Genomic DNA, 72,089 nt, shown 5'->3' on the forward strand with positions numbered 1-72,089 from the left:
AGGATGAGTTTTAAGGCATGTTTGGCACCATATTAGGGGTTTACGGCCCTAGAGTATTCCTGGGCCGTAAACTCCTTATTCCATGCCTTCTTGGACGATTTTTGGGCTATAAACACAAATCATAATGTTTAGAATAAGCTAGGGTAAGCGGACTTACAATTTGGAAGCGTTTGGTTGTGGATTCGGGGCGAAAACGAGAGAGTGTTTAGGGAGTGTAAAAAGTCTCCAATGGACTCCACTCACCTTTATATAGGGTTCCGAGTCGGGGCTCAGTGGAATTTTACCCGATACTGCCGTTAAACGAGGCTTTTGGTCGCACCCGATTTAGTGGTCGTAATAATAAAAACTAACTTTTTCCAATTAAATGGAAATGTGTGTTATGTGTTTTTATTTCCTTTTATCACGACTTAACGGCATATTAATGTAAACCAATGGAATGTTTATTAAATTGACGCCCTCTAATTAACGGAACTTTTATATACAGTGGAATATTCCGTTAACGGTAACGGGGAAATGTAACGGGACAACTTGGGTTGTCACACAATATCATACAACCATCTAAGCCCAAACTATGGCCCAATTTTCCAAATTAGGCCCAATCCTTCATGTGGGCCTTACCCTAAAGCCCAACTAATTATTCTAGTCTATTTTATTAATCTTGGATGGCCCATTAACAAACCAATTACCAACGCTTAATGGAAAGGCCCAACACAAAGTCCAAGTGAAGTTAGGGTTTCACATCAAATGATGATTAGGGTTAAGTTTCCTACTTAACCCATTAAGGACTTAATCCATTAAGTCCAATATTGCTTAGATTAATCTTTGCCAATGATTATTATTTAATATATCAAACTATTAAATAATTCCCGTGTGTGCATGCCGATTAATTCTCAAAATTAGGGTTTTATTGGGCCTATTAGACCCACTAGAATATCATTAAGCCCATTAGGCTTCATTGGGCCCATTAGGGTTTCATGCACCCCAAACGAATCAAACTCAACAAGGTAAGCACACTGCCACCCGACATGGCGGCCGGTGGTGGTTTTCAATTTCCTTCATTATTCCTTTGGCTTCTTACAATTTTTACAATGAACTCACAAAATAACACACACACAACCACTCTAGCGGTGGCCGAAGACGGTACAATGCGTTAGCCACCACCTCACGGTGGTGGTGGCCCTTTTCATGATTTCCGACCAAAGAATCCCAATCATACATCACTGAAATAACACACACCCACCCCTATGCTCGGAAAGTAACACAACCACTACCTGGTGGCGCTTGGCGACGGCAAAACCCCAGAGAGGCGGCAGTGGTGGTTCCCCGATGAAAGCGGCGTTTTCTCCTAATTCCTAATCAAGCAAACCTATGTGCACACTCGAAAACATGATCTAAAGGTTGATACTCCTCCAACTCGGCCACTACGGGTGGCAGGCGACGAACGGAATCCTAGAGATGGCGACCAACAACGGCGACGACCCAAACGGAGACCATAGGGCTGCTGGCGGCAGCACCTGGCGCACAAAACACCAAGTCATAGAAAGAACGAAGAAGAAAGGATATATAGGTTGTTTACGGTGGACTAACCTAGAGTTTCAATTCATTCACACTCAAGAACGGCGTTCACCGCCTCCTTCGTGTGTGTCGGTGGCTCCTCTGACTTCCTAACGTCTTCGGTGGCAGCTCCGTGGTGGTACTCATCGGTGAGGCCGCAGGCAAGGCTCTTGACTGGTCGAAAGAACAAGAAGAAGAGGGAGATGGTGGTTGATGAAAGCATTCCATGGGTAGTGGCGGTTGCATCCGATTCTCTCTTAGGGTTGAAGATGCGACGTGGGGAAGGGATACGGGTATATCCCGTGTCTCTTTCAAACTTATGCTAAATATACACTACTGGTCCCTCCCCACCCATTCCTTTCTAAATGAGCTTCAAAAGTTACCATATAACTCCTCATGACAAAGTTCTTTCCAACTAGATAATTAATTTACCATTTATACCTTGTCTTTGAAACCCCTTTCAAAACAAGTCCCATAATTACCAAATGCACCCTGACTTCCAAAAACTTTTCAAATTAAATCCAGAACTTATACTTTTAACCCCCAACTTTTAAAATCCTTCACAAATTAGTCTGGGACTTACATTTATTAGTTTATTCAAATAAACGGGGCGTTACAACTCTCCCCCACTTAAATTAGATTTCATCCTCGAAATCATTCCTTACCATTCCTTACACCCTAACTACCCAAGTAACATGGCCACAATCATGTGCACACCTTATTCTTCCCCAGGGTAACCGTGACCATCCTTTGTAAGGTCCTAAATTCTGTAGATGAACGAATTCCTTAAAACAAGATCACATCTAATCCATCTGAAATTCGTTGTCACGTGATGGTCTGAATCCCCGACAGACCCCTCATACTAAATCATTATAGATGAACCCCACGGTGGGTGACTTAGCATTACTCAGAAATCTTTACACTTACCATACATGAGATCCTCAAATACCATTACTGATGGAGAACCAAATATGTCTGAAACACTGACCTGCCTGAAAACACTGAACTGCCTAGAACACTGACTGCCTGAAACACTGAACTACCTGAACAATGAACTGCCTGAAACACTAAACTACCTGAACACTGAACTGCCTGAAACATTAAACTGCTTGAACACTGGATTGCCTAAAACACTCTACTGCCTGAAACACCGAACTACCTAAAACACTGAACTGCCTGAACACTGGACTGTCTGAAACACTGTACTGCCTAAAACACTGAACTGCCTGAAACACTGAACTGCCCAGACATTGGACTGTCTGAAACACTGTACTGCCTGAAACAGCATGATGCTACATGGCTGCTTTCCAACATCTATCGAGACCTTCCTGGTCTCAATTCATTCGACAGTCATCTAAAATATCGGGTTCCAGCCCAGCTGCGGAGCCAAAGGACTCCCTATTTAGTCACCTCACACGAATTCTGAACAAAATCCTTCTTTGGAACTAGTTGCCACTAGTTATCATGTCACTGAGGCTTTAACAACCTCCTGATCCAACCGATCGGGTCCCGTGCGTCGAATCCTGATGTTACCAAACCACAGCTAAACGCGATTGCTACAGGACCAATTGTAACATTATGTCATAAATGACCTTAAGCAGTCCACTGCCTCCTTTCTCTCATAGATGTAGTGGTGCTTCTACAATCTTATCTCTGGCTTAACCAGATCTAACCCGTCTTGGTAATTCCAAAATCCAATCCGTGGATTTCCATCTCCTCACTGCTACACCCGAATTGGTGGGTACTATTGTCCTTCTCGCGTCCTAACAACACACTCACGCTATCTACCAACCTAGTGAATGTTACGGCTACACCCGCAGACTTACAACACTTTATCACTACCTAGCTGCTAGTGAATGCTACTGCTACTCCCACAGACTTACAACACTATAATACTATCTGGCTGCTAGTGAATGCTATGGCTACACTTGAAGACTTACAACACTCTAACATTATCTAGCTGCTAGTGAATGCTACGGCTACACCCATAGACTTACAACACTCTAACACTATTTGGCTGCTAGTGAATGTTATGGCTACGCCCGCAGACTTACAACACTCTAATACTATCTGGCTGGTAGTGAATGCTACGGCTACACCCACATACTTACAACAGTCTAATACTATCTGGCTGCTAGTGAATGCTACGGCTACACCCGCAGACTTACAACACTCTCCATATTGGATCGAACGCGCGATTGAGGTCGATCAGAGAGTCATGGGGAGTACGGAGGTAGTACTCAAGGCTACGAAGCGGATTTAGCAAGTTCGGAGCAGGCTACAGACTGCTCAAAGTCGTCATAAGAGTTATGCCGACAAGTGGCGTTCGGACTTGGAGTTTCAGGTGGGCGACATGGTCCTCCTGAAAGTGTCACCCCGGAAGAGTGTTATCAGGTTTCAGAAACGGGGCAAGCTGGGCCCCAGGTTCATTGGTCCATTTAGGGTTTTTGCCCGGGTGGGTCCGGTTGCATATCATTTAGACCTTCCAGCGGAGCTCAACCAGATCCATAACACATTCCATGTTTCTTAGTTGTAAAAGTGCTTGGTGGATGATTCAGCAGTGATACCTCTTGAGGACATCCAGGTTGACAATAGCCTAAACTACATCGAGAGACCTATGGCCATTCTAGATCACAAGAAGAAGGAGCTGAGGAACAAGAGGGTAGAGTTAGTGAAGGTGCAATGGCGACACCGAAAGGGTTCGGAGTGGACGTGGGAGCCCGAGGAGGAAATGATGGAACACTACCCAGAGTTGTTTCCCAAGTCAGCAGACTTTGAGGATGAAGTCTAAGACAAGTGGGGGAGAATTGTAACACCCGATCTCAGGTACGCATTTAAATTCAAGTCAAATTCCATATTTTACTCTTGGACTCGGCGAGTTGGGGGCTCAACTTGTCGAGTAGGGCTGACTCCGGATCGGGGGAATTAGTGACCTACTCGGCGAGTCGAAAGTCAGACTCGGCGAGTAGGAGCTCTCTGGGTGAAACCCTAAATTGGAGGGTTTTGACCCTATTTAAACATCTTATGAGGCTTCCACCCGAGCCTCCATCACCTTCAGAGCATTACACCCGAAACCCTAAGCCCGTAACTATATTTGGTATGTACTTGACCCGTTTGTGCATGGTCCTTTTGGGTTGCCTTCACCAAAGCAACTTGACAAGGTAATTAAGGAGAGAGAGAGAGAGAGAGAGAGAGTATTATGGTTTATTAATATATTATAAGAATAATATATTAAAGGAGAAATCATATTTATTTAATTAGTATTGGTCATAAATTAATTAGGAATTAATTTGGTGACTAAAGGAGATTAATTAAATAAAGGGGCATAAACTGTCAAATGCATGATAGTTGAGTTTTGGGCTGGGAAACCTAATGGACTAAAGGGGGAACGAAATTATGATGGGGATCCATCATATTTTCGTCCAAGGCCTTATTCCAGAAGGTTCATTAGGCTGCTTGGTGACTAAGCTGTCCATTAGGGTTTAGACTGAAACCCTAGCAGCCTATAATATAAATATGACGCCTAGGCTATGAAAATCAGCTACACTTGATTCCAAGAGAACCCTAGGGCTGATTTTAGTATCTCTCACCCTCTCTCATGTTTCCTTCTTGCTTTTGGGATTTGTGAACCATTAGAGGAGTTGCATTTGTGACTCTAAGCTCAAGATCAAGAAGACTACAAGGATTTCAAGCTATTTGAAAGAGGTAAACACTTAGATCTGTTCTTATGATATTAATTTCGAAATATATATGATAGATCTAGGGTTGCAAGTCTTGGATTCAAAGCATGTACAATAGAGAAACCTAGATCCAAGCATTAGGGTTTGTATGAGCACATGCATAAAACCCATTAGTGATATCAGAGCCATGATTGGTTTCAGTTATATGTGATGCTTTACCTGTTTGCTTGCTAAAATTCGTGTTTCTTGCCTCTGCCCAACTCAACTCTGCGAGTCAGTATTTGGACTCAGCGAGTTGGCCCTACTCGGCGAGTCCAAGTCTGACTCGGCGAGTATGTGCATCAGGCAGAGGATAATTCGGGATTTTGTTGCTGTTTTGTCATGGGATTAATGCCTAAATCGTTTTTGGAAGATAAAATCTGAATTTTATTGTGTTTGAATGATTATCCCTACTAAAACAATAGATAATTTCAAATCTTTTGAATATTAGTTGTTTATATGATAAATATGGATTATTTAAATTATTTGGTAATTATCTTGTGACTAAAATTGGATTAGGTCAAATATAGATAGTTATGAAATTAATTGTTTAATTTAAATTATTTGTTATTTGATCCCTTTTGTTTTGAAAAGTTCAAAACTTTTCCTCAAGTTTTGAAATTTAAATTTTGTGATTAAAAGTTTAATTTTGAATAATTTAAATTTCAAACCCTTAGAATTTTACAAGTTTAAAATTCAACCATAAACTATTATATTATTACAAGCTTAATATATATATATATATATATATATATATATATATATATATATATATATATATATATATATTAAGCTTGCTTGACTGGTGGAGGGTCGTTAGCTGAACGAGTAGGATAAGGCAATCCTCTCCACATTAAAAGTATAATGTAAGATACAAAGTAACTACAATGTTTTACAAATTCCCAATCTTAGTTACTTTAGGGTAAAATGTGGAAATGATGCTAATCCATGGAATTACACTTTGTACCCTTGTCAAACGTTGGTGGAGCGTGTGTGCTTAATTGGCACACTAATTTGGGGATGACATTGGTAGCAAAGGGTGACTCGATGTTTGTCATAGATCAAATGGAGCGTGTGTGGTTTACCGGCACATTGATTAGGTGATAGAGACATTGAGTGCACCATGTTGATTCGCATGGTTATTCACAACTTGTTTGCGATCCATGGTATCCCAGTCGCAAATTTGAAGTGCATATCGAGATTTAAACATGCCATTGAAAAGTTCAATGAATCTCAAAGATCTAGGAGTTTTCAAATACATTTAAAACTTAAATCTCTTTTTCGTTTTTCATTGTGAGAATTAGTGAATCATCATTCACTTACCTTCAAATTATTTATTTTTAGAGTACGGCATCCCTTTCTAAGTTGTAAATAATGTTGTTGGGTCCTAGCCCTAATTTCTCATTTGGGTGTTTAAGTAGGGACTCATTTCTAATCAAACTTTGTTCCTTTCTTTTTCAGATGTCTGCCAACAACAACAACAATGCTTCTGGTTCATTCTCGTTGATGAACCTATGTGAAAAGGTGACATTTGATGGGTCAAACTTCAACGAGTGGATGAGGTACATTCACATGATCACACACTACAAGCACAAAGCATATGTCCTCGATGAAAAGCTTGAGAAGATCATCCCAGATGTTGCTACTCCGGAAGAGTTGGCCGCCTTTGAGGCCCACGAGCGTGATGGTACGAAAGTTCATTGCATCATGCTAGCCACCATGAACCTCGAACTCCAAAAGTCCTATGAGGACATGTATCAGTATGAAATGCATCAGGATTTGCTGGACAGGTAACACCAGAGCGCGACGCAAGAGCGCTATGAGATCATTACTAACATGATCACCGCTAAGATGGGGAGTGGAGAATCCCTAACCTCTCATTTGCGGAAAATGAAGAGGTATGTTGATCGTCTTCTCAAACTAAATGTTAAGTTTGATGAGGATTTGGCTATCGACATAATCATCCACTCCTTGCCCTCCTGCTACAACCAGTTCAGAATGACTTACCACATGAACAAGGAAGAGGTCTCCTTGAGCAAGCTCCAGGGACTGTTGAGGACTGTTGAGAGCAACCTCAAAGACTAATCCATTGCACCATCCCCTGCTGTGGTTGCTCCTGTAATGGCAATAGGTCAAGGAAAGGGTAAAAAGAGGAAGGATCCATGTAAGAGCCACCAAAAGGAAAAGTCCCGTGATGGTTCATCCTCTAGTGGAACCAAAGCAGGCTCCGCTAAACCCTCCTCCGATCCCAAGGAATCAGAGTGCTTCTATTGCCATGAAAAGGGCCACTGGAAACGAAGCTGCCCGAAGTATCTGCAAGATATAAAGGATGGGAAGATTAAGCCCACCTTTGCAGGTATGTATTCTATTAAATCGAACAACTCATCATTTGCTACTTCATGGGTTATTGATACAGTGTGTGCATTCCACATTTGTTCTGATTTTCAGGGCCTAAAAATAGGTAGGGAAGTGGAACATGGAAAGATGAACTTGATTATGGGAAACAGAAGATCGTCGCCTGTGACCAAAGTCGGAGTTTATTCTTTAGTGTTGAGTAATGGGTTAGGGCTAGATTTAAACAATTTATGTTATTCGCCAGATATGGCAAGAAACATTATTTCATTTCATGGATTGTTTAGACAAGGTTTCAAATATTCTTTTGATAATAGTAATGGTTCTATTAATGTTTATTTGAATGGTGTCTTTTACTTAAATGCATTACCTTGTAATGGGATTTATGAATCTGTTATGGTTGTTGATAATTTAGGAAATGATGTTTTGAATATTGATTCGTCTACTAGCCTAGACAAAGCATGCTTGTGGCATTGTCACCTTGGCCATGTCAACAAGAAACGCATAGCCCAACTCCAAAAGGATGGAGTGTTGGAGTCATTCGACCTTAGGGACGATGATATGTGTGAATCTTGTTTGCTTGGGAAGATGACCAAGTCACCCTTCACTGGCACTTGTGAAAGGGGTGAGGGTCTATTGGATCTCATACACACCGATGTGTGTGGGCCCTTTAGATCCACCACAAGGGATGCTTGCCGCTTCTACGTGAATTTTATGGATGATTATAGCAAATATGGATATATCTACTTAATCAAGAAAAATTCAGAAACCTTTGAAAAATTAAAAGAGTTTAAGAATGAAGTGGAGAATCAGCTGGGCAGGAAAATCAAGATGCTTTGCTTTGACCGAGGACAAGAGTACCTAAGTCTTGAGTTTCACGACTATCTAAAAGAATGCGAAATTGTTTCGCAATTGGCGCCTCCGAGAATGCCACAATTGAATGGTGTGGCTGAGAGACGTAATCGGACCTTGTTAGACATGGTTCGTTCTATGATGATTCGGACTTCGTTACCAATAGCTTTCTGGGGGTATGCCTTAGAGACTGTCGTCCATATCCTTAACTTAGTTCCCACCAAGAAGGTTACCAAGACTCCTCACAAGATGTGCACAGGGAAAGCTCCCTCGTTGGCACATATTAAGGTTTGGGTTTGCGAGGCTTTTGTAAGACGAGAGACTTACGACAAGCTCGAACCTCGTAGTGAGAAGTGTTATTTCATCGGCTATCCACAGAAGTCTTTTGGCTATCTTTTATAGACCGGATGAAAATGTTGTCTTCATTGCTAGAAGAGGAGTTTTCCGAGAAAGGGAATTGATAAGCCAAGAGGACAGTGGGAGGCAAATTGATCTTGAAGAAATTCAAGAGCAAAGCGATGAAGGAACCTTTGAAACTGGCACTCAACCCGAGGAGCTAACTCCTGTTGAGCCTGTTAACGAGTCCTTACCTCTTAGACGTACTAGTAGGGTTAGTGTTCAACCCCAGTTTTATGGTTTTCATATTACTAGTGAAGGGGATACGTTTATTAGTGATGAAACACTAATGAATTTGGAGGAACCTAGCAGCTACAAGGAAGCCATGGCAGGCCCAGAGTTTGCTAAATGGAAAGAGGCGATGGACAGTGAGATTCAGTCCATGTACGACAACCAAGTTTGGAATTTGGTTGATAATGTACCGGTAGCCAAATCACCTTATCGTCTAACTCCAACTAAGATATTGGAACTTCCTAGATAGCTTAACGAACTCCTCGGAAGAGGATTCTTTAGGCCAAGTTTCTCACTTGGAGGAGCACCGGACTTGTCTGTAAACAAGAAAGAGCGTTCCAAACGCTAAAGTAAGCCTAATGCATCGCACCAATATTATCCCTCCCAAAAGGGATAGAATATTTCATGGTGTAATGTGATGCATCCAACCAAGGGCTTGGTTGTGTTCTTAAGCAAGATGAAAGGTCACTACCTATACCTCAAGATAGCTTAAGACGCAAGAAGTTAACTATACAACACATGATCTTGAGTCAGGAGCAATGGTAATTGCTCTGAAGATCTGGAGACACTACTTGTAGGGTACAAGGTGTAATACTCTCACAGACCACAAAAACACTCAACACACATTCGACAAAGAGGAGTTATCATACCAGTGAAGTCAAACAAAAGAAGCAAAGTCGTATCCAGATAGTGAAAGGTTCACTGGAATGCCAAGCGAGGACCTGAGTTCACTTAAGAACACGAGAAGCAAAAATAAATTCTATCCATAGCATGATTATCAATTCTGCTTAAACTCTAATTTCGGGACGAAATTCTCTATAACGGGGGGATGATGTGACAACCCGATATTTAGAGACAATGTAATGTAAACCCAGTCAAATTTAGGTCAAAATATAACTTTCCTAAAATCTTATTTGGGTTAAATCAAGTGGTAGGAATCGTAACAAGGTTTTCATACATATAAAGAACACAAAAATCCGAGTTATAACGAAGAAGTTATAACCATTCTAAAATTCCCGACAAAACCAGCAACACCGATTAAACGAAAAACTTGAAGTTTCAATACAATAGTTTTTAGCCTTAAATATCTAAATGAAAGTTGTAGATATCATTAAACCGCGAGCGTACATAAAAAGAACGTCCAAATCTGACTTCGTATGAGGAAGTTATGATTTTTCCAAGATCCGGATATAGCAGTAGACAGCTAAAAACTCGAAATAGAGATCGAGAGGCTTTTGGCCGAAACAACCTAAATGAGAATCGAAGGTCTCAACAATAGTAGTGCAACTGCGAAAAGTCTGACGAAAACGGACATCGGATGAAGAAGTTATGGATTTCTAACGGACTTTTCGTGTCCCGGCCCGTTAAAAATAAATAATTCAAAATAAATTCAAAATTTGCCGATGAAGTCTAAACGAGAGTTGTATATTATATTCTCGCCTACGCTTTCATATAAAGAACGTCGAAAACAGAGCTCGTACGCGAAAGTTACGGATTTTACAAGTTCGAGGCCCGAAATCCGAGGCTGTCAGGCTTGCCACAACGTGGCACAGTTTGACGCGACCCGGCAAGTGACTGAGGGCGTCCAATCAATGGAAGAGGATAAGGTTGACTCCCCACGATGTGGCCATCCCTTGACACAACATGGCACACCAGAAATGCCCCTATAAATAGATTTCAAGGGCTCCGAGTTTCATTACTCAGTTCTCTTCTTTCTCGCACCGAAGCTCTGCGTTTAAGCTCCCGAAGCGATCCTAAAGCCCCAGTTTTCACCTTCAAGTTCCGAAGGAAGGCTTTGCATTCCTAAGATTCCCAAGATTCCCGAGAAAATCAACTTTTCCAAGTTGAAGTTCTGCTCGATTTTCGTCTCACTTTCTTCAATCAATCAGGTGAGTTCATACCCCTATAAACTACACTTTCAAATGTTTATCAATGCTTTTTATACAGTCTTAAGGGGGAATACAAGTAAACACACGGTTATCCCCGTGTGAAAGACATAAATCTTTGTTATACTTTTTGGTTATATAATCAATCACATGTGATTTATAACTAACATACAATTAGACTTACTACACTTTTAGTCGTTTCACCAAATAGAGTACTTCAAATAGCTTTCTCAAACATTTTTACATGTTAAAACACTTTTAGAAACTGTCTTACAAAATGTATGTTTCCTTTTTGAATCTGTTATAGTTGTGCTTCAAACAAAGGTTTTCTTACACTTAAACTGTCTTGTCAACTGTTTTCGAATTGTTTTATAAACTGACATCAAGTCATAAATTCTTATTTATTAAACTTTTCAAAGGTTTTACACAACCTCTTTTATACTTTTATATTGTTAAATGCTTGCCTATATATGTATAGTTAAATAAGAAAGGTTTAAAAGACTTGGAACGACTAGCACGCCTTATTTCTTTTTCTGTTCTCGTTGGGATGTGGCCTTAGGGTATCAGTTATTCATCCGAATGTCGTCTAAATATTAGTTATATAGATCATGTATACCTATATAGACATAAAAGTTCCATCAGTTAGTTCGGTTCCGACACTCTTGGGTAGCAAGGGTGTATAAACCTACTTGGACACTCATCAATTACATTCCAGTAAACTATTATAGGAATAGTTTAGGGGATACAAAACATTATTCCTATTATAAGGAATCACGCAAGACTCAGTTCATTCATGAGTCTATACCAACGTTTTATTTACAAGTATGCATTCTTCATAACAAGGATAATCTTTTCATACAAAAGGTATTTCATTATATTACTCGTGAACTTGTTGTTAGCAATCATGTGAGACATATGGATTTGTTAGTACCAAAACGAAAGTCCCCATCTTTAACCAGAGTCTCCATGAGGGAGAGCGCGAATTTGTGTATAGATCTGTACGGTTTTGACGAACCCGCACCTAAACTGCAGGCTCCAGTTAGACCGGTAGGTCTGGGGTGACAAATGTCGACATTAGTACCATGTCTAGTATGGTTATGAGAAACTTACAAACAGCGGAAACAACAACTCTTGTACGTAGTAATATACATTTAACTCAATCATGCTCAGGGGGTAATAACTATACCATGGGATATTATTAGCATGTTCACAATTCGGGATAAACACCCTTTTAACCAGTTTTACTTGAACAAAAGACTCACAGGGAGTGCTAAAAACATATTCGATATAGATAAACTATTTTCCTTATTACCTTATATTGTGACTCATACACATAAACGACGAGGTAGACTATAACTTTTATAATAATAGTTAAACAAGGGAAAATACGTCACATCTACAGTGATGCTTACTTACAAAACAGTCGGGTCTTGGTAGAAGACTACTTTTATACTAGTAGGAAATATAGGATTTCCTAGCGTTTTCAAATGTTTACAATTACTTACAAACATTTTCCAACTTTTTCCAAAATTTTACAAGTCTTTACTTCAGATTTTTTACAAATCAAAGACACATTAATACTTATGAATTCACCAGCTTTATTGTTGATAATGGCTTTCAAAATAACCTGTATTCTCAGGTCACAAATAGACAGGTATGACGACCAGGTTTTGTGAAGACGGAGAAATCAAGACTCCTCTTTTATTTTGATTAGTTATCATGTTGTCTTATACTATCAAAGAACACACTTGTAATCAAAATTATACTATTAATTCAATGGATGATGTTGTCGCTTGTTTACTACTTTACATTTGTTGTGATACATTACATGACGTCCTCCGCCCCAGAACGTTTCCGCCGTTCTCGGTTTTGGGGTGTGATAGATTGGTATCAGAGCATTGTTTATGGTGAATTAAGTATATCAACCCATAAAAGATATACTAACTATAAATACAATGGGATTAAAACACTCTGACAAAGAGTTTATACTTTTAAATAATAAAATATTTAACTAAGTATACATGCTTGCATTCATACTAAAATCTGTGTCACAATGACAAGTACAAAAGTATTACGATTGTTGAATATCACAAGTAAGCTTGGGGATGTATAGTCAATCTTGGGAGTGGCATAGCCTGATCAACTATCCTGGTCTGAGGAGTCATTAGCATATGCCCAAGAATGGTTGTGATATGGCAACAAGTCTAAAAACTTACCAACATTACCACAATGGGAACATTATAACAGAACCTAAGTCTAAAATACCATAGGGGTGTTTTGGGTTACCATAATTACTTACTTGAGAACTAAAAAGGATCTTCATTACTAAGTTGATAGTTGCTAAGTGGATACACTAAGGCTATATGTAACAAGGATGTTATAGACTTAGAATCGGTGAAATTTTTGCTTTACCCCAATTCCTTGTGAATTTGGAGTTATGGTCACTTATTCGAAAGCCTATCATGTGTTGATTACATATGACTGGTACGCACTTTACAAATAGTGATGTAACTAATGAAGATTTTCTAATAATTATCTAGATAGTTCGTCTAATAATTATTTCCTTACCCCAATTCTCGCGTAGATAACATGGCTGGACTTCATCCCCACGGCAACCCGTACCTTCCGAACGAAGGCAATGTTGGATGGTTTGAAGAAGAATCCGAGAATGTTTATCCAATCCCTTTGAATGATCACCATGCTGAAAACCTTTCGGAGGTTGATAACTCCGAACCCGAGGTTGAGAACCTACCCCTGGTAGCTCCATTTCTAAATCCTAACCCTCATCCCGCTTTTCATGGTCCGACGCCTCCTTGGGTAGAATGCTTGGAAACATGGAGCGAAGAGCAAGATCAACCTATTCCGTTTAATGGAGACCGAAGCTTCTACAACGTAAACGAAGGGAGCTCGGCAGACAGAGTTCTACCAATCCTAATCCGTAGAGTTGCCCAAAACGAAATCCAGGGCAGGATGGTTCTCCAACGTATCGAAGAGGTTAATACCAATGCAAGAATGCATACCATTCGCACCAATCGCCTTGATCACAAGTGAGAGATCTGAGAGAAACCATGATACCCTGCTGCAAGCACTAGCTGAAACCCGAGCCGAATTCATAGAGCTCCAAGTACGCCAAAGGGTGTACGAGAGATACCTGCTTGATATGGAACGTCAACTAACCGAACTAAGGGTTCACCATAGGGGTGACCGTCTCCAGTAGGAGATACCTTACTTCCTTCTTTGTTTTAAAGAACCGTGTTCCTATCTATGTTTTGTTTAGTAGTTTCTATGTAATTACCTTGTATTGTAAGTACTTTTATTTACGTCTTTATGCTGTCGAAGACTTTTCTACTCCGAATATGATGTAAGACCTACAACAAGGTCAATATCCCCAAACCTATTAAATCTTAAACATCAATGATATCGACAGTCAGCTAACTTCTGTGTCAATCTTTGTTCAAATGCTTTCATCATGCTTTCATTGGAGTCTATCTGAAACCCCATCTAATCAAGTTATTGTACTATGGTAATTTAACTCCGGAATCATTTCCAAGTCTCTTTCAAAGGTTGGATCATGTTATCCACCAACCAATAATACCCTGGTTTGGACGATAAGCATTTTGAGACCATTCTATTAATTACTTCTACTCCATACTAGGACTGCATCATAGGGATGTAGGTCACACCTTCGTAAACATACTCCTATTCCGTACTGGGACTGCATCATAAGGATGTAGGTCAAACCTTCGAGAACATACTTCTATTCTTTACATGAACAATCAAACTACGTCTAGGTTCAACCATACTCACTCACAAATTCATTTTTCTTTTCGTGTAACAGAATCATGTCGTCGAAGAAAAACAATCAACCCATCAACCAACACCAACTCTTCAGATTGATGCAGCTACCTTTCAAGCTGCAGTCTCGGCTGTCGTGTCAGCTGTTCTGACCCACCTTAACGCTAACAACGTGAATGTTAGCGGGATTGTTAACAATAATTCCAATCCAAGTAATAATCAAGTACCTCAACGAGCAACAAACTACCACGGCACCCCGAATCCCAAGCCCAAGAATAACAAACGAAAGTTCTGGGCTAAGGCTAAAGGCAAATCACCCCAAGGGGCAAGCAAAAGACAACAACCTGTGGCAACCTTCACAGCCACGACTTTTGTACCTCCTACTACAATCCCTTCTAGTATCCCAGTTATCCCTAACCCGGTCAGACAGTACGTTGGCAATCTCCCAAGGTGCAACAAATGCAACTACCACCATCATGGACCTTGTCGGAAATTGCAGTGCTTAAACTGCAATAAAAAGGGACACACCGTCCGTTACTACAAGACTTGGATCCAACACATTACTTCAACCACCAATGTCGAAATCCCTTTAATGTGCCATCTATGTGGCGTAATGGGACACTTCAAGAGGGACTGTCCAACAGAGGAGAACGGCGGTGAATCCAGAGGAGTTTGACCTCATAATGGAAAGAGGCAACGAAGGACCCTACTATAGTATAGGTTCACTTCCAATCGTCAGTATTTTGTATGTTTTTAAAACATGTTTAAAACTAGTGCAACTCGAGTCTTATATTTTGCGAGATCCCGTCAGTTAAGGGACCCTCGTGCTGCGTATACTTGCCTTGTGTAGTATACTTTGTTCGCAACAGTATTCCTCTAGTTACTTTAAAGTACTGTAACTCTGTTAAAAAGTTGCACTGTTGTGTTTTGTCTATAATGCCTTTATGATCAAATCTAGTGCCTTTATTTCCAAGTGATTCCGATTTCATCATACAATCAGAGTCTATTTGATCTTGACAATACTAGTTTCGTGCGTAAATCTCTTTCTCCGAAATCATCTTTCTAACGAAACTATCACTTCGGAACTCTGAAGTACTCATGCATAGAGTACCTCATGTTTCTTACCCTTTCCAAAGAAACCTCAACAAACCTCCCCGAAGTACCACTCGTGCAGTACGTCAAGTCCAATCCAAAGACCCACAGTTTCAATCTTAATTATATACGACTTGTATACCCGAGACTGTGATTGATGAACCTCGTATGGGTTCTACTATGAACTTCAGGACGGAGACTGCCCAAGACTGAGAGTGATCGTGCTTCCGTGAGAATAAACTTAGAAATACCTATCCTTTTCCCTAATTCATGAGGTGTCATACTTTCTTTTAGATCTTCACAACATCTAATCCACCCCCAAGGTTTTGACATCATAATCAGTAGGAGTTGGTTAAGTCTACATTGATCCGACATCAGGTGCTTTGATAAAGCAGTTCATCGTAACCTCCCTATCAAAGAACCTCTTGTTATTTACGGAGACAAATCAAATACGAACCTTCGCATCATTTCGTGTATTTAAGCTCAAAAGCACTTACGAAGGGAATATCACACATTCCTTACACACATCGTCGATACGAGCCAATAAGTGAAGGACATTCAGAACATCCCAAAAGTACGCGACTTTCCCAACACCTTTCTAGAAGAACTACCGGGATTACCACCACAACGTCAATTCAAGTTCAGAATCGACTTAGTTACAAGGGCTACCCCGGTAGCCAAATCACCTTATCGTCTAACTCCAACTAAGATACTGGAACTTCCCAGACAGCTTAACGAACTCCTCAGAAGAGGATTCTTTAGGCCAAGTTTCTCACTTGGAGGAGCATCAGACTTGTCTGTAAACAAGAAAGAGCGTTCCAAACGCTAAAGTAAGCCTGATGCATCGCACCAATATTATCCCTCCCAAAAGGGATAGAATATTTTGTGGTGTAATGCGATGCATCCAACCAAGGGCTTGGTTGTGTTCTTAAGCAAGAGCAAAGGTCACTGTCTATACCTCAAGACAGCTTAAGACGCAAGAAGTTAACTATACAACACATGATCTTGAGTCAGGAGCAATGGTAATTGCTCTGAAGATCTGGAGACACTACTTGTAGGGTACAAGGTGTAATACTCTCACAGACCACAAAAACACTCAACACACATTCGACAAAGAGGAGTTATCATACCAGTGAAGTCAAACGAAAGAAGCAAAGTCGTATCCCGATAGTGAAAGGTTCGCTAGAATGCCAAGCAAGGACCTGAGTTCACTTAAGAGCACGAGAAGCAAATAAAAATTCTATTCGTAGGGAGAGCACGAATTTGTGAGACATATAGATTTGTTAGTACCAAAACGAAAGTCCCCATCTTTAACCAGAGTCTCCTGGAGGGAGAGCGCGAATTTGTGTATAGATCTATACGGGTTTGACGAACCCGCACCTAAATTGTAAGCTCCAGTTAGACCGGTAGGTCTGGGGTGACAAATGTCGACATTAGTACCACGTCTAGTATGGTTATGAGAAACTTACAAATAGCGGAAACAACAACTCTTGTACGGAGTAATATACATTTAACTCAATCATGCTCAGGGGGTAATAACTATACCATGGGATATTATTAGCATGTTCACAATTCGGGATAAACACCCTTTTAACCAGTTTTACTTGAACAAAAGACTCACAGGGAGTATTAAAAACATATTCGATATAGATAAACTATTTTCCTTATTACCATATATTGTGACTCATACACATAAACGACGAGGTAGACTATAACTTTTATAATAATAGTTAAACAAGGGAAAATACGTCACATCTATAGTGATGCTTACTTACAAAATAGTCAAGTCTTGGTAGAAGACTACTTTTATACTAGTAGGAAATATAGGATTTCCTAGGGTTTTCAAAGGTTTACAATTACTTACAAACATTTTCCAACTTTTTCCAAAAGTTTACAAGTCTTTACTTCACAGTTTTTACAAATCAAAGACACATTAATACTTTTGAATTCACCAGATTTATTGCTGATACTTGCTTTCATAATAACTTGTATTCTCAGGTCACAAATAGATAGGTACGACGACCAGGTTTTGTGAAGACGGAGAAATCAAGACTCCTCTTTTATTTTGATTAGTTATCATGTTGTCTTATACTATCAAAGAACACACTTGTAATCAAAATTATACTATTAATGCAATGGATGATGTTGTTGCTTGTTTACTACTTTACATTTGTTGTGATACATTACATGACGTCCTCCGCCCTAGAACGTTTCCGTCGTTCTCGGTTTTGGGGTGTGACACATGAGGTGAGTTTCCTCCCAGTAGGAATGGGTCTATGGCACCAAGGTCGGCCCGTTTAAGTAGTAGAGTATGCCGGGGTAAGCCCAATGTCTGGGATAGCCCGATGCAGTTTATATGTTTGTGGACTTCGGTCCGATGTCGGGGCGGTCCCAAGAAGTAGTTATGTGTGTTTGATGTCTTTGTGATTCATGCATGTTTATGTGTTATGTGTTATATGTTCCGAACTCCAGTTCGATGTCGGGGCAAGCCCGATGCAATATTGTGATTATGTTATATGGTATGTGTTTTTGGGTAAGCCCGATGTCGGGGAAAGACCAATGTATGTTATTCATTATGCCATGTATTATGTATTCGGGGCAATAATGATGTACGCTAGCTTATGTGTTATATATTCCGGACTTCGGTCTGATGTCGGGGTAAGCCCGATGCAGTTTACGTGATTATGTTATGTATTTATGGTATATATATTATGTTGAGTATGTGTCGGGGTAAGCCCGATGCCAGGGCAAGCCCGATGCCCGATGCGGTTGGATGTCGGGGTGAGCCCGATGCCGAACAGGAGTCCGATGCCGAGTAAGCTGATGCCAGGATTCGTCCCGATGTTGTTCGGAAGAGTCCTAGAGTTATGTTATTTGTTATATGTGCTTTGTATGGTATCTGGTAGTTTTGGGGGAGCTCACTAAGCTTGGTGCTTACAGTTTCTGTTTTGCTTTCAGGTACTTCAGCTAATAAAGGGAACGGCTCGAGCTGATGGCATGGCACACACACACCACAGTTGATTTTCCTGGGAGTTTACTCTGATATTTGTTATGAGACCGTATATGTTATCAGATTTTATGAGTTTTCAAGATACATGTTTTATGCTTTACACTATGGCAATGATATTTATGTTTGATAAATGATTTTGAAAACGAAATTTTTGGCTTTTATTTTTGGGATGTTTCAATATTAACGTCTCACCATCACTCGTGATGAATTCCATGAAGTGATTCAAGTGAGCATGGGTTTAATCCAATACTCAGACCTTATGAGCACTCATAAATGTTGTAGCAAACTTTGTTATGTCTTATACACTTCAGACAATCTACAAGCCAAATTCATGACAGTCTTGCCTCAAGACCTACTTCCAAAGAATGATCGACTGTGGACGGTCTGAATAATATAATTATTTTGGAAGTCAAAACATGCAAAATGAAACACAAGAATAATTGAATCCAATATAGTCTCAGAACTTATGAATATAAATAAAACACCTTTTATTTAATCACCATATTGATTACACATTATTCATTGTATAATATTTATATTAATCAACTTAATACTTGAATTAAAACGATAGTTATGCCATGCTCCAAGCATGCACACTATGTTTTCCCATGGTCCTTTCTTTGTGAAACAAATCAATTGAAAGCATTTCAATGACACTCATTTCACAATTCCAAATCCTTATCATAAATGTAAGAATACCAAATTGTTGTCATTCGCTATAATCTGTTAGATTTTAAACTTATATGCAATGATCCTCTTGTAATGACTATGCACAAAAGTGAAAGAGACTTGGTAACAGACATTACAAAGTATTCCAATGGAGATCAATTCCATGGAAACGAAGTCTCACATTCAAAGTTAATTCCTTTGAACATCCTTCCTGCATTAAGTTTCCTAATCTTACACACATTTAAAGAATAACTTCCACTTATGGAAACATTTCCATATTCCCATTTTGACTATCACCTCTTCTCAGAGTATGTCAATATGGTCCTTACAATATACTTCCAAATATCCATAAGTAACCAATCTTTGGTAAACCACAGATTGACCTCAACAATTGCTTAATCATTTTAGTCATATCTCGTTCTAGTCCCTTTTCCCTCTTAATGCCATAGGCATTTGGAAAATTAAAACAGATTAATATTATAGCTTATGTAACCAATCCTATATCCAAAGCATATGGAGTAAGATTCATAACATCTCACATAAAGACATGATACTTTACCAGTTTTTCGCTATAATATTTCCATATATAGAATTTCCTTATGTTGAATCACTTCAACATAACATTCACATATGTCCATGACTAAATTCGATTAAAATATCAATCTAACCTTTTAGATTTGAAATGAAGTATGAATTTCTCTCCCTTAATTATAGCAAAGCAACTTTTCAAACCCTGCAACTTTGCTAATTTAAACTTTTTTTTCTATAATTAACATTGCTAACTCGCAACACTTAACGTAATAAATGTGCTCCCACTAGCATAATAATTACATTCTTATTAGCATAAAACTTATGCTCCCACTAGCTTTGACATGTACCCATAAATCAGCTGGACTTCTAGAAATCAATACTTATTGACTTTCTTACCAAAGTTCAGATTTCTGATATGAAATGCTTCGATAAGAATTTATCTAGGCTTCTCAAATTCATACACCCTTCCTTAGATATCTCACATTTGTGTCTAAACAATTTTAGAACTTACAACCATACGTTTGGAATATTTAGACCTTTTGCCATTTCTCACAATTCAAACTATGAAGAGGGATGCCGTAATCATAATCGATTTTAAGAATGCAAATAACACAATTGCTATCTCCTTAAAATCTACTTAGTGAAAGCGTTTCCTCATAATCATTTTCATGAATTTGAGAGAAAACTTATGACACTTAGATTTTTATGGTGTATGTGTTCCTATCCATGTGAATTTGTCATAACCATAATCACAAGACAAGGTTAGTGACAAATCCAAACTCATATGGAATGAACTTTTTCAATATTAATTTCTTGCCACTTGGCAGCATAGGGCATGTCATTGCTTCCAGGTTGTTAGGCAAACAATTAAGAACTCATAGAAGTCACATGCATAGTCAACTTTAATTAGATTGGCCACCAAAACAAGTATATGTCAACACGATAGGTTACCAATGTCAATTCATGTGCTAGTGTTTAAAAATAGGGTTACTCTTGATTAGTTCTTGAAGCTATTCAAGATCCTTAAGACTCCTACTGACCTCTTGACATATAAGATTCACTTTGTCAAGGAACATTACTTGACAAACAAATATTCAAGAGTTAGTGTGGTTTCTTCTCAAGACAAACACTTCAAACAATTGGTCTTAATTGGTCTTTGTCTTATCAAAAACATCACAACTTACCAATTTCAAATGTACAAGAGTAAGTTGCATTTTACTCTACATTTGATGAGTGTTATAAACCTATTTAAGATATGTCACTCAAGTTACAATAAGGAATACGACTCTAAGACTTGATATTGGAACAAAGTATGATTCACCTTTTGATTTAACCATTTAAACTATTCATGATTCCTCTTCTTAGCCATACAAATGCACTAAGATGTCCTTAGAAGATCAATGTGATATGGTTTCATAATCACTAAGATAATCATAAAACACGATACTCAAGTACTCTCCCTTCTTCTCAGATTGGAGAAACTTTTATCTTTCTTCCTAATTTGATTCTTCTTATTCGTTCTACCATACATTGAAACTTTTCCAATGATTTCGAATTACACTTAATCTTGCAAGCATAACCATATTTACTATGACATCCCCATTTTCACGGCCAAAAAAGACCAATTTTGTTTATGCTTGTTTGATAATCAGAGTAACATTTTACATAAAAGTGTTGCGGAATTTGTTCCCAAAATAAAAATATGATAAAGATTTATCAAAGCATTTCCGTAGAAATGTATTTCATTAAAAAGACTCGGGATGTCATGTTCGATACAAATCAAAAGCATAAACAGTACAATATAAGCCTTACTACATTATTTCATATCTACATGCCTATATCCGTAATCCATCATCCAAAACATCACATTTATGCTTGAACGCCACTACCTGTAATACATGAAACTGAGTGGGTCAGGCTTGGGAGCCTGGTGAGCACATAGCGTTTTTAACCCACAATAAATAAGTTAATTAATTTCATCAACCAACAATAACCCGATTACCCATTCCCGTTATCCTCACTTTACGTCCCTAAACACCTATCATAAGGGACCTAGCCTAAGGATCATCATTAGGATGGACACTACTGCTAAAGGGATTTCTCAGCAATAAATGTCCTTAAGGCAACCATGAGGGGGATGGAGTACACCAGTGAACACATCGTTCACAAACACCTACAGGTTGCGAGCCTGCTAGCGTTCCACTGGACTATCTTGGAAGAGTCCGTGATCGTCATCCATACTCTGCTAGATGACAGAATCAACAACAAAAACATCGAGGCCTCTCGTCATTTTATCACACATTTTCTATTACATCTACCCATGTTTTACCCCAACATTTTTGTAGATATAAAATACATATACAATTTAAATCATTTAAAACATGTATAAAAATCTTTCATCAACATAGACAGCAACCATTCAGATAATATGCACACATAACACGTAGTTTATATTAAATACTTCATATATATGTGGAATATGAAAGTAAAAATGCACTCACCTGAGAAGGTGGTGACTCGACACTCGGACAACACTTTGTTACTCTTAACACAATTTTCCTCGGACAAAACCTAGTATCATTACCACTAGAGTTTAGTCTAATATTCACCGAGACTAATGAATAGTGTAGCTATTATTACTATTATATAAGCGTTAAACGATACTCATATAACCCATAATAATATACCAAGTACTTATTATAAGGTCCTAATAACATTACTATATTAAAACATAAGCTATACTAAGGATAGGTTAGGCGTATCTCACTTACAGCGGGTTTTCCTCAAAACCGGGCTTCGCTGGAGCAGCGTTTTCGAGCCGAAAGGCTCTTTTCTTGGAACTTCAGGAGCCTCGGGGCTTCCTTCAGGTGCTAGGGGGTTTACCTAGACTTTAAGAGCCTTAAGGGAGGCTAAAGAGAGAGAAAGAGAGAGAGAGAGAGAGAGAGAGAGAGAGTATAGAGAGAGAAAGTGAAGTTGGCATAGTGTGAAGAATGAGGGAACCCGACACCTCTATTTATAGGCTGGAAAATAGCTCTACTCGTCGAGTAGGTCCTCCTACTCGTCGAGTCCATGCCACATGTCACCTTCTGGTGGGTTGCCTTGGGGAGAAAGCCTTGGCCCATATTCAGCCACGTCACCCGATTTCGCACAACACCCTGTCGAGTTCTAAACCGCGTAACTTTCGCATATGAGCTTCGATTTCTATGTTATTTATATCCACGCTAGGTAAAAACAAGATATACAACTTTCATTTAGATTCCATTGGCTAATTCTCGACCGATCTTAAATTTAACAATATGAGGAGATTATATTGTTAAATGTCCGCGTAAAATTCATAACTTCTACATACTGACTCCGTTTTCATCTGTCTTTTTATCGTTGAGTTCCTATTAATGAGATCTTTAATTCTCATTTAGGTCGCGTAGGCCAAAAACCGATCGAACTAAAATTCGAGTTTTGGGTCGTGCACTGTTATGCCAAATTTTAGAAAAATCATAACTTCCTCATACGAAGTCAGATTTGGGCGTTCTTTTTATGGATGTTCTCGGATTAACATATTCTATGAATTTTGTTTAGATTACTAAGGCCAAAAAGTCTTCTATCATAAATTCACTATTTACGCTTCCCGGTGTCATGCCGGATTCGACACAAAACTTCGACGGGTCATAACTTCTTCGTTATAACTCGGATTTAGGCGTTCTTTATATATCCAGAATCCTTGTTTCGATCACTATAACTTTATGTAAAGATATTAAGCTTATCTCATTCTTTAATTTTGACGCTTATTTTTATCCTTTATTAATTATATATTTATAAATAAGTAATAAGCACATAAATGCACATAATTCACATAATACTCAAATATTTCATCATTATTACCTTAAAAAGAGTTAAAATAGTTGACCTAGATTATTACATCATCTATTAATGCTTACCACTGAAACCCGGGCGTTACAATTCTCTCCCCCTTAGGATGATTCCATCCTGAAATCATGCATCAGCAAACAGATGTGGGTAGCAACTCATAATGTCACTTTCTGGTTCCCAAGTGAGATTTGGTCCATTTGAATGTTTCCATCGGAGTAGCACTAAGTCGACCATCTTGCGTCGTAATTTCTTAGTCTTACGGTCAACAATTGCCTCGGGCTCTTCAATCAGCCTCTTACTCTCATCCATCCTTAACTTTGAGATTGAAATTATGTCGTGAAATTCTCCCGTGAACTTCCTCAAATAACACACATGGAAAGTGTTAAGAATATTGTTAGGCGTGTCAGACCTAACAAATAATAAGGGTATGATATACTCCAAAATAATCCCACTATATTGCACTAAAAGGTAGTACAAGGCAAGTAGGGTCGATCCACAGAGACACGGGATAATTAGTCTATACCTCTTTGCGCAAGGTACTATGGTCACCAACAGTAATAAGGGGGGTTTAGAATGCAATGACTAAACAAACAAATTTAAAACACGAGTAGACAACTAAATGAATGAATTAAGTTCAGATTTTGTAAGGACTCCAACTCCATGTATGACAATTTAGCAATGTGACTCAAAGATGACACAATATTCGTTCAATTCTATCTAAGTTGGTACTTGAAAGTGCTAATAAGCTCTAACACTTCCCATTCACCACATTAATTAACCAAAAAAAGCTCTTTGATTAAACCTAACCTTATTAACCTAATCTAAACAAGCTCTTAGAATTAGATTATAAGATTGCATGAAGCTTTATGTGAATGTTCCCAACAACACCCAATACTCCTCATAAGCTTGGGAGTGTAAAAGTGTATGAATAAGATTTACACCAAATTCATTCAATAGAGATCAATTTAATGCTTGTTACTTGTTCAATTTCACAAAACAATTACGGATTTTGTAAAAGAGATAACTTGAATGACCTAACCCTAATTCAAATGGCCAATAAGAAACATAATTAGAATCAAACATTCGATTGAAGCAATATCAAATTCATTAGATAGAAATTAAGAACAAACATCATGTCATATGATTGAAGTCACTACCAAGAAGTCAAAACATGAAATTGGAGAAACTAGGGTTCTAGCCACACATGGCTAGAACAAGATCACAAGTCTAAAAGATGAAATTAAGTGTAATTACAACTTACAATAACAAGAATTAATGTTTCCAAATGATTGACAGACAAACCCTTGCAAAAACCTTCGAATTCTCCTCTCCAATGATGCTCTGATATGTTATGTCTCTCTAAAAATGACCCTCAACCCGTAATATGAAAGATAGGAAAAACTGCCAAAAGTTGGTTTTTGGGTCGAACACGGCCCGTGTTAAAATAGGCTAAACTGACACGGGTCGTGTTCAGCAACACGCCCCGTGTTGATTTGCACTAAACTGACACGCCCCATGTTCCTCTCTGACTCCAATTCCAAACTTGATTTTTCCAACTTTTTCGTTCTTCGCCCGATCATCCCGAAATCTTCACCAATGCTTCCCGGCACTTCCCAAAGCGTGTTCCAAGCTCCGGTTCACCTGAAAAGGACATGAAAGAGTGCAAATAAGGTTGTTCAAGAAATTAACCTAAATATGCTAAAATGCAATAGGAAACAACGAATTTATGCTAAGGACATACATAAAAAAGGGCTAAAAGCTGTGCAAAAAGGTGCACAAAATGCACCTAACAAATACCATCTAGTTCTTTGGGTAATTTGAGCTTGTAAGCTTGGTTCCTAATCCTCTAAAGAACTTTGAACGGTCCTATAAACCTTTGACTCAACTTTCCTAGTTTCCCAAATCTTATAAGCCCCTTCCACGGCGAGACTTTAAGCAAAACTGAATCCCCAACTTGAAAGGTCATCGGTCATCTTTTCTTATCAGCATAGCTCTTCTGACGATCATGAGCTGCTAACATCCTTTACCTGATCACCTTCAACTTCTCAGCAGTCTCATGGACTATCTCGGGGCCCATAAACTGCTTTTTTCTAACCTCAAGCAAACAAGACGGTGTATGACACTTCTGTCCATACAAAGCTTCATAGGGCGCCATCTTGATACTCGAGTGGAAACTATTGTTGTAGGAAAATTCTACCAAAGGTAAGTGCTCATCCCAATTACCTTGGAACTCTAGGGTACATGCTCTCAGCATATCTTCCAGTGTTTGAATCGTTCTTTCGCTCTGGCCATCTGTCTGTAGATGGTAAGTTGTACTTAAACACAACTTCATACCCAATTCTTGTTGTATACTTCTCCAGAACCTTGACGTGAAACGACTATCACGATCTGATACAATCGTAAGAGGAACACCGTGAGGTCTCATAATTTCCTTCACGTAAGCATTTGTAAGCTTATACATAGACCACCTTTCGTTAGATTCTATGAAGTGTGCACTCTTCGTGATACGATCCACAACCACCCAAATCATGTCGTGACCGCTCTTCGTTCTGGGCAGTTTAGTCACAAAATCCATGGTGATGTCTTCCCATTTACCCATGGGTACAAGTAAAGTTTCTAAGCACCCATACAGTTTTTGATGTTGTGCCTTAACTCTTGCACATGTCACACACTGGGCCACATACTTCGCAACATCGAGTTTCATCGTCGGCCGCCAGTAGTAGGGTTTTAGGTCCCTATACATTTTAGTGCTACCAGGATGAATCGAGTACATGGTCTTGTGTGCTTCTTCCAACAGAAGATCTCTTATTCCTCACATCTTAGGTACCCAAATTCTATCTTGGAATACCTTCAGTCCTTGACTGTTTGTACCGAACACCAACGTTTTGGTCAAACATTCCTCTTTTCAGTCATTCTTCTCTAAAGCAACCTCTTGAGCTTTCCTGATGCTTTCCACAATCTTCGAGACAACTTCTATTCTCAATTCTCTTGGCCTTTTTCTTTCAAGATTGACTTTCCGAATGAGAGCATCAGCAACAACATTTGCTTTACCAGGGTGGTAAAGTGTCTCACAGTCGTAGTCCTTGAGTAATTCTAGCCAACGTCGTTGTCTCATGTTTAATTCCTTCTGATTAAAGAGATACTGGAGACTCTTATGATCAGTGAAAAGTTTGCACTTCATGTCATAGAGGTAATGCATCCATATTTTCATGGCAAATATTACCGCTGCCAACTCCAAATTATGAGTGGGGTAGTTCTTTTCGTGCTCTTTCAATTCTCAAGAGGCATATGCTATCACCTTTTATCTTTGGGTCAGAACACAACCCAACCTGACTCCCAACGAATCGCTATACACCGCGAGGTCTTCAACTGCATCGGGTAGAAAAAGAATTGGTGCTTCGCATAACTGCTTCTTTAGCTTCTCAAATGCCTCTTCGTGATTCTCACTCCACGTATATGTAGCTCCTTTGTGAGTCAAAGCTGTCAATGGAGCAGTTATCGAACAAAAGCCTTGGATAAATCGTCGATAATATCCAGCTAATCCTAGAAAGCTTTGAATCTCCGTGGGACTCTTCGGTCGTTCCCACTTCATTACAGCTTCGATTTTTTCGGGGTTAACCATTATTCCATCTTGGTTAACCACATGACCCAAGAATTGGACTTCTCAGATCCAAAAATCACACTTGGAGAACTTTGCATACAACTTCTCCTTCTTTAGCATTTCTAGTACTTCCCGTAGATGCTTGACATGCTCCTCTTGGATTTTCGAGTAGATCAGAATGTCATCAATGAACACTATCACGGATTTATCGAGGAATGGTTTACAAACCCTATTCATCAAATCCATGAATGTTGCAAGAGCATTAGTCAGCCCAAACGATATAACCAAGAACTCATAATGTCCATATCTCGTTCTGAATGTAGTCTTCTCAATATCCTGCTCTCTCACCTTCAGCTGATGATATCCTGATCTAAGATCGATCTTTGAGAAATAGCTCGAACCTTGCAGTTGATCGAATAGGTCATCAATCCTCGACAATGGATACATGTTCTTTACCGTTGCCTTGTTCAGCTCTCTGTAATCTATGCATATTCGCATGCTCCCGTCCTTCTTCTTTACGAATAACACTGGAGCTCCCCAGGGTGATGAACTAGGTCGAATGAAACCGCTGTCCAACAACTCCTTTAGTTGCGTCATGAGCTCCTTCATCTCCTTCGGTGCTAATCGGTATGGTGCTTTTGCTATTGGTATTGTTCCTGGTAACAAGTCTATTCTGAACTCCACTTGTCTATCAGGCTGTAATCCAGGAGGATCTTCGGGAAAGACTTCCGGACAATCACACATGATCAGGATGTTCTGCACCTCCTTCTTTTCTTTCTTTGCATCGATCACGAATGCCAGGTATGATGTACATCCTTTGGAGAAACATTTCCTGGCTTTCATCTGGGAGATGATTCCAGAATTTACTCTGTGTTTGTCCCCGTACACCATAAATGACTCTTTTCCAGGTGGGTTCACCCTTACTATCTTCTTTCAGCATTGTATCTCGGCGTCGTTGGAACTAAGCCGATCCATTCCCAAAATGATATCAAAATCGTTCAACTCTATGGGCAACAGCTCTTCGTGGAATTTGTTTCCATTTAGGTCGATGACGATGTTCCTAATACAATCATTAACATGTACGAACTTACCACTGGCAACTTCCACAATTAGGGCATTATCAAGTTTTTCTATAGGTAATGCTAGTTTCCCACCAAATCTATGTGACACAAAGGAGTAGTTGGCTCCCGAATCAAACAATATATTGGCAGGTAATCCGTTTACAAGAAAGGTACCTGAAGCGACATCTGTTGCCTCCTTCACAGCCTCAAGCATCATCTGGAAGGCTCTCGCCTTCGACTTTGGTGGAATGTTGGGTCTTCCTATGTCCTTCTTCTTCGGGCAGTCCCTCGATATGTGCCCCTCCTTGTTGCACTCATAACAGACCTTCTTAGTGAACGTGCACTCGTTGGCATAGTGCCCAGGTTTTCCACATTTGAAACAAGTGACTCCTCTGTCACATTTCCTCTGGTGCTTCTTCTTGCACTTGTCGCACCATTTTGCTTCACCTCCTCCAGACTTCTACGTACCAAACCTTGAGAACTTGCTTTTCTTGTTGAATTTCGACGACCCATCAAATTTCCTTTTCTCTCCCACCTCCGCTCTCTCCAGACCCTTCTCTCGTATCTGGGTCTCTACATTCTTAGCAGCCCAGATGGTGGCTTTCAGAGTGGTTGTTTGCTTGACCATTGGACAGAAGTCTGCTGGTAATCTAAGGGCAAACTAGTTAACCTTGGAGATTTTAGTTGGGACGAGGTGAGGAACAAGCTTCATTTTCTCTGTAAAGCTTGCAGCGTATTCAGTAACGCTCATTCTTCCCTTCTTCAGATTCTGGAACTCATTTTCGATCTCTAGAAGATCCTGCTCAGAGAAATATTGCATCTTTAACTGCACCATAAAATCCTCCCATGACATCTTTCTCGCTTCTCCTTTGGGCATTGAATCAGCTAGTAGCTTCTACCAACTTAGTACTCCAGATTTTAACAAAGGAACCGCGAGAGTGGTCTTCTGCTTGTTGTTACACTCGTAACTCTCAAACATCGTCTCCATCTCGGAGATCCAGTTCATGACTTCCACCGGCGTCGGACTTCCAAATAGACACAGTGGTTTGGATGTCATGAACTCCTTTTATTTGCATCCACGTCCGTCATTTCCTCCATCCCGATGGTTTTGCCTAACTATCGGTGGGTTGGCTTGACCAACAGTCCCACTATAGTTTCCTCCTTCTGACTGCCCATCATTCAGCTCGGGCTGTTCAATTGGTACTGTAAGTTCTTCTCGGTTCTGTTGAAGTAACGCCTTGTTTCCTCCATTTGGCGATCCAACATCATCTAGATCATCGCTTGCACTCCGGCCATCATCATTGGCTCAGGTGCCACTTCTACAACAACAACAGGTATTTGTTGTATCACTTGAGGTTGAGGGGGTTGGTTCCTATTTCCATTTGTGTTTACGTTTCCGCTACGGGTCCTTGCCATCTTGATCTATACACCGAATAAGGTGAATTTAGATCTTTATTTAGGATTGACGTTTAAATCATTCTTATCACTCTTAAACGTTTACATGTTAGTTCTAATATCGTAGTCATATGTTTAGAATCCTAAACACATAAGGTTTCCAGATCTAGTCGGCAACAGACCGTAGATCCGAAAAAATAACAGCATATCAGGCACAAAGTATTTAGCACATAAAAGCATTTTAGGCATAACTCCTAAAATTAGCACATAAAATCATTTTAGGTCTATAAATCCTACAAATTCCTAGTTCCCTTAAACTAATGCTCTGATACCAACTGTGACATCTCCATTTTCACGGCCAAAAAAGACCAATTTTGTTTATGCTTGTTTGAAAATCAGAGTAACATTTTACATAAAAGTGTTGCGGAATTTGTTCCTAAAATAAAAATATGATAAAGATTCATCAAATCATTTCCGTAGAAATGTATTTCATTAAAAATACTCGGGATGTCATGTTCGATACAGATCAAAAGCATAAACAGTATAAAATAAGCCTTACTAAATTATTTCATATCTACAAGCCTATATCCGTAATCCCTCATCCAAAACATCACATATATGCTTGAACGCCACTACCTGTAATACATGAAACTAAGTGGGTCAGGCTTGGGAACCTGGTGAGCAGATAGGGTTTTCAACCCACAACAAATAAGTTATTTAATTTCATCAACCAACAATAACCCGATTACCCGTTCCCGTTATCCTCGCTTTACATCCCTAAACACCGATCACAAGGGACCTAGCCTAAGGATCATCATCGGGATGGACACTAATGCTAATGGGATTCCTCAGCAATAAATGTCCTTAACGCAACCATAAGGTGGATGGAGTACATCGGTGAACACATCGTTCACAAACACCTACAGGTTGCGAGCCTGCTAGGTAGTTTGAATTTGTAAGCTACAAGACTGATTCTAGCGAGAATCTCGAAAGGCCCTACGTATCTTGGACTTAGATTTCCATTCTTTCCAAATCGTATCAAGCCTTTCCAGGGTGAGACCTTCAATAGAACATGGTCTCCAACCTAAAATTCCAATGATTTCCTTCTCTTGTCTGTGTAGCTTTTTTGTCGGTCTCTAGAGGCTTTCAATCGTTCATGGACTTAAACGATCTTCTCTATCGTTTCCTGAATCATTTCCGGACCTATGAGAGTGTTGTCAGGAACGTGTCCTTTAGCTAACTGTGTGTCACCCACCTCAGCCCAACACAAAGGGGATCTGCACTTTCGGCCATAGAGGGCATCAAATGGAGCAGCCTTTACGCTCTTGTGATAACTATTGTTATATGAGAACTCGACAAGGGGTAGACGAATATCCCATGCCTTTCCAAAGTCAATCACACAGGCTTGCAACATATCTTTCAAGGTTTAATAGTCCTCTCACTTTGTCTATCGGTTTGCGGATGTTAGGATGTACTCATGTCCAGCCTAGTTCATAGGGAACTTTGTAGCGACTGCCAGAACCTTGAAGTGAATCTACTATCTCTATCAGAGATAATGGATATGGGAACACCATGCAATCGTATGATCTCCCTAATGTAGCTTCTAGTGAGTTTCTCCATCTTGTCAGTTTCTTTGATAGGTAGGAAGTGTGTGGACTTGGTTAGCCTGTCTACGATCACCCATATGGTATCGAGACCACCTTAGTCTTCGGCAACTTGGTTATGAAGTCCATCGTGATCCGCTCCCACTTCCATTCAGGTATCTCCGGTTGTTGGATTAAACCTGATGGTTTATGGTATTCGACCTTAACCTTGGCGCAAGTAAGGCATTTACTCTCAAAGGTAGCAATTTCTGCTTTTATGTTAGGCCACCAGTATAGCTTTTTAAGATCCAGATACATCTTATCTGAACCTGGGTGGACAGAATATCGAGTATTGTGCGCTTCTGTCATGACCAAGTCTCTGAAGCCACCGTGCTTCGGTGTCCAGATTCAATCCATGAAATATAAGGCTCCCCCACCCTTGACTTCTAAGCTCTTATCCATCCCTCTCATGGATTCACCTGCCACATTTTCAGGTATCAAGGCTTCGAGCCGAGCCTCCTTAATTTGTGTGGAAAAGTGTGAACGGATAGTCATACTTAATGATTTGACTCTACGACTAGAGTATTATTTCCGACTCAGGGCGTCAGCTACTACGTTGGCTTTACCCGGATGATAATGAATTTCGCATTCGTAGTTACTTATTAGCTCAACCCACTGATATTGTCTCATATTGAGCTCCTTCTGGTCGAATATATGTTGTAGGCTCTTGTAGTCTTTAAAGATAGTGCTCTTTGTACCGTACAGGTAGTGTCTCCAGATCTTCAGAGCAAACACAAATGCTCCTAACTCAAGATCATGTGTGGTGTAGTTGACCTCATGCGTCTTTAGCTGTCTTGAGGCATAGGCGATGACCTTATCTCGTTGCATGAGAACACAACCGAGTCCTTGGTTTGATGCATCGCAATAAACCACGAAGTCTTCTATTCCTTATGGGAGGTATAGTATCGGTGCGGTGCATAAGGCTCGTTTTAGTGTTTGAAACGCCTTCCATTGTTTCTCTTCCCAGTCAAAGGCCACGCCTTTCTGGGTTAGTGTAATAAGCGGTCTTGCGATCCTAGAGAAGTTCTGAATGAACCTACGATAGTAGCCAGCGAGGCCTAGAAATTGTCAAATTTCTATAGGCGTCTTCGGTGCTGACCAGTTCTCAATGGCCTTTATTGTGGAAGGGTCTACATGAATTCCCTCTTCACTAACAACGTGACCCAGGAATTCGACTCTTCAAATCCAAAACTCGCATTTAGAGAACTTCGCGTAGAGCTTCTCTGATCGTAATGTTTCCAAGATCTGACATATATGCTTACTATGCTCTTCCTTACTACGAGAGTAGATAAGTATGTCATCAATAAACACAATGACGAACTGATCCAAGTAAGGACGATATACCCTATTCATTAAGTCCATGAATATTGTGCGCGCATTAGTCAATCCGAATGGCATCACTACGAACTCGTAGTGTCCATAACGAGTTCGGAAGCATGTCTTCGAAACATCCTCCTCAAGCACTTGTAACTGGTGATTCCCAGATCTCAGATCTATCTTTGAAAAGTAATTTTCCCCTTGCAGTTGGTCGAACAAATCGTCTATGCGAGGCGGAGGGTAACGATTCTTAACGGTGAGCTTGTTTAGTTCTCTGTAGTCGATGCACATACGAAACGATCCATCTTGCTTCTTCATAAACAAGACCGAAGCTCCCCAGGGTGAGAAGCTTGGTCTAATAAATCCCTTGATGAGCAGCTCGTTAAGTTGACCGGATAGTTCCTACATCTTAGCTGGTGCTAGACGATAGGGCAATTTGGCTACTGGGGTATCCCCTAGAACTAAGTCGATTCTGAACTCGACTTGACGCTGTGGAGGTAATCCTGGTAGTTCTTCTGGAAAGATGTCGAGAAAATTGTGTACTGCTGAGATGTTCTTTATGTCCTTCGTCTCCTGGCTCACATCGACAACATGAGCAAGGAATGCACGACATTCCTTTCGCAAGTACTTCTGGGCTTGAATACTCGAGATTATACGAAGGTTCGTTTCGGGTTTGTCGCCATAGACTACTAGAGTTTCGCTAGATGGCAGATTAAGGCGAACAGCCTTTTCATAACACATGATGTCGGCATGATGTAGACTCAACAAACCCATGCCGATAATGACGTCGAAACTTTTAATTGAGACCGGCATGAGGTCGATTGAAAATGAATGGCTATCTAGAGTTAGAGTACATCCTATGTATATACTGCTAGTGATCTCTATCTTTCCATTAGCCATTTCTACGGTGAATGGTTCTTTAAGTGCATGAGACTTAAGTTTAAGCAAGTAAGCAAATTTCTGGTTCACAAAACTCCTCTCCGCTCCACTATCAAACATAATGCGTGCATAAGAGTTATCAAGGAGAAACGTACCAGTGACCACTGTTGGGTCGGCAACTGCTTCCTCATGGCCTATAGCCAAAACCCTTCCCACTCCACCGACATTCCCTGCCTTAGGGCAGTTCCTTTTGTAGTGGCCCACCTCGCCACAACCGTAGCAAGCCTGGCCTACACCAACGTCAGGGACTTGGTTGATTGACCTTGCCGGAGCTTTGCAGAAACGGGCAGTGTGCCCCTTCCTGTTGCAGTTAGAGCACTGCATTTCCCGGCAGGGTTCGTTGTGGTGGAAGCTGCATTTGTTGCACTTCGGCAAGTTTCCAGCATACTGCTTTACCGGTGCACCAGTGGCAGGTGCTATCGCAGCATGAACCACTACGACCTAATGCTTTTTGGAAGCTTTATGTGCAACGTTCTTCTTCTTGTCATCCTACAACTTCCGCTTGTTATCAACGGCTTTGGAGGGTACTGAGATGTCTAGGGTTGTTGTTGTTGACGGGGTACGGACCCTATGGTCAATGAGCCGTTGTGCCGATCGCTTGTCACTATCAAAGGTAGAGGGGTTTGAAGCTAGTACATTCCCCTAGAATGGAGGCACCAACCCCCAAATATACCTCTCCACCTTCTTTGCTTCAGAAGGGACCATTCCCAGGCATAGCTACCAGATCGTTGAATCTAGCAGTGTTGGAGACTATGTCGGAGCCCTTCATGGTTAGGCTCCAGAGCTCCTGCTCCAATTTTTGAGCTTCGCTCCTCGGGCAACACTCTTCGATCATGAGCTCCTTCAGAGCTTCCCAACCGATAGCATTTGCCACTATAAGAGATAGTGACTTGACATGGCTATTCCACCATGTTAGGGCTCGGTCCGCGAAGGTGCAGGCAGCAAATTTTACCTTTCTCCCTTCCGGATAGGAGCAGATCTCAAAGATCGACTCCGTTTTCTCGAACCATTGCGAGAGGGAAATGATTCCGCCAGTTCCATTGAAGGCCCTGGGTTTGTAGCTGGTGAAGTCCTTGTACGAGCACTCTCTAGAGCGCACTGGGGCCTCGATAATAGTGGGAGGAACATATGTCCCACTCCTGCTACTACTGGTGTTGGTGAATTGTGCTAGAGCTGTCCTAACAGCCGCATTCATAGCAGCTTGGATAGCTGTTGGGTTGTATTGAGGAGGAGGAGGAGTTTGATTTGGAGTTATTGGAGTAGTGCGCCTCGCTGATCGACGTGGAGGCATCTTGTAGCTAAAAGAACACAAAGATGAAGATATTGGTAAGAATTTAATAGAGAGAATGATGAGAGTGACTCATGGACCAACTCTCCATAGTCCAACAACACAAATGAAAGTATGATTGAATGTAGATCTAGTACTAGAAAGATGAAAGCACTTTGATATTAATTTCCATGAGATTAGATATTTGTCAATAATATTGGTATTACAGATGTAGCAAGTTCGGGAAAAATGACCTAAAAGTAGGTCTTACTGTTGGATTAGTATCTAAGTCCATAACTATTTTGGTATGTACTTGACCTGATGGTGCATGGTCCTTTTGGGTTTCCTTCACCAAAGCAACTTGATAGGATGAATTATGGAGAGAAAGGATTAATTATGATTTATTAATATATTATGAGAATAATATATTAAAGGAGAAATTATATTGTTTAATTAATAATAGTCAAGAATTAATTGATAATTAATTTTGTGGCTAAAAGAGATTAATTAAACTTAAGGGACTGGAACTGTAATTATAAGATAATTGCATTTGGGCTATGGATCACCTTGGAATAATAGGTTGGACGAATTCTATGGGGAAACCCATTAGAAATCGTCCAAGGGATATTCTAAAAGAGTCCATGGGCTGCTTAGGGCTTAAGCAGTCAAATTAGGGTTTCCTAGTTGAAAACCCTAATAGCCTACATGTATATATAGTACCCTTAAGCCCCAAAAACGTGGCTAAGAGTTCCACTAGGGTTTCTGGACGTTTTGGGCAGCCTCCTCTCTCCTTATTCTTCATCCTCTTGCTCTTGGTGTTTGTGAGCCATTAGAGGAGTGACAATTGTGACTCTAAGCTTTCTAAAGTCATTACAAGGAGGATTTGAGATTGTTATTGCTACATAACAATCAAAGGTAATTCTCTAAACCCTAATTTCAGTTTATAATATGTTAGATCTAAGATTGTAAGTCTTGGATACATTGCATGTACAATAGAGAAACCTAGATCCAAGCATTAGGGTTTGCATGAGCACATATGATGTTCTTATGGCTAAAACCCATCACTAACATCAAACCACAGCTAAGAGAATTTTGACAGTATAGATACCTAGCAAGAGTACTAGAAAGTAAGGAATATTTACAGGGAAAAGTGCTACATAGAGCTTATATACGAAGGTTGTTCTTTAACCCAAAATAAAGATGAGTAACGCGTCATCTACCGGTGATGGGTACCCCTCGGGCGAACCCTCAAGTCAGCCAGCTGACGCTCCACATCAAGGAGGTGTCGCTCATAAACCCTTTGGCGTACTCAGGGCTCTATTACTTAAGCCTAAGTTGCAGCCAGTTCTTGTTGTAGAGCTTCATTGTCTCTCTCAACTCTCTCACGAGCATCCTCCATACAAATGATGCGGACTGTATTCACTTCCTCATTGGTGTCAACCTCCATGATTCGGTGGATGGCTATCCTACCCTGCTCTTCATTACGAGCAACCCTGCGGACCAGAATGGGCAGGACCCTTTCGGCTGAGCCTACCTCGCTTAGGTTGCAGAAGCTTTGGTAGTCATTGTATGGAATAGGCTGACCCTGCTCCTGACTCCATGTTCCCAAATATTCCGCCCATAGAGGCTTCGGGCCTTGAAAAGTCGGACGAGGGTTAGGATTCGGGATTGGAGCCACCATAGGCACATCATTGACTTTTGGTTTGGAGTTGGAATCCTCTGAAAAGTTCTTTGCGAAGTCATCATCCAACGGAATTGGATGATTCTATTATGGCTCATCGTCGAGCCATCCATCATTGCCTTGGTTGGGGAAGTATGGGTCGCTGGGGAGATTGAATCCAGCCATGATATCTATGCGAGAAAAGGGATGAAAGAGATAGTTAATAGACATACTAATTAAGATAATTATAGGATGATCGTTATCAGTTACTTCAATACTTGCGTAACGCATACCAGTCATATGTAACCAAAACAGGATAGACCTTTGAATAAGTGATCCTAACTCTAAGTCCACAACTAAACAAGGAACAAGAAGTAAAGTAAAGATCACAGATTCTAAGTCTATGACACTTTAGTCACATATAACCTTAGCGTATCCACTCAGCAACTATTGACATACTAATAAAGACCTTTTTAGTTTGCACATAAATAATTATAGTAATAAAAAATACTCCTATAGTATTTTAAGTTTATGTTCTATTCTATTGTTTTCATTGTAGTAGTGTTGGTAAGTTTTTAGACTTGCTGCAACACCACAACCATTCCTAGGCAGATGCTAATCACTTCTCAGAAAGATATAGTTGATCAGGCTATATCACTCCCAGATCTGATCATATGCCCCCAAGCCTAATTGTGTTGTCCAACAATCGTAATACTTTTGTTTTGTCCTTGTGACACTGATTTTAGTATGAACGCATGTATGTATACTTAGTTAAATATTTTATTATTTAAAACAATAAACTCTTGGTCAGAGTATTTTAATCCCAATGTGTTTATAGTTTGTATATCTTTTATGGGTTGATATACTTAATTCACTATAAACAGAGCTCTGATACTAATCTGTCACACCCCAAAACCTGAACGGCTGAAACGTTCGGGGCGGAGGACGTCATGTACAGTATCACAACAATGCATAATAGTAAACAAGCAACAACATCATCCATTGCATTAATAATATAATTTTAATACAAGTGTGTTCCATATAGTTTATAAGACACCCAAAATATAAATCAAAATAAGAGATGAGTCTTGAACGTGCTCTATCTTCTCAAAACCTGGTCATTGGTACCTGTCTACTGGTGACCTGAGAATACAAGTTATTTTGAAAGAGTAGATCAGCATTAAAGTTGGTGAGTTCATACGTATTTTAGTGTCATTGTTTGTATGAAAGTGTTTGTAAGTGTTTGGCGTAAATGTTTGTAAGTGTTTGTAGTAAATGTTTGTACCTCCTAGAAAATCCTATATTTTCTACTAAAAAGTATTTTCTACCAAGGCCCAAATGTTATGTGTGTTGTGTTGTTTGTAAAAGTGTGTATCTTTCCTAAGTATGACTATCATTACTAAAATATAGTTTACATTACCATTTATGTGAGAAGATCACAATGTGAATGAAATGGGAATATAACATTGTACAGTAGTATTGTATATAAGTGACTACCAATGTACTAACTACCTTAAACTAGTTTGTTCATTAAGATAAAATGTGATATGATTTTAACCATACTTGATCGAGTAGTATAACACGACGTTCTAGACGTCGAAATGATATGACATTCGTCACCCGTGGACCTGCAGGTCCCACTGTAGCTAGCAACAAGGTGTAGGATGGTCAGTCCCATATAGATCTTTACACAAATTCACGCTCTCCATCCAGGAGACTGTGGGTACAAAACGTGATGCATCAGTTTTTTGCCGAGCCATGAAGTAGTATCTCACATTAATCTTATAGTATTCTTGTATTTGTATTAGTATGTTCTCTCTGTCTAGTATATAGTATGTTCTCTAGTGTATAGTGTGTAGTATGTATTATTTCTCGTTATAGTATGTACAGTTTCTCCTTATAGTGAGTATTGTCTCTCGTTATAGTATGTAATGTTTCTCTTTATAGTGAGTATTATCTCTCGTTATAGTATATTTGAACTGACTCATGTATGAACTGACTCTTATATGTTTCATTGTTCTAGCAATAGTATTAGAGACTTCCTAAACTATACCTATTATAGTTTACTCGAAATGTTGTTTGTATGAATGAACATGTTTGTACACCTTTGCTACCCAAAGGTATTGAACTGAATGAAGAACTTTAAAATCTATAAACATACACATAATATATAACTAAGATTCGAACGACCTTCGGATAAACAACTGATACCCTAAGTCCACAACCAAACAAGGAACAGGAAATAAGGCGAGTTATCAGTCCTAAGTCTTTTCAATCCTACTTATATAACTATATCTATATAGACATGATTTTGACAAAATATAAGTTCGAAAGAGTTTAATAAGGAATTTTGCATATAAAAGAGTTTCCAAAACTATTTGAAGCAACTTGTTTGGAAACATAGTTTGAAGTATAAGAAATATGTATGTTTGATAGTTATTAATCACATGTGATTGATATAATAACTATAATGTTTCTACTTGTATTCCGACAAATATAAGTTTGAAAGAGTTTAATAAGGAATGTTGCATATAAAAGAGTTTGTAAAACTATTTGAAGCAATTTGTTTGGAAACACAGTTCGAAGTATAAGAAATTTGTCTGTTTGATAGTTATTAATCACATGTGATTGATATAATAACTATAATGTTTCTACTTGTATTCCCCCACCCCCCCCCCCACCCCCATATAATCATTTAAAAGATAAGTTAAGGGGTATGAACTTACCTGCAGTGAGTGATACGAATGAAAGATCGGTTTGTAGGATGCTAAGTGTCAAGTGAAGACTTGAGCACACACGGATCCTATTAAGCATATAATGATACATATATGGATATAATTAGTGTATGAACAACTAATCATGATAGGGAACCACCTTAGGGACTAGGAAACACTTAGATTGAAGTGTTAGAAGTTCCAAGTGTTGCATATAATGGGTTTATGGCCACACATTGGGGTGTACGGCCAGAATGGTATGTTTCATGTGTGTATACGGCCAGAGTGTACGGCCCAAGTGGGTATGCGGCCGCACACTCATGGTGAAACATGCCAATGAGTGTTTTAAAGTCCTATTAAGCATCTAGGAAATGTTCTTGATCATGTGCTAGCATAGAACATGAGTTTGAGGCCAATATGCACTAAACAAAGGGGTGTACGGCCACATGGGGTGTGTACAGCCGTACACTCCTTGATGATCATGGTTTGGACGATTTCTAAGGAGTATATCTAGTAAGTAACAAGCATAAGAAGTGGTACTTACGATATAGAAGCCTTTTAGGGGTGTTTGAGGTCCAAGAACTTAGTAGGTGCTCTTGGTGTTCTTGGTGAAACTGAAGAACACTTGAAGATCTACCAAAAAGAAGTGATTTCATGGATGAAATTAATGATCCTTACAAGATATTGAAAGGAATCAACAATTAAAGGGAAGAAACACTTACAATCTTGAAGATCTAGATGAAAAATCGGTTGGTAGTTGAGAGAGAAACGAGTTCTTGGCTTAGGAGTGTGAAAAGTGATCAAAATGGCTAAGTCTCATATATATATATATATATATATATATATATATATATATATATATATATATATATATATATATATATATATACACATGAGAGTGTACGACCAGAAGGGGGGTGTACGGCCGCACACCAAGTGTACGGTTGTACACTCCTCATGTTGGAGTGTTTGGCCATTTTGGGAAGTTGAACTTGTGGAACCCAATTCTAAACCCTAACTTTGAAGTTACTAGGCTTAGAACACTCTAATTGACTCTAATCAATGATAGATGATAACAAAACGAGTATGACCTTGATTGATTTGAATAACTATATAAGATAGAAATTTCGGGTTGTCACAGATAGTTAGTTTGAAACTTGTAACAAAATAAATATAATTGATTTTTGGTGATTAAATAAGGGAAATAGACACTAAACATACATTCAAGACGGATTGGATTATAGGCGACCTAGTTAACTAGTTGTTGTATTATCTTCCTATCTGTTAAGGCAATTCACGTACTATTATTATCGAAAAGAACCTTTTATTCAAACATCAAGATGGAATATAAATGTTATTTTGTTTATTATTGTACTTGTGCTATATATTCAGTTATATGTGATCCATGAACTTAGTCGTACAGTCCAGTATGTTCCGCCGTCTCGACCAGGGGTGTGAAAAAACCCAAATAGAGATGTAGATGTATTTAAATAAGAATGGGGATACAAATGGGTTAACATCATATTTAAAAAGCAGCGGTGGTGATGCAGGTGGTAAAAAGCCACCATGGAGGATGGGGATTTGTTGGTGGCTTTTAGAAAACTCATCGCCTCCCTCGTTCCGTCATTATAATCAAGATTTTGTGTTCTTTTCTGTTGAACAAACATGGAGATTATTGAATGATCTTTTGTTTAGATCACGTTTTTTCTATCTAGTGATATACAGATAAATTGCATCGGTTCAAGATTGCACAAAGTAAAGAACCATGTCTTAAAGTTTTCTTACTTTCTTCTATGTTTACAACCAAGGTAGCATGACCGACAATAATGATATGAGTTTCTAGGTAACTTGTTGATTCGATAACCTAGAGCAGGAGTTAGTTATCTATCTCGTCTATGGTCGGTAAAAAGAGAATCAAGAACAAAGGACCGACTTTTTCTTTGTGTGCGGTCTTCAAAAAAATTCACAAACCTTATTTTATTGGATTGAATGTGTTGTTCACATAGAAGACGAACTGAGAGAGAGAGAGAGAGAGAGAGAGAGAGAGAGAGAGAGAGAGAGAGAGAGAGAGAGAGAGAGAGAGAGAGAGAGAGAGAGAGAGAGAGAGAGAGATTATTAAATAATTTACTTCATTTTCTAAAATATGATAACCTCATAAATGGTTCCTGTGGCAGTGAAATAACGAAAAAGCTCTCGTATTATTATAATCAAGTGTCAGTTAACGGCTAAAAACCGTTTGTTGAAAGTTTTGAAACCACAAACACTATCTGCGAGGTTTTTTAAACTTAAGCATTAAATTTCAGATTTTGGGACACCACAACGACTGTTAATGAATTTTTTTCTTCTTCTTTTTAGTGACCCTTATGGTGTTTTGTCAATGACAAAAATAAGTTGACAGAACTAGGACCAGAGCAAGTTGCAGAACACGATGGTATCGCTCTTAATCTTGTAAGTAGATTAGGGTCTCTTGATCCATCACTTAAGGTTTCTTTTGAATTTAATCATAATCCATACTTTGAAAGCTGTTGTCAAGAGATCTTGATCTTGATTTTTTTGCTTTTCATTTTTTTTCTTGAAATTCGATTGTTTTCTAGTTTTTCAAATAGGCTTTAGCAAACATTTTATGACATTTTTTCTTCCATCAAAGGTGAAACTCCCTCGATTCATGTGTAACTTTTCTTCTTATTATGAACCATGTAATATAAACTCGGGTTATACAAAGATTTTGATAGTTTGTTATTATCACAATAAATTGCTACATGTATTTTCTTGTTTTTAAGATTATGTAGATAACTTTAAAGTGTTTATATAAGTGATTATGATTCTCTTTTATTCGAATGAAGTTACACCAGTCCACTAGTAACTTACGAAGCTATCTTTACTTCAATGTCTTCGACACCTATTCTATTGATGAATTCCATACACTTGTTTGTCACTAAATTTTTGGAAATTTTGTTTTTTAATTGAGTTAGTTATAATTTTACCTCTATCTACGGTGGCAAACACACAATAAATTTAACCGGTGGCTACAGCCTACAAATAACCTTATAAATTTGAAGACTCTTCCAATTTAGATATTTAACCCAACATTGGAAATTTGTGGTATCATTAAGTGAGTTATAATTGTTCCTCTACCTTCAGGGAATAAAAAAACGCAGCCATCATTTTAGTTCTTCATAAACAAGATGAAAGAGCGATTACATGAGATTTATAGATTCAAATATCTCTCCATGAGCCTAATTATTGTGATTTCGGCAACTACTCCCATCTCAAAGTCAAAACCGTAAACCTAGACTAGAGTGCGAATGACATTTATTCCTCGATCATTAATCTCCACCTTAGAACATGGCAGATGGGATTCGGCATTGGTGCACTTCTAGTTTACATTGGTTGGGCAGATTTTGAACAATCTGCTGTAAATCTTGGGTCTGGGGCTGTCCACCACGTCGCCCACGTTGTTGGCTCCCTTGTTGCTGCTGCTTCTGGAGTTGCCTGTACACCTCCTGCATTGCCACGCACTGGCACTCTTCCTCCACATTCTGAAGCTCATTGCAGCAGAGTTCCAGACCTTGTGCCTGTTGACCTTGCTTACTGACGCTCATCAGAAGGGTTCCATAAGAGCCCATTTGTCGTTGAATGAAACTTTGACACTGGTTGAATTGTCGGCCTCGGATGTGCTCGCACTGCTGCTTGTAGCTGGTGTCGTCGCTGACAGTGGTGATGGTGGTGATGGAGATTTTTCCGAGTTGGCATTGTCTTGTTTGGAGTTTGCATTGGTTAGGAAGGTTCTGAGCCTTCTGCATCATCTGTCCAATCTGCTTGGTACCATAGCTTCCACCTTGTTGTCCCTGTTGTCGTTGCATCTTCTGGGCTTCCCGGAATGCTTCCTTCACAGCCTCACACTGGCACTGCTCGTCCACGTATTGGAGCTCTTGGCAACACGACTGGAGGCCACCCTGCTTCTGACTCCGGTTGCCTTCTTCTTCATACCAACTCTGGCCCTGGGCGAGGTACCTCTGGCACTGATTGAATCTTTGTCCCTGGAGCTGTTGGCTGCACTGCTGCTTCAAGAATGGGCTTTCCTCCTCGATCGATGGTGGTGGTGACGACGGTGTTGTGGGCGGAAGCAAAGGCTACAAAGGCTGTGAAGGCGAGCGCTAGTGCTATGAGCTTTGCCATTGTTGATGGTTGTGAATCGGTGATTGTGGTGGTGGGGTATTTATGGTGCATGTGGGTGCACACGTGGAGAGCTGGTTGTAATAGGTGGTGAAGTTGAATAGCTGTCCAGCAACACGTACGAGTTTTTACATCTCAAATGTAACAAGTGGAAGTGCTTTATTGGGAGTTTTTATATAGGTGTCTTTTCTCTTCTTCGAACGCTTGTGCTACTTAATGGCTCCAGATGGATTTGGAGTAATTAATATTGTTTCTTATATATACTTTTTAGTTAGCCATCTTCTATATTCTTAAGCTGAAATTGGTACTACAAGAAGTATTCTAATCAAGCTATTCAGTTCTTTTGAGTTTAACATAACATTGTTAGTTTAGGTAATAATCTTAAGTCGAGCTTGTCTCAAATTGTTTGCTGCCCTAAATTTGTAAAATATGATCAAGATCTATAACTAAAAATGGTTGAGCAATATTTGATATTGGTTTAGATACAAATCAAACTCTAATTGTCAAAAATTAAGTCGGGTTTTTTTATTTAAAAAAAATAAACACTAATATTTTAGCTAGGATTCTTAAAAAATAAAGCATGCTCACAAGAACATAAAACTAAATTTTGAAAAGAACTTCAAAAAAATCAAACAAAATATGCTCACTGATTTCAATTTTTAGCCAAATCTGAAAAGTCAAAACATTTCTATCCTATTTTACTTAACTACACATTAATTTGTTTTTGCTTTAGACACGAGGGTATATGTTTACATTTCGTCTTTTACTTTTTTGAATGTCATTATCATTTTTTTTTACTTGTCTTTTTGATTCACCAAATATCAAGAAATTGTCATCTTTCACTAATTTTATTTATTATTTTTTTTAAATATATTTTATATATATATTATATTCATTTTGTAAGAAATTAAAAATCATAAACTTTAATATGTTTTTTATAGTTTTTTAATAAATATATTATGTCATCAACCAATGAGAGAGAGAGAGGGGATTTCCCTGGCCTCTACCCCGCACCCTTTAAACCACACCCCCATATGGTGTTTCGGGATACTATTCCCTTCCCCTCACATCTTTCTCGCTTTATACCCTTTGGCTTTGTCATACATCAGGTACATATATATTTGTTATTCGCATTTACTAAACAACTTTTATTTTCTAATATATAAACTTATCAACAATTTCAAAATTAATTTGTTATTTTTTTATCATTAATTTATCAAAACTTTTATCCTATATGGTTTGTTCACTATTAGAAAAATATTTTGATTGTATGTCGGAAAATTTGTGACAAACATTTAGGGCATATAATTACGACAAACATACATGTCGTATATTTACGAAATATATTAACGATCGACCTTTTGTATTTCCTAATTTGTAACATTTAAGAAAAAAATTCTTTGCAAACGATTTAAAATTAGAACAAATATTTTTATGACATGATTTTTGATAGATTTTTACAACATTTTTGATAGATTTTTACAGCATACATTTGTATGTCATTATTTTATGTTTTTATAAAAATTCTTGACAAAAAATATATTATCCTCACCATATTTTTAAGGAATCTATTTGGTGAAATACAATAATATTCACGAAGGTAATTCCATCCTAGGTTGCATGGAGAGGTGATGGATTATATTGTTGGTTGCAAGTGACTAGGGAAGAAGGTAAGGACTATGGGTATTGTGAATGGGTCTTGATTTTTCCATTGAAAGTCATTCCAATGAAAAAATAATATTTTGACATTTATACCCTTTGTTTTTAATATGTAAATATGAACGAAAAAGAAAGACGGTTCCTTATGGCTATAGATTCGATTACTCGAGAATCATGCGGCTTCCATATAAACCAAATTACTACATAACACAAAGAACCCACTAATTCTAACTTTTGTCCATTACGAGAACATGAAAAACAAAACCAACAATTCTACCATGGATGGAGGAGACTTCAACACTAGCTTGCACCAGAAACAAAATCAATACCACAATTATGACGATAAATAACAGTCGAAGAACAAGAACAAGTGATCAATAGTGTTTGTCACTTGATTAAACAAAACATACAAATCCTAGTGAAAAACTATCCCATTTTTACTAATAATTTCAAGCAGCTCAGTATCATGTAGCCAGGGCCGGTCCATTGTTTTTTACTACCCGGGCGAGTTAAGAATTTTATGCCCTTATATATAAAAAAAAATGAAAAATCAAAAGTGCAATAAGGTTTATAATCAAACAAAGAATACATACAAAAACCTACAAAAATTACCTAAAACAACATCATCAAATATGTCTTATATGCAACCAACATATCAAGGAACTGATTTATTTTTCTTGCATACTCCATTTATTGAATATATGTCAAAGGACTTTCACCTTTGTATGTTTTGTGGCAAATTTTGTAATTCAATAAATAAACCAATTCATTCAGAATCATATTCTTCACCATTTGTAAAATTGGACACAAGATTTAAACAATGTTTTTTAATTCATCATCAACTAAAATAACTAATTTGGAAGCATCCAACAAAAAACCAAATACATAAATCAGAAGTTCAATCAGCCTCCTGATTCATATCACAGAAACGAGAAACAAGAACAAAAAAGTTAAGAAATGAACTTCAGAAATTTATAGCAGAAGCAAACCAGAGTAGTAAGAAATTTACCTGAAACAAACCACAAATATCATATACAAGATTTCGAGCTTAAACAGGGCAGAAATCAAAGCTCAAACAAAGGAGAAAGACACTTTTTTACGGTAATCAAACTCCAACATGCAAAAAAAAAAATCCAACTCCTAAAACAAACCACAAAAATCATATTAAGAAAAGATAGATTCATGGAAGCAGATTTCAAGCTCAAACAGAAAGTAAAATCGAAATCAGTAGAAATTGTAACTAAAGCAAACCTCAGAAAGCCAAAGTCTTACCTGAAGCATATCTCACAAATCAGACATAAACCAAAAAATTTCGAACACAAACAAATGAGAAACCGAACCTTTAAACTTGATCAAAATCCTAGGTCTATTCTACTGTAATCAAACTCCAACATATACAAAACACACTCCTAAAAAAACACAAAAGTCGGAAATCAGACCTCTGGCTGCAGACATAAGAAAAATTAAAATCATATTAATACAAATCAAACTGAACCAAATCAGTTGAAAAGAAATCAGAAATCGAGATATCTACTATAAATGAAATCAAACAGGTAAAAATCAAACTCCTAACACAACACAAACCAAGGTCCACAAAAACAGATTAAGAGGTGAAGATTGATGGCAACAGGCATAGAAACAAATTAGAAAAATATTAAGAAAAATAAAACTCATCGAAATTAGTTCAAGAGAAATCAAGTCAAAAAATCCAATAATACCTTTCAGGATTTCTACTTTCGTTGCCAGTTTTGCTTCAGGTTAAGTGAAGGTTAACACTTAACTGGTTAAGAAAATCGACCAATCAAAGATCGAACTCCAACTTGCAAATCTTAAATTGCATTACTATGAGATTATTGAGAATTTTGGATGATCGATTAAGTGCAGCACAGGTTTAGAGAGATATAGAATGAGAATAATGAGTAGAAATCGGATGTAGAGGGCTTCTCGATCTCTCAATCTTTAACGTTTTTCTTGTGGCGATTCCCGATTTGGTGATTCCAATTCTCAAGGTTGTTCAATTTCACTTATTTGGTGTTCAAGAAGTCCCGCTCTTGCAAGATGTCGACTGACTTCTTGGCTTCTTGAACTAATTTTTGGGGCATAATAATATGCATACAATAACTCAATGGACTTAATTTATGCCTCACTTAGTTTGATGCCCTAGGCCTAAGCCCAACTCGCCCATGTTTGGGTCGGGCCTGGATAACATATTCAATGGGCCGGCCTTGGTGCCTTAGACCCCTTAGTATAGTGAGGTAACTCACCTTGCAACTGCCGACTGGAAATAGAAAGCTCAACTCTCGAATCACCGCCACGAACCCCACCACCTATACCCAACACATCATAAGGTTTATAAATTCCTGAATGCCCCATAAGTCAACCGGTCAACCTATGGTCAAAGTCAAAGTCAACTATCAAGGTCAACGGTCCATGTTGACCTTAACTCGTCGAGTACCCTCAGCTAATCGCCGAGTTTCTTGCAATACTTGTCCGCTCGCCGAGTCACCAGAGTGACTCGTCGAGTTCCTAAGGCTCGTGGTCGAAGCTCCACAGCCACTCGTCGGGTTTTCCTTCTTGCAACTCGACAAATCCACACACATCCATTAATTGGGAAACCTTAACTTACTCGTCGAGTTGTTCATCCAACTCGCCGAGTCTATGGCAATCTTCATCGAACTCGCCGAGTTGTTCATCCAACTCGTCGGGTCCATGCCCATCTTCATATGACTCGCCGAGTCGACCATGCGGCTCGCCGATTCCCTTCAGTCCTTTAACCATACAGACACTTTTTAAGCCATGCCAAGGCTCCAAATTGCATATCCAACTTCCTTTATAACACCCCAGATTCCCAAGTATTATTTTATTCTTTATTTTTGGGTGATTGTGAGGAGACTCGGCGAGTTGGAGTCCAAACTCGCCGAGTAGGATCGCGGTTTTGTACGCGGGTTCGCGTCTGGACTCGGCGAGTCCAAAAGTAGACTCGGCGAGTCCACGTTGTTTAATGAAACCCTAATTTCTAGGGTTTGAGACCTATTTAAAGGGGCTTATGGCCGTCATTTGCGGCCACCAACCCCAGAGAGAAACCCTAAAGAGATTTTGAGCGTTTTGGGAGAGAGAAGAGGCCATTGTTGACCTTTGAAGCTTTGTTTGGCAAGGCAAAGGAGATTTTAGCTAAGAGGAGGCAAGGGAGGTGGAGATCCTTCGATTTTGGAGCTTAGAGCATCATCTTGGAGGTATATTTTGGCTTCCTTTTCTGTTGTCATGATAAACATGGGGGTTAGGGTTTCTTGACCCCTTTGTTGGTTAGATTTGATGTCCATTTCGTCCCTATTGGTGATGAGGCTTAGGATGAGATCCATAGAGGTCCAGAGAAGCTTTATTCCTTAAGCTTTATGAGGATTCATGGGAGTTTTGACCTAGAGTTATGAGATATGGGGCTAAAACATCAACTAGGAGCAAATAGTTGTTGTTTGAACACCAAGGTTTGGACTTTACGTGATTATCATGCCTGGGGAGGCCAGATTTATGATTGTATGGAACAGATCTGACCTCAGAAGTGAGTTTGAGTTATGCATGGCATGGACTCGCCGAGTCTGACGAACAGACGCGGCGAGTAGCATGAAGTTTGCCCGTAACCACTCAGTGAGTGGTCTTGTCGAGTTGAGGGGTCGACTCAGTGAGTCAGGGAGAGTCAGGGGGGACTGAGTCAAGTCGGAACTCGCCGAGTTGTTCTTGAGACTCGGCGAGTTGAGTCATGGTGGCCTCGCGATTTATGCCAGGTGAAACTCGTCGAGTCAGAGAAATACTCAATGTGTCAAGAGAGGATTCAAGAGAGTCAGTGGACGCGTATAGACTCGCCGAGTCGCCCTAGTGCACTCGCCGAGTCCGGTCAAAGTTGACTGTTGACTTTTGTTGACTTTTAGGGTTTGGTCAGCGATGTGGCCTTTGGGCCAAGAGAGGGGTAAAATGGTCTTTTACCCTTAAGAGGGTGCCAAGAGAGGGTTGATTCTAGTCTCGAGAGTTATATTCATGAGAGTATTTGCCTTATGTGTTAGGCAGTGGCGAGTTCGAGATTCAAGTGTGGGGATATCTGCTTTCTGCTTGCCAGGTGAGTCTTCTCACTATACTTTACCTTGAGTAGGTAACCAGAGTTATGTGACAGAGTATTTGTATGCTATGTATGTTATGTGTTGTACTGCATTATTTCTATGTGATTTATGCTGTGTATGTTTACAGAGTTAGAACCGGAAGGTTCCCAAAGTTAGAACCAGAGGGTTCATAGAGTAGGGTCCACGGACCCACAGAGTTATAGCCTCGAGTGGCTAATATGTGTTATGTGTGGTATTTTGGGGAACTCACTAAGCTTCGTGCTTATAGTGTTTTGTGTTATGTGTTTCAGATTTCTCTCAGGATCACGGGACGGCACCGGCTCGATTGTACACACTAGAGAAAGAGTCATGTTTTGAGGATCCTGGTTTATTAAGCAAGTGAAAATGGAGTTATGTTGTTGTAATTCGATTATGACTGGAATTTTAAGAAAAAGTGTTTTTAAGAATTAACGATAATTTTTAAATGAAAAATTGTTTTGAAATTTACGGTGTTACAAGTTGGTATCAGAGCCTTGGTTTAAGGGATTCGGATGCACCTTCGGGTAAATCTGGACTCAAACTGAGGATTTAAGAAAATTTTCCAAAAAGAAATGTGTTTTTATAAAGAGAATAAGAGTTTCAAAGAGAAAGCAAAAAGAGCAGTGTGTACAATCAGCCAGAGCCCGAACGGTGATTTCCCAAAACACCCTTATTTTGTGTTATGAGATATTTGTGATATATTTTATGAGATAGTGTGCATGCTAGAGGCAGGCTAGGCAATTCATATTTTAGGACTAGAGTGGCCTGATTTGTGATGCCTTAGCCTAGGGTTGCTGATATATGTGATGTGCTTTTGAATATGTGCTGAGCGAGAGTGTCCAGCATGAAATCTTTAGGGGATTTGAGCAGGGAAGTAATGTGGAAGAGGTATCTATATGAGCATATGAGGAGCTTGCCGAGAGGGTAGCCAGATGCCCACGTGGGGCAGAGTTGTTAAAGTTCAGTGATATCCATCACGAATGAGGAAGGTGAGTGGATAATAACCTAAGGAGGTTTTTCGTACTGAAGGGGACGCTTCAATGCCCGAATGCTGCTTGCTTCGTGCTTTGTGGAACTCTTGATGATAGGAGTCAGCTACTAAGTGAATATGACGATATTCAGGAGGTAGATGGCTGGCATCATTAGGAGCTCTTCAGCAGCTGATGGCAGAGAAGTGTGGGAATCTAGGAAGAGCCTAGGGAGTAACCTTAGCCAGATGAGTGCACTGGCAGAGTAGAGAATTTCACTAGGGAGCGAGCATGCGCGATGGGATTGGTGAAAGAGCAGGTCGAGTAGCTACTTAGGAGCTCCGGGATAGTCCGTGTGGAAAGTATGGGTAGATGTGGCAAGTAGTATGGGCCCGTACTACTGAAAGTAGAGGACCCATACTTGATACAGGGAGTATTCTGGAGGTTCTAAGGAGCGGATTGAGGAGTGATGTTATGGTTCGAGTACCATACATCGGAGCGGATTGAGGAGTGATGTTATGGTTCGAGTACCATACATCGGAGCGGATTGAGGAAGTGATGTTATGGTTCGGGTACCATACATCGGAGCGGATTGCGGAGTGATGTTATGGTTTGAGTACCATACATCGGAGGGGATTGAGGAGTGATGTTATGGTTCGGGTACCATACATCGGAGTGGATTGAGGAGTGATGTTATGGTTCGAGTACCATACAGCGGAGCGGATTGAGGAGTGATGTTATGGTTCAGGTACCATACACCGGAGCATATTGAGAAGAAATGTCATGGAATGAGTACCATGGTTCGTAGTGAATGATGCTTGTGGTTCCCCGGTTATCCGGTCATGATTGAGTTCGAAGAGGCGTCCCTTGAGAGGGAGATCGAGAGCCTCTCAGAGTCTTTTAGTAAGGAGTCAGAGAGAGGGGAGAATTTCGGTCTGATTTGAGCAATTAGTCGATAGAGGAGATGTCACGTTCTATGATCTGGGTGGTACTAATTATGTTCGTGTGCAAAACATGAGAAGCATGATGTTTAAGTTTTGGGTTTGGGGGTAAACCCTGCAGGTTGTCATTGATGATGATTTTCCACCAGAGTATCAGGTAGCATGTGTGCCGCAAGGCAGTGATTTATCATGAACAGATACTCAGTTGGGACTGAGATAGTCGAGGACCACATTACACCTATTTGAGTATAGTAGGGTGTATTGTAGTGGTATTAGTGGGGAGTTCAGTCGAGTTTAGCAGTGCATTGGGTTTTCTATCTATGTTGGGTATTGAATATGGGATTGGGTCCCTATTCTTGGGATGATCCATGTGTTGGAACATTGGTTGATGAGTTGAAGTGGGGGAGTACGATGATTTTGTGGTTCAGTCTATGAGCCAGTGATGTTATTGGTCAATTGAGTTGTTTGGTATTGGATTGGTACGAGACTTGGAGCGACTAGAGGCAGTCGTGACGAGAAGTTCTTGAGGATTTCATCTGAGGTTCAGAGTATATGAGGTCGATTGATTTCCTTAAAGGGGATTATCGGGCGTTGTGTAGCACTTTCCAGGGGCAGGTGCGATTTTTCTGGTGAAAATAGTTTGTGGGATGGTTGTGTGCCAATTGGTGATGGTTCGAACCCTAAATGGGGGAGAACCGGGTACCGTATGGAAGAAAGCAGAGATTTGTCAAGAGCGGTTATAAGTAGGTATAGAGATATGCGGTAAGAATTCATGAGACCAGAGATATTGGTGATCGGGGAAAGGGGTCAGAGTGAGTTAATGCAGGAAGTACTTGTTTGAGAAGGATGAATGTCTCCACGGCAGGTGGTTAATGGTCAGGAACCTGGTAGTGGTCAGTGTTGTTGCAAGTAGGTAGAGAATGATTGGGCAGCCAACTCCCGGGTCGGTATGCGTATTCTTGCTTGGATTTTGAGCCATAGGAAAAAAAGGGTTTCGGAGAATTATCAGCGTATTCCGTAGCGTTAGCGTTTTCTCGTATTCCAATTGGGTAATTGGATACACCGAAGTTGCACTTTGGGAAAAATGAAGATCTAATTATGGGGTTCAGATGAAATGTATTATTGTATCTATATGATGCTTGGGGCAGGAGATCAGTGGTTGATGCAGGATCTTGTGATGTTCTGTTGGGGTGTTCCAAGGTATCCGGGTATGATATCTTGATTTCGGAGTTATTCGTGAATCTTGAGCTGAGATGACTTGTGGTATATCAAGTATCTATGGTTCTAGTGGGAGCCCTTTGAGTATTGGCATCCAGAGGGATTATTTAAGAGAGTGGATCTCCGCAAGGGTAGGCATTTTGATATGTCGATTGCCTCCAGAGTCTGTGATGCATATTCGGGTCGAGTATGGGTAGCTACCTATGATAGTCTGTGGAGCATGAGTTAGAGAGTGTTGTGATACTGCGGGGAGCCGTAGTACTCACTAGTCAGAGGGTGTTGTGATACTGCGGGGAGCCGTAGTACTCACTAGTCAGAGGGTGTTGTGATACTGCGGGGAGCCGTAGTACTCACTAGTCAGAGAGTGTTGTGATACTGCGGGGAGCCGTAGTACTCGCTAGTCATTGAGAGGCCATCATGATGTTGCGGGAAGCCATAGTACTCACTAGATGGCAAGAGAATGTGATGATGGATTGTTCTCCGATCAGTGTATGATGTGGAAGAGTTTTGGGCTTGAGTAGCCCTAGTATTGAGTTTTTGGAGCCTGGTTGTCGAACCGGGGGCGAGACGGGGTCTCCGTCTCCGTCGGGAGATTCGACGAAATGCGCAAGGGATATGCGCAGCAGACACCAGAGAACAGAGTTGAGACGGTCCTCGGTTGGACTGTATTTTTTTTGCCGCATAAGGAAAAGAGAATTCCGTGACTTGCGTGTCACTGGGCCAGGATAGTGGTCACAGGGAGGAAGTTAGTGGGATATTTGGATCATCATATGGGTGACCTTTGGAGGCTCGGCTGTGGAGTCAAAAACTGACCTGGTGCTCAGTCTCGAAGAGGGATTTGAAAAATGAGTTAGAGCTTATCATGGGGATGTCTGAGGACACTTTAGAGCGAGCGAACGATTCAGACGCTCGAAGACATGCTTCGGGCATGTGTATTAGATTTCGGAGGGAGTTGTGGCACGTATTTACCCTTGGTTGAGTTTTCCCATATCAACCGCCATCATTCGAGCATTGGTATGCCACCCTTTGAGCTGTTGTATGGGAGGAGGTGTCGGGCCCCCATTTGCTGGGGAGAGGTCGGGCAGCGTGTTATGGGTAGTACGGAGATTGGGCTGTAGACGACTGCGCAGATTCAGCAGGTCAGGCGGAGGTTATTGACCGCTCAGAGTCGTCAGAAGAGTTATGCGGATAGGCTCCGGTCCGAGCTCGAGTTCCAGAACGGCGACCTTGTGCTCCTGAAGGTCTCTCCTTGGAAAGGAGTGATTCGATCCCGGAAGAGGGGCAAGTTGGGGCCCCGATATATTGGTCCATTCAGGGTGGTCGCGAGGGTAGGCAGGGTAGCCTATCGTTTGGAGTTGCCAGCAGAGTTGGGTCAGATTCACGACACTTTCCACGTGTCGCAGTTGTGAAAGTGCGTAGCCGACAAGTCAGCAGTAGTGCCACTAAAGGATATTCAGGTGGATGCAAGCCTGAATTATGCTGAGAGGCCAGTGGCGGTCAGAGATCGAAAGATTAAGGTTCTGAGGAATAAAGAGGTGTCACTAGTGCAGATCCAGTGGCAGCATCGGAAAGGGTCAGAGTTAACTTGGGAGCCGGAGCGTGAGATGCGTGGTCAGCATCCGGAGTTATTTGCAGAGCGAGACATCGAGGGCAAAGTCTAATTCTAGTGGGGGAGAATTGTAACACCCCAGATTCCCAAGTATTATTTTATTCTTTATTTTTGGGTGATTGTGAGGAGACTCGGCGAGTTAGAGTCCAAACTCGCTGAGTAGGATCGCGGTTTTGTACGCGTGTTCGCGTCTGGACTCGGCGAGTCCACGTTGGTTAATGAAACCCTAATTTCCAGGGTTTGAGACCTATTTAAAGGGGCTTATGGCCGTCATTTGCGGCCACCAACCCCAGAGAGAAACCCTAAAGAGATTTTGAGCGTTTTGGGAGAGAGAGAAGAGGCCATTGTTGACCTTTGAAGCTTTGTTTGGCAAGGCAAAGGAGATTCTAGCTAAGAGGAGGCAAGGGAGGTGGACATCCTTCGATTTTGGAGCTTAGAGCATCATCTTGGAGGTATATTTTGGCTTCCTTTTCTGTTGTCATGATAAACATGGGGGTTAGGGTTTCTTGACCCCTTTGTTGGTTAGATTTGATGTCCATTTCGTCCCTATTTGTGATGAGGCTTGGGATGAGATCCATAGAGGTCCAGAGAAGCTTTATTCCTTAAGCTTTATGAGGATTCATGGGAGTTTTGACCTAGAGTTATGAGATATGGGGCTAAAACATCATCTAGGAGCAAATAGTTGTTGTTTGAACACCAAGGTTTGGACTTTACGTGATTATCATGCCTGGGGAGGCCAGATCTATGATTGTATGGAACAGATCTGACCTCAGAAGTGAGTTTGAGTTATGCATGGCATGGACTCGCCGAGTCTGAAGAACAGACTCGGCGAGTAGCATGAAGTTTGCCCATAACCACTCAGCGAGTGGTCTTGTCGAGTTGAGGGGTCGACTCAGTGAGTCAGGGAGAGTCAGGGGCGACTGAGTCAAGTCGGAACTCGCCGAGTTGTTCTTGAGACTCGGCGAGTTGAGTCGTGGTGGCCCCGCGATTTATGCCAGGTGAAACTCGGCGAGTCAGAGAAATACTCGATGTGTCAAGAGAGGATTCAAGGGATTCAAGGGACGGCACTGGCTCGATTGTACACACCAGAGAAAGAGTCATGTTTTGAGGATCCTGGTTTATTAAGCAAGTGAAAATGGAGTTATGTTTTTGTAATTCGATTATGACTGGAATTTTAAGAAAAGTGTTTTTAAGAATTAACGATAATTTTTAAATGAAAAATTGTTTGGAAATTTACGGTGTTACATCCTTAGGCATGCTTATCACGTAAAGTTGCAAACTTTACGTGCATGCAAGGCTTTTAAGACCCTAAAATGACAAAACTAAATTTGCAATGAAGTTATACACTTGAGGGAAGGCTCATACTAGGAAAAGCTAATGACTTTATGAATCTAGAGGCCAAGGGGAGTCCATATCTGAAGTTACAACTTCAGATCTTGGCTTAAGCACAAGAAACCTTTCTTAAAAACTCATGAAAAAGAGGGTTTAGGTGAAAATGAGCCAAGGAGAACGGTCTAGTACCTTCAATAGAGTGCTTACTGATGCAGATCTTGAATCCCATGAGCTCTTGCTTCAACTAGTGTAGCACCTGGTTCCTGGTACGTAAAATCTATCTAAGTATTTTTCATTCTTGGCCTTGGACTCGACGAGTTGTAGGCCCGACTCGCCGAGTAGAGACGGGTTTGGGGGCACGTTTAAGTTGGCGACTTGGTAAGTCCACATTCTAGACTCGGCGAGTCCCCGCTGTCTGATGAAACCCTAAATTTCAAGGGTTTGCACCCTATTTAAACCTTCTTATCCACCCCCAAGCTCGCCCCCTTCACCCTCAGAGCTCTCTACTTCGTTCAAGCCTTGTTCCTTGTGAGTTTGAAGCATTTTGGTGTGTTTTCTTGAAGATTTGGAGAGGGAAGGAGAGTAGATCAAGAAGAGAAGAAGGAAGCCAGGCATCCTTGTGTTATCTCAGTGATTTCCTTGAGGTATAGCTCAGTTTCCCTATGTTTTCATTCTTTTTGTCCCTTGTAGCTCCATGAAAGTCCTTCTTGAGCCTTTCCCCAAGCTTGTTTGTGTATTAGGGTTTGTAATAAGTTGTTTAGCCTCTAGATCTAGGCATGATTGAGCTCCAGGAGCTTGGATCTACTGCCTTTATGGAGCCATATGGCATGAAAGCCCTAGATCTACTCTTTTAGTGCATTTTGAGCCCTAAAACCTTCATTGGTGTTTATTTACATGTGAAGTTGGAAAATTTACGTGTTAACCAGGCCCTAGAAACCCAGATCTATGTATGGTATGAGCTGGATTCAAGCAGAATTGCGTATATAGTATTTGCATGTGGCAGACTCGGCGAGTCGTTCATCTGACTCGGCGAGTCGAGTCGCGAGTCCCCGAGTTTTCCCACTTTTTGTGTTGCGGGTTGGAGTAGTGAGTCATGGGGTGTGACTCAGTGGGTCGGAAGCCAGACTCACTCATGAAGTAACTCGGCGAGTCAATGCCATGACTCGGCGAGTTCAAGGCAATCTTCTTGCCTCAAGAACAGACTCGGCGAGTTGTTCATACAGCTCGGCGAGTCTCAGCCTAGAGTGTTCTTTGGATGATGATGAACTCGGCGAGTTGTTCATACAACTCGGCGAGTAGGATGAAGGACTATTGGCCTTGGGTTTAGAAGGTAAACTCGTCGAGTCAATGCTTAACTCGACGAGTAGAAGACGGGTTTATGGTCAGACAAAGGGATAGGGACTCGGCGAGTCGGGTCAACTGGCAGTGATTTTGACTTTGGCTCTTGGTTTGGTTGGGGGTAAATGGTCATTTTACCCTGAGTTCGGTTAGCAGTATTTGACTAAGGGTTTTGTGGGAATTATAGCCGGAGGATTTCCGGAGCAGCAGCAGCAGAAGACAGTCAGTTCCCACGCAGATCAACAGCTACTTTGAGGTGAGTTACCTTCCAGTAGCGGTGGATCTACGGCCACAATGTCGGCTCACCAGTAGGGTTGTATGATAGATGTTTGTCTATGTGATATTCATCTAGGGTTGCTACTACATGTGATATGTTATTGTGCTAGTATGATATGATGCTATGTGCTAGTGACAGTAGGGGGAGATAGTCCCTAGTATCCGGTCGAGAGGACCAAAGGGGAGGCAAGCTCCCAGACATACTGGTCAGTATCCGGTCGAGAGGACCGAAGGGGAGACCAGCACCCAGATATGCTAGTCAGTTTCCGGTCGAGAGGACCGAAGGGGAGGCAAGCTCCCAGATATACTGATCAGTATCCGGTCGAGAGGACCGAAGGGGTAGGTCGGGCACCCAGATATGCCTGACAATATTTGTATGTTATGTGATTGTATGGTATGTGGTATGTTGGGGGAACTCACTAAGCTTCGTGCTTACAGTTTTCAGTTTTGATTTCAGGTACCTCTTCTTCGAAGGGGAAGGAGCTGGCGCGGTAGCGGCCCATCACACACACGCCTTGTATTCCGCACTATGAGACCCTCCTGGGAATTTGTATTCTGACTTTATTATGTTTCTATGAAATGTTTTTCAAGACATGCGATAACTTTTATGAAATGATATGATCAGTGAACATTTTATTCTTAAGGTTCGCTAAGAATATGTTTTAAAAATGAAATTTTTGGCTCGTATTTTTGGGATGTTACAACTAGCTTGTTTCCCCAAGTGTTTCCTTCACCCAAAATCCTTCCTCCAAGCTTAAACTCTCCAAAAGAACACACACACAACTTAGGGTTAAAGAGGGACAAGAAGCAGTAAAGGGGAAGCTAGGGGAGGCCAATGATCCTTTAAATAGGGTGAAATGCCCTGGAATTTAGGGTTTCATTTTCCAGCTCCTGCTCGTCGAGTCCCTTCTTGGACTCGGCAAGTAGGTCACTAAAACGCGTGGACCATCCCACTACTACTCGACGAGTAGGGCGACCAACTCGTCGAGTAAACCCAAAGACCAAGAAGGATTCATACATAAATCAATACCTGAGAATCGGGGCGTTACATAAATCCTTTGTCAAGTAATTCTTGAAGCTGTGACATAAGTTCCCTCATTTCCGTTGGATCTAAATGGTAGGGTGCACGAGCAACTGGGTTCACATCGGACACTAGATCAATGCCAAATTCAATTTGTCTTATGGGAGGTAAACCAAATAAATCTTCGGGGAAAACTTCTGGAAACTCACTAACTACCTTCACTTTCTCCTTTTCTTTATTCCCATCAATGACATAGGCAAAGAATGGTTCACATCTATTTGAGAGGCATTTCTGATCTTTGATGGCCGATATCACACAAGGAAATTTGTTCTCCCGGTTCTCATATACATAAAACTTTTCACCCTTGGTGGTATTGATGGAGACATCCACTTTCAACACAAGAGTTTTGCAACATTAGTTCCCATCCAATCTATTCCCACTATCACATCAAACCCTTTAATCCCCATCAGGAGTAAATCATTAGAGAAATTCCGACCATTGATTTCGAGTGAACAATCCAGGTACATGAGGCCCACCAAAAGATGGGTACCATCGGCTATTTTAATACTATAATATCGATACAAGGTAGTTATGGGTCCAATTAGTTTATGACAAAAAGAATGAGATACAAAAGAGTAGCTAGCACCCAAATCAAATAATACGCGAGCAAGGTTAGATTCAACAAGTAGTGTACCTTCCACAACATCATGGTTTTCCTTTGCCTCCTCTTCACTCATCAAGTACCCTCTCCCTACTATCGGGCCCATGTTTGCTTTCTTGTTAGTCGTTGATCCCATGGTTTCACCCTTTTGCATTAGGCAATTCTTACTATAATGCCCTTTCTCATGCCAAGAGAATCACTCCATGTCATTCGTATCCCGAACCTTACAGTCTCGTGCCTTGTGGTCATGTCAACCACACTTGTAGCAATCAGATGTCCCCATTTTACAATCACTGGCAAGTCGCTTTCTACACTTCTTACATTCCTTCCCTTCTTCTTTCTTGAAGTAGCTAGATGTGTAGTGGCTCCTCTTATGAGATCCCTAAGATCCATGGAATTTCCTCTTTTCACCAATCACTTGTCTTTCACTTTCTTTTTTGAGTATCTTGTCCTCCACTTTAGAGGTCCCCTCAATTTCATCATCAAGTGTAGTGGCTTTTCCCACTTCCAATGAATAGTCCCCCATAAGTCCATTAAGGTAACGGTTCACTCGTCTCTCTTCATTATGTAGAGTATTCCTAAGGAAAGGAAGCATGTCATTAAACCTCTTAGTGTACTCATCAATTGTCATATTGCCTTTTTGAAGAGCAAAGAACTCATTCACCAACTTATCTTGGCGTCTCGGGGAGCTAAATTTGGCTTTTAAGCGCTTCACAAATTCTTCCCAAGTAAAGGATGTAATCCCTTTGGTTCCAATCGCCTTGTGAAGGTTGTTCCACCATCCGAGAGCATCATCTTTGAGCATGTGGCTAGCAAATCCTACTTTCAATCCATCTTCACACTTGCAAGTGTAGAAGACATGTTCCATTTCAGCAATCCACTTCGTCACGACCTTTGGGTCTTTGTCACCTTTGAATTTCGTAGGGCGGCACGTCATAAAGTATTTGATTCCACATTCACGTGCTCCTTTCTGTCCAATTAATGGTGCTTTTAGAGCAATAACCGGAGGTTGAGGTGGTGGAGGAGGTCCACGAGTGGATGACTCGTATTGGGAAACACCCTCGGGGGTATCACCTTGATCTCGAGAGTCCGATAAAGTTCTGGATAAATACCTCATTCGTTCGTCAATCAATTGCCTCATTTCAATTCGGCTTTGTTCTCGGTGGTCATGTAGAAGCTTTTGGATTGCCACAAGATTCACTGGAGGGGGATTGATCTCACCATCATTGTTGCCTTGGTTGACCACTCTTGGTGGACTATTCACAAGAGGCCCTTGATTTGGGGCTTGTCCTCGTCCTTCTTCACCGGATGTTTGACTCCTTGCTCGCGTCATCACGCTACAATACTTCAACACTTTAGTATACATCATTATCTACATATCTATATAGTAGATTTCAACCATTAGCATGGTATTTCCTAAGACATGAAACTTCTAACAACATTTATAGTAAAGTTCTATCCCATATTTCACAAACCCCCTTCATAGTTCCAACGAGTTCGAGTATGTATCATGTGTTTATAACAGTACGAGCCCTATACTATTATACTCACATCATACATAATAAAATTTTATTTCACTATTTAGAAGGTTTGATCCATTGGTTTAAACCACTAATTTACTAGTACCACTTTCTTTACTACTTTAAAATCACTCAAGGTAGTATCCTACAAATCCATCTAACTTGAAGCATATAAATCCTATGTCTTGTTCATATGTTCTATCACCAAAGTTTAAGCCTAGGAGTGGAATGATCCAATCCTAATTCGCTTAAACTATGGCTCTGATACCAACTTTAACACCCCATACTTTCAAATAAAATTTAAAGCTATGGTTTGAACAAAAGAAAAAAAACATTTAACAAAACATCAGAGTTTAAACACAGTTTCAAAACAATTTCTTGCATGTTACTAACATTGTATCAAATAAACCAGAGCAAGCAAACCAAGATTTACAAGATCAAAGTCAAGTGTAACTTATGCTCCACTAAGTCTCCCATGGAGTTCATTACTTCTACATCACTTCATACCTTTAGCTATCAACTGAGATACATGGCATTTTTTATGAAAAAAAAATACGTAAGACAAAATGTCTCGAGAGTTACATGGGTTTTAGACCCTAAAATATTTCAAGTATTTTCAAAGAAATACATTTCTTACAGAACATAGATTATCATTTTGTATCATAACATTTATTTCCTTTCTCATTCCCAAGGCCAAGGTGGAAAGAACAAATCAATCCATCAAGGTATCATAATAGGACATCTACTTCGCGACGGGGAGGTACCACCCCAGTAGATTCCTCTAGTGCCTCTTATGAGGTATCATGGTCCGGATGATTTTTATTGCATCATTACATTATTTCCTTTCTCTATTAACATATAATAATTGAAACATATTCAAAAGGCACACTTTACTTTTCAAAACATTTTTCCATAAGATATTTAAACATTTATCCATTCACCCTAAAGTGGGGAAGAAGTCCACACGTACTCACCTCAATCACATGTAAGTTAGCTAATGCTCTTCTAGTTCCTTTCCTAGATAAATCCTCGTCAAACACTACCTACACCATATGTATACATAAGTCATTAAATGACCACAATACCCCTCATAGATTCCATTACTAAATATTATTATTTCAAATCATTCCTCACGCAAAAATATGAATGTAGGTGAAAACCGTGCGTAAATCCAAGTTTGTATGCAAAAGTTATGAAGAAAACAAGAAAATCTACAAATTAGGGGATTACACGGGTCGTGTCAATTAAGCTTGCATTAACATGGGTTGTGTTTCCCTGTCTGTACACACACAAAACACGTTTTGTTCTCAAAATAACATTATACTTTGCATAGTTCTTGAAGACCCTTTTCCAAATAACTTTGTACCATTTGTATAGGTTCTCACACATGTTTAGGAGGTGTTTTATCATCTTAAACACTACACTTAATCCATTAAGTGTTCATTGAAACCTTAAGATCACGATGATCCTCACGTGTTTAGAAGAAGAGTAAACTAGTCCAATTTTGACTTGAACATTCCAAAGCTTACAATGCTTGTTCCCAACTTATTGAACACTCAAATAAATGTTGTCAAGCACATAAAACCCCCATTAATCTCATTGAAAATGCCCAATCTAAATATGGAATTCTTAATTCCATTCCATGTTCCAAAATTGTCCTTAGGTCATAACAATCACTAGAGATGCATTTTTTCTAACATTGCTTCATGTTTATGTTTCACTATCACCTCTTGAGTGTCAATTCATGTTCATGAATATCATTCACTTCTTATATGAGATTCATTATGAAATTATCAATAGATTTTCCAAAATACCCTTATAGCCAATTATTCCATAAATTCAACTATAGACCACCCAATCCTTCATGTTATCGCATTCAAATTATATTGTTAGTATCAACTCATGATTATGAGTATCATATACTCATCAAATGCTCACATTCTAAGAATTTCATTGTATTCATCATAATTTCTCACATAACCATCTAAAACCCATCTTTATGCTTGATTCTACCATCATTGATGAATTTGAGCATTCTAATTGGATTTGTTGCTATCAAATATCATCTTGGTCATAGAATATAATCTCAGTTCATTATCATTTTCCATATTCTCAATTTGGGTTTTCTAGGGTTCATGAGGGTTTTCACCCAAATCATACCATAAATGGAATGATTGGTTTGAGATTGGAACCATCAAAACCACCCACAGGCGGTTAGAAATTGAAACCCTAATCATAAAATCCTACTAAACTTGACATTAGGGTTTCACCCTCTACACAACTTCGAATTTTAAGGGTAATAGAGAAGAGTTTTACCTTCCTAACCTTGATTCCTTCTCTCCTTTGCTTTATTACCCAATTCTCCTTTTGAATCAAGCCCTAAATGTCAAGAAATGAAACATTCACCATTAGAGCTCTCTATTCCTTTCAAAATATGTCCATCAAGAATCAGGAAAGTGTGCTTGTATCTTATTTCCTCAAAATTTCAATTATGGTCCCTCTAGTTTGAGAATTTTGTTAGTTCTTACCACTACTTGCATTTTCCCAACTCTAACATGTTATTAGATACATTTTAACCATTAACATCCTTATTTCATTTTTAATTTAATTTTTTAGGATGTTACGTTATATATAAATATAGGTATCGTTTTCTCTCTTTTGCTGATAACTTAGGGCATCTTCAACCCAACATTAAAAGTTATTTTTTACACAAAAATAGTATGTATCCAAATACAATCTTACTTCATTTTCTAAACTATTATAAACTACGAGATTATGACCCACGTTAAATTCGGGGGAATGCATAAATAAAATAAAAATGTATACACAAATTGCAGAATAATTATAAAAAAATCAGATTTATTGGTATTATTGAAATGTGTAGAAAATACATCGAAATATGTAAATATATATAGTCGTTGAAGAACCTCTTTTTAGACAACATTTTTTGTTTTATTAGTTGAATGACCTTCCTCGTCACATATGAGTGTCTTTAAACCTTTTTTACTTATGACAAGGGAAACAATTATATGTAGCTGACCATGCGTGAAAACGGGTCTACGCAAGTATAATCCAACATTTGACAATGTACTTTAAAAATACATTGTTATTTTATGGTTATATTGCGACATAGAACTTATTATTTCAAAAAATAGCAACTTATTTATGTTCTTTCAAAATGAACCACATAAACCCCCTACAATATTAAATATAAAGAAACTCTAACCAATAAATATTAAAAAAGTTATGTTTGCTCGATTTCGATATTGTCTGTGACTCATTGAAAATGTCAAAAGACAGAATTGGCACATAACTTACTTGTTATTATGAGACAGATTAAAAAATTTAAACACATGATGATGTATTTTTTATTTTATGATAATGATAAAAGAATGGAAAAAAGAATGCTTACTTCAAGACATTTTCGGACATTTGAGTAGGGTTTGTAGGCTTAAATATTGATTATTCGTCTTTTACATATAGTTATTAAATGGTTAATCAATATGAATTAAAAAATAATGTTTTCTTGTTGCTTTGATGCTAAATAGATAAAAGAACAGAAAACTTGATTTCATTATATACCTATTTAGTACAAAAGTAGCCAACTGTAATTAAAGTAGGGACAAAACCATTAAGGAAATTGGTAAATTAAGGTTCTATTTCATAAACATGCGATAAGGTAGAGACATACCAGGACATTCAGTTAAAAGCTCAAATTCCTTCATCACCGTCTCAATGGGTTCAACGGACAACCCTTAATAGATCAAAAAAGTTAAAATTTTCAAATAAAGATTAATAAAATAGGGCCGAATTGATGAGAATTTTAAAACGATGGAGGTGTCGATAGCCTACAATTGGATGAATAAGGGATCTATTAAACGATTTAAGATGGAAATCACCTAGTGACAAGATACTTGAATACAACATCAAACGATAATAAAAGCTTAATGGAAAGAAGTGTCAATTGTATGGAATGGAATTGAATGTTTTTGGAAGGAATGAAAATTTTCAAATGCATATAGCATGTTCCCCCGACTATCAGGCATAGACCAGTTGTAGCAAATTTTGCATTATTTGACTAATTTTAGCATAATTAGCATCCTAAATTTCATATAAAAAAAATTCTTTTTTGCATCTAACCAAGCTAATGTTTTTATCATTATTACCATTCTATAATTTACATTCTTGAGAGTTTTGAAAGTACATTGCTATATATCGGTTGTTTTTTAAAGTTCATTGTTATTTCTTGTCGGTTTAGAAGTATGTTTTGACAATTTTTGTATCACATAAGAAACATAGAGGTTCTTTTAGTATTATTGCAATTCTACTTTCATATAAAATTATTCTTTTTCGCATCAGAACAAACTTGGTGTTTTTTAACATTATTATCATCCTATATTATACATTCTTAATAGTTTTGAAAAGTTCGTTGAAATTTTTCATTTCTTTTTGAAAGTTCGTTGTTATTTCTTGTTGCTTTTAGAAAGAAGTTTTGGAATATTTTTTTGTATCATACCAAATTTGAAGGTTATTTTCACACTATTACCATCGTATATGTTCCATTTCATTTTTATTATTTGAATACAGTTTTTGTAGTTCAAAACCTATATGAATATAAAAATACTAACTATATATTAACCTACTCTCTATAATGTATAATTAGCAATCAAGACAGTGTAATCATAATATATTGATGTTAGTTCAAATGTAATTTATTTGGGGACGAGGTTAGTTTTTGGTTATTTATTTGGGAAGTATAATATATATTCTGCATTACAAGTGCTTGCCTTTTGAATTTAGTATTTGTTAGTTTAAAATTTTATTTTGGCTTGACAATAGCCATGATCATCCTGATGGGTTTTAGCCATATGAACTTCCTATGTGCTCATACAAACCCTAATGCTTGGATCTAGGTTTCTCTATTATACATGCAAGTTATCCAAGACTATAAACCCTAAATCTAGCATATGATAAAGAATATAACATATGAATAAGGGTTTAGATCATAACTTGATTGTTATGTAGCAATAACAATCTCAAATCCTTCTTGTATTGACTTTAGAAAGCTTAGAGTCACAAATGTCACTCCTCTAATGGTTCACAAACACCAAGAGCAAGAGGATGAAGAAGAGAAGAGAAGGAGGCTGCCCAAAACGTGTGGAAACCCTAAAAGGATGCTTAAGCCCTAAGCAACCCATGGGCTCCTTCCTTAAAGGCCTTGGACGATTTCTAATGGGTTTCCCCATAGAATTCGTCCACTCCTTTAATATGGAGTCCATTAGCTCAATATTCAACTATCATACAATTGACAGTTCTAGTCCCTTAGTTTAATTAATGTCTTTTAGCCTCAAACTTAATTCTTATTAATTCTTGACTAATATTAATTAAACAATATGATTTCTCCTTTAATATATCATTCTCATAATATATTAATAAATCATATTTTATCCTTTCTCTCCATAATTCATCCTATCAAGTTGCTTTGGTGAAGGCAACCCAAAAGGACCATGCACCATCGGGTCAAGTACATACCAAAATAGTTATGGACTTAGACACTAATCCAACACATCCTATATTTAATACTTTGTTCTTCTTGCACCTTTACTACATGTTGACCTCCATTCATTAAATCAAGATTTAATATTTTTTAAAAAAAAATATAGACAATAAACTATTAAACTCAATGGATACGTTAAAAGAGACATTAGACTTGCCTTTTGTGAGATCAATAATTCCAAATTGGACCACTTTCTGCAAAATAATTTAAGAACCGAAGAAAACCTGATTGCCCAAATATCTAATATCATTATTTAAGTCATAACCTGTTACATGCCGATGAAATTGGAAATTTCAGACAAAACTCTGTTACATGCTATCGATGTTGAAAAAATATCCTTTAAACTTAGATGAGGGTATTAATTTAAAAAACCATCATTCACTTTTTTTGGATGTATTTTTTGATGGCATGAACAATTATAAGCCAATCATAATCCTTAAAAACCATCCTAGCCAAATCACATATAGCTTAATCAACAAAATAGAATACAACAGTCGTAGATGGTAATCTAGTTAGAACATTTTTTCTAAAAGATCAAGAAATGGACAATTTATTAGAATTTTATCACATTGGTAAAATTCATCACAAAGTGCAGTAGATTGAATCGATAGTTTACAATAAATATAAAAAATGAAACCCTATCAGAGATAGAAAAACGTGTGGACGGGACAAAAAAAGCACGTAATACTACAAACTTGCAAACAACAAAAACACATGATGTTAAAAAATCTAGACAAAATAAAACAAAAATTTATACCCGGTCGTGAAGTGAGCATAGAGAACTTGTATTAGATTCTTTGAGACATTTCATCAAACACCTAAAGTGTCTGTTCTGATAACCCATCTTTTTTAATATAACATGACAAGAAAAATCCAATATTACAGGAAAGTGTAGGAAGTGAACTAAATTAACATGTATTTAGATTATGCAAATTGTTTTGAACAGTGGTCCTTCAAAATATACTTATTGTTGTAGCATACCTACATACACAGTTTAATAAAAAAACATCAATTGTAGTTATGCAATTTGATTCTACCATATAAATACGACCAAATAGAAAATTTAAGAATAAAATAAAAAATTTGTCTATAATATTGTAAATCTAATATTCAAGGAAATAAGATCATTCCTAATTTAGATTCTAACTTCTTAGCCTACTTCTGATATGGTTCATGTATTAATATTTAGAGAAACCAGTAGACAAAGATGTTGATATTAAGTGTTGTATATTGTTGTTACTGGTAAAAAACTAAGTTGTAGTTTAAAATTAATTTTTTTTTTCATGGTGAGTATGTTGCTATAAATTTGTAAAAAAAATCACATAACTATTAATAGATAAAAAGAAACATATGTTGCTATTGTAGTTTGTAGAGGTTGTTGAGGATCGAGTCCAAGTTAATAGGTTAAGCATTTAATATGAAAAGTTATACATTGTTGTTTTGTTTGACTTAATCTATACTGAATGATGTAATATGTTAAGCCAAAAAACCTTATGTAATGTTTTATAAGATTTCAAAAATAGAAACATAATTTTTTTAGTCACAGAAAGCAATCTTTGAAAGGTTATATTTACTGTACAAAAACATATACAAATTAGAATAATTATAGTTTAACCCTTTCTGGATTAAATTTTTTATAAAATCCATCCCCTTAATAGTGAGTAAAAGATAAATTAAAAAAGAGACATTTAAAACACAGAAAAATCACAATAGGTTACTGTTAAAAATGGTATAACAATCTACATTCCTAAAAATGGTATAATATGAAGTTATTATACTCAAAAATAAGGTCAAAAACAGTAACCAAGTTGAGATAATCAAACAAACATAAATAGTAGTAGCAACCAATTTGATCCGTTTTTAAATTAAATTACCGGTTTACCCTTCTGATGAACATTGTTCATACTAAATTAATGATTTACCCTTCGGATAAAAAATGGAAGTATCATGCTAAACGAAAACAAAAAAAAAATGATTACCATGAAAGGAAAATGGGTAGGGGTGCATTTGTCATTCCATCAAAGCACTTTGCTATAATGTGTTTTAACTGCTTTCAATCAAAGTACATTATTTTTTTCTGGATTAATGGTATGTAATATATTTTCCTGTTTATTTGAAAAGTTTCATAAAAGTTGTTAACCGATTTCACTTAATTTGTGATAAAGAAAATTGAAATATATGAATACATATATTTTATACAGGAACAAAAAAAATTGAAAAAATATATAAAAAGCGAAAGAAGGTGTTGACCTTGTAGTGTACAACAACGAATGTTTGAAGCAAAGAATGATGATGAAAGTTATAAGCAATATGAATGATGTTGTAGGAGAATGTTTGAAGAAAAACAACGATTGAAAATAAGTGTGAGTCGCGGATTTAAGGATGAATCGTATATGTATTTGATAATTTGAATCTGATTGTTTGGTATTAACGGTTTCCTAATAAAATGAATTTTATATTAGTGGTTTACTAATATAAACCGATTTATATTAATAGTTGGTATTTAATGCCTTAAATGAAATGTTTTTTTTATTTTTATTTGTTTGAACCGATAATTCTAATCTACTCCTAAGGTCATCAGTTATACCCACCACATACCACATATGTGGTTTGTGCCACATCAACACCACATTCTCCTACCATTAACATGGGATACCTACAACTAACACACCACTCCACCTCATTTTTTTTAAAATTAAATTTAATTCAAAAATACATTAAAAAACATATAACTTTTTTAAATACTAATTATAAAAATAAGTTATTTAATAATAATAATAAGAATAATATTTTAAATAAATCAAATTACTTAAATAATTAGGAAATATAAATCCAAGGTTTATTTTGTAATTTTAGAAACTATTTATGTTAAAGGATTTCTGGTCAAGGGTATTTTCTATCAATTGACTATATCTTAGGGGTAAAAGTTGCCAAGACTTACAAACTATGTCTTCTTCCCCAACAAAAATACCCAGCTCGCAGCACTCATTTTCTCTGTTTCAGTTCTTCAAATGAGCAGTCCAACCTTATTGGTCGTTTTGATTCGTGATGCCCACCACTGAAGACCACGATCACGGAGAACCACGATGGTTCGTGTCACACCCCAAAACCATGAACGGAGGAAACGTTCTGGGGCGGATGACGTCATGTACAGTATCACAACAATGAATAACAGTAAACAAGTAACAACATCATCCATTGCATTAATAATATAATTTCATACATGTGTGTTCTGTCAAGTTATATAGACACCAAAATATACATATCAAAATAAAAGATGAGTCTTGAACGAACTCCATCTTCTCAAAAGCTTGGCACCTGTACCTGTCTATTGGTGACCTGAGAATACAAGTTATTTTGAAAGCGAGTATCAGCTTAAAGTTGGTGAGATCATAAGTATATTAATGTATGTGTTTGTATGAAAGCATTTGTAAGATGTTTTGTACAATGTTTTGTAAAATGTTTGAACTCTCCTAGAAAACCCTATGTTTCCTACTAACTGTAGCCTTCTACCAAGGCATCTAGTGTTTGTGCGTGTGTCTCTTGTTAGAGTGTGTGTTTTCCCAATTCTGACTATCATTAACCAAAAATATAGTTTTTGCATTACCGTGCATCGTGTGAATATTCACGAAGTGAATGTAATGGGAAAATATTATAGTATCGTAGTATTTGTAATAAGTGACTACCGTTGTACTAACTACCTTAAAACAAAAGGTGTTCAAAGTAACATGTGATCGACCTGTATCCTGCTACCGACTCTAGTAAAATGACGATGTAAGACGCCGTAAGAAATGACATTTGGCACCCATAGACTTGCAAGTCCCACTGTAGCGAGCAACAAGGTGTAGGTTAGTCAATCCAGTATAGATCTATACGCAAACTCATACACTCTCCAATTAAGGAGATTCAGGATACAAAAACGGTCACGGCAGGAAGTGCCATGACCCGTCTAATGGTTCACATAACTGCATGAATGTACATGTAATAAATGTGCTAACTAAAAAGTATACTCTTTCTCTATCTAGCCTGTATGTACTGAACTGTTCTGCGTATGCTAGTTGTAATGTATGTTCTCTCTCTATCTAGCATGTATAGTAATGTACTAACTCATGAATGAACTGACTCATTGTATGTTTCATTGTTCTAGTAATAGTATTAGTATCCTCCTGTGCTACCCTTATGGTAACTTACTAGTGATGTAACTGGTACGTATGACTATGGAAGTATACCCTTGCTACCCAAGGTATTAAATGGACTGGAAAAACCTTTATGACTATATATGTACACAGGAGATATAACTAATATTTAAACGACCTTCGTACGGATACCCGATACCTTACCAGACCACATCCCAACGGGGAAAAGGAAATAAAGCGAGCTGGCCTTCCTAAGCCTTTTAAACATTGCTTATATAACTATACATACATAGGCATGCATTTGATAATAAGTATAACAGAGCTTAAGTAAATGTATTTGATAAGTATAAGAATTTGTAAAACAGTATGAACAGTAAGAAAATCACTGGTTTTGTAGTTATTAATCACATGTGATTGATGTAATAACTATAAGTATTTAACTTGTATCCCCCCCCCCCCAATAAAGCATTTAAAAACATTTAAACCATTGATTAAGGGGTATGAACTCACCTGTAGTGAGTGGTACGGATGAACTGAAGATGTAGGATTGCTAGGTGTTAAGTGAAATCTTGAACACACTCTATGATCCTAGTTATCATATAATATCACATATATGTATCCAAATAGTGTTTAAACAACTAATAAACAAAGCCAAGACACCCTAGGACATGCTAAGTGTTGTAGGGAATGGCTAGTGTGTTTGGGGTTCAAGGAACACTCCATTAGGGAGTTTACGGTTCTGTGGTCACTAGCAAAAGGGTTTACGGTCGTAAACCCTTGGGTTTATAGTCGTAAGCTCACCCCCTTTGTGACCATTTGTTGTTTGAAGCTTTAAGAGTTCCTAGAAGCTTTTCTACTTGATATATGTGACCATGGAAGGAACTAGGGCACCATTTCACTCCTAAATGGAGTTTACGGTCCCTTTAACATTTTCCTTTGAGTTTACTACCATAAAATCATAAGGTTTATGGTATTTGGGGTGTTTTCAAGTCCTTAGCTCATCATGGTAATAGTCTAGGTTAGATTCTAGGCATAAGGAATAAATATGGGACATTTATACACCTTTTGGGTTGTTTACGGTTTTGGGAGATCCCCAAACTGTAAACACCTATAAATGAGTGTTTTCTTGTTCTTTTATGTGATAAACACTTCAAGGAATGATCTAGACAAGTCCCTAAGGCATTGTGAAGCACCTAGACACCCTAAAGCACCCTTTGGCACTATACTTGGTGTTTACGGTTTTGGGAGCCTCCCAAAACTGTGAGCACCTTGTTCTTGGTGTTCTTGGGACAATTCCTTGATATTAAGATGTATATTAAGCTTTAAAAGACTCTAGGATAGAAGTACTTACTTTGTGGAAGCTTGAAATGAACTTAAAGTCTAAGAACACTAGTGTGTGTTCTTGGTGTTCTTGGTGTTTTGGAAATCTAATCAAAACATGAAATTTGATGGATTAAAGGATGTATAATCACTAGATGTTGTGATATAACAACAAATCAATCCAATAAGTACTTACGTTTTCGGGAAATCGGGCGAAACCGAGATGATAGTTGAGAGTTGGAGTTTACTCTTTAGGGTGAAAATGAGAAGTGAGGTACTTTGGGGAGTAAACCCATGCTTAAGCATGATTTTACGGTTTTTGGGGTAGTTTACGGCCCAAACATAAAAGTTTGGCCGGGAACTTCTAAGCTATGTGGTATTCGCGGTTTTGAAATTTCAAGACCCGAGACGGCACATTCTTTCACCCGTTCATTTAAAGAATAATTATTATAATAGTCAAACGAACTTTAAATTTGTTAAAAACAAATAGAACTGAAATTGACTTATAATATGAAGTGATTGACTTTTAGGGTTTGACCGAATGAAAATTCCGGGTTGTCACAGTTCGGGCTAGTATGCATGGACCACGGTCGTGGCCAGCTAGACTACGAGACCCATTGTGATCTGTATATCAGTAGGCCTAAGTGAACAACACATATTCCACATATGTCAACGATTG

General features: G+C 38.8%; 1 pseudogene; it reads right to left on the reverse strand.

Moving 5' to 3' along the window:
• Positions 1 to 42,889: 42,889 nt before the first annotated feature.
• Positions 42,890 to 43,730, reverse strand: LOC145064683 (2S seed storage protein pseudogene; annotated as a pseudogene).
• Positions 43,731 to 72,089: the final 28,359 nt, after the last annotated feature.

Source organism: Lactuca serriola, chromosome 7 (assembly GCF_051521515.1).
Source record: "Lactuca serriola cultivar US96UC23 chromosome 7, Lser_US96UC23_V15, whole genome shotgun sequence".
Classification (NCBI taxonomy): Eukaryota; Viridiplantae; Streptophyta; class Magnoliopsida; order Asterales; family Asteraceae; genus Lactuca; species Lactuca serriola.